Raw genomic sequence first — 72,089 nt, forward strand, 5'->3', positions numbered from 1 at the left:
AACCCTGGCTGTGCTCAGACTCTAATGGCCTCAGTCCTGCAACACTCCAGTAATCTAAATAGTGCAACTGACTGTCATGCTAACAGGAGTGTGTATGTGTGTATGCACCTTGTGTGCCTCCCGCCATGGAGCTTGTCTCCTGCTGATTTATTTGCCTTCCAGTGTCACTGCATTTTCCAGCAATGTTTACACAGTGAGGGGTTAGATACAGAAATCATATGGAACTCTAGCTGTATGTTTTAAACAACACAACCTGTCTATGTCTTATTGCTACCAGTAAAAATAATGCTACTCATACCCCTTTACACACAAATATAAGTTCATCTCTGTGAATTACTATTCATATTCAGTGTGTTTCCTCATTAGCTTTGACCGTCACATCCTAGACAGAGGTCCGGGTCCCCACAGTATCTTGTTGAGCCACTGGACCTTTGCATGGCTCTGTGCAGTCAGGTCAGAACCATATGACAGCTGTGGGCCCTGACTGCTCTCCTGCGCCTCTGGCCCTTCTCCAGATGAGCCACATCTAACCCAAACTGGCCCCAACTGGATATGAAATGGATGCGAAGCTGAAGCTTAGAAATGACAAACCTCTGTATTTTTAACAAAGCTCTTTTCATTTAATTCATTAAATCATTTGTTTAAATAATAAAACACAAATAGATTTCCTCAGTTGGACACTGAAATACAAAACAGTCTTAAATAAGTGTAGTATTTACATAAAACTAGAAGTGACAGGTAAATGGATAAAGTCTGTTATGAATTAATGCATTGATGTTGTTATTGTAATGTGTGGTTAGCTAATGTCAAATTGCCTGCCAGCACAAAATAATTATTTTAATTAATTTGAAATTAATTTGGCAATATTCCCAATTTTCTCCTAATGGGCACATAATGACAACGTAACACTTCAGAGTATTCTGTCCATTTTTAAATATTTTCACTGCTCATTTGTTACCTATGCTTTAAATAATGGTTGCCAGTTGCAATGACTAAATTTTACCCTACCAAACTGCACAAATTCTAATTAAAATCATGACAAATTTGGTTTAAAAAAACAAACAAACAAACAAAAACAATAATGTAGTGCCATAGAGCTGTATTTCACAGTAATGAATCTAAATCAAAATCATCCTAGTGGAGGTTCAGAAATGTCGCAGGTGTAAAAGTGGGGCTTTTAGGGGCCCACATTTGTCAGCTCTGGCGAGAACACTGCTGACAGCTAATGCTTCTCGAACACACTGTTCTACACCTCTGATGGATAGCAAAATATATGACAGGATTTTTGCTTCATCTGCCTCACAGATTATGCTCCAACTCAAACACAGAATCCCCTGCAGAGACAGATGGAGGGAGGTGGGAAAAAAGGAGAATATTTGTGCCTAAAAGTCTCCATTTGTGTTTGTTCTATGAAAGACACCTTGAAGGAGGAGGTAGACTACTGAGACTTTACTTCTCAACACTCTCATTTAGTCTGTGTCTTTGTTTTTATCTTCCGTTCTCTCTGCTCCCTCACGTCTGTCTCAAAGCACCAATCTCTCCATCACATCCCAGTGTGACTCAGCACCCCACTGATCAAAAACTGTCTATTTCTTCCTCTCCTCCATTTCCATCTCCATCCCTTCTCTTCTCTTTCTCTCTGACTGACAGTAGAAGGCAGCCACATACAAACAGTTCCCTAAAATGCCCCCCTGAGGGACCAATCCTGTATTCTTGAAAAGGAAGAATCACCCTCCAGGAGCAGTAGTGAATAGCAAGCAAGAGAGAAAATAACAAGATCACAAACACAGCTCTATCTTCTTTCCTCAAGCACCAATGCAAAGCTTACTGCAAAGATACTAGAAGACAATGGGACACATTTACTCTTATTTTTACTGACTTGTTCTGCTTGCTAGCCTCAGACTGAAACCTTGTAAAGCTTGAAAAGTACAAAAAGCAGATGACAGTTGGGCAAACAAAGCTGAATTTTTTTTTTTTATCATTCCCTGAACAAATCTTGACTCTCTGGGCTATTCTTCTAGATCAGCTAGTCTGGGTTGTGGTGCTCAGTCTGGAGGATTAGTGATCATGATAAAATGGATTGTACTGATAGTCATTAGTGCAGTGGCTTGTAAGAAATAGACACAGCTAAACAATCGCCCCCAAGATTATGTTTCGTAAGAGAATGAACATAAGGTCAAATGACAATATCCACTCCGCTGCCAGCAGAGGAAAGAGAGAGAAGAGAAACAGAAGAGGGCTGTGCTGTGATTTTATCTTCTCCTGAGGACATATAACACTGCCAGGTCACGCATGTGTCCGTGGTAGCATCATGTAGCATAACTAGCATCATGTCTGCAGCTGTAAATTGTAAAAGCTGCAAACTAACTTTGACTCAGCCTGCAGTTGGAACTACAGGACCACAGGCTGTTCTCCCATTTAAACCATGAAGAAATATAAAAATGGGATAATCACACAGAGGCAGACATGTCTCTTCAGAGCGGCATGGAGGGTGGAGGTCCACAAATTGGACAAATTGTTGATTCCATCCTGGATGTAGAACTGATGACCAGTTCTTAGTTTTTGCAAGGTTAAAAGAGTGGCCATGGAAATGTGCCTATCCAGTGCATGTGTTTTCTGAGCTTGGAGCATGTTTATGAGCATATCCCTAATGAATTTTAGAGGCATGTACTAAGTGAGTCTGGGGGACCAGAGCTGTTGCTATAAGCCATCACTTACTTACATCACCATACAACCCGGGGTGAGAGTTCTGTATGTTTTCTCAGCAGGAAGTGAGACATGTTTACATTTGCATGTATAATTTTGTTTGTCTACAGTCCTGACAGTTAATGGCTAAAAACCTACTAGCAGTGCCTGTTTTCTGTGTTTTGGTGCACTAGGGGACCTCTTTCTCTATGATTTATGGGTTTTGAATAAGGGCGTGTTAAACATGTTTTCCTTTTCCTTGCTCCCCTCATGCACAAGACAACTGCTGTACTCTTCAGAGACCAGTGTCAAGACAGTGCATTATAGCAGCTCTCCTGCAGCTTGTTTTTATATTTTGTACATGTTACTGTGATTTCACTGTTTTATATACTAACTGATAATGGATTTGTCATCACTGTCATTAAAAAATTACGAAGTTCCTATACATCCATTCAGTGACAGCAGGCCACCGTTTTTAGTGTCACAGCAATCAATGGACTCATGCTACCTTACATCAAATTTCCTCTAATTAGTTCCTCACAGCGAGATACACAGATTTTATATACAGGGAGAAGAGAGCTGAGATGAGGTATTGGAATCACTGCTGTGAGAGAAAAGTTGGATTATTTCTACACATAACTTCATTATAAAGAGGAAGTATAAGTAATGCAGGGAGGAATTGTATCACAGGGATACACTGTGCCACTGTGTAGCAACCAGTGTTGGAATTGAGTTTACGTAGAACTTTAGATAATATAGTTTGTTTATTGTCCACAAATTGTGAAGGACAGAGAGCTCAGGTTGTTTCATAGAGTATTAGAATGCAAGTGGTAAGTACAACAGTAGAAGTCAAGTAATTTGCTTTCTCTATAATATGATCAAAGTGTGTCCTCTGTGTGTGAGCATTGTTTTCTAACAAATGAACAAAGAAATGCTATATGTCCACATGGAAACACAACATTGAAACAGAAGTTGTGTTTGTATTTTAGGTTATTGAGACAATCCTACCAGTGGATGACCTGTGTTCATGTGCCTGTTAGGTTGGGCTGCTATGAATTAAACCCCAGGGCTGTTTTCAAGTCCCAGGCCATCCTGGTTGGATGTAGCTCCCTCACCAACAGCATGTTGAGGGGTTTTCTGATCATTTCAAAACCATCTTAAATTGCTGAAGGTAGTGCTGAAGTGAAGATGAGTGGTTATGATTTGGGTTGGAGTAGCTCCTTCATAATGTTAGCTGACCTTCTATGTCCTGTGTGAAATGATACTTGGTTAAAGCTGGGGGAAAAGGAATGGGTGTTGATTGTCAGTGGGAAATGGGAAGTAAACATCTGACATTTTGTTAAAGCATCTGACCTCCCCACTCTCTATGCTCTGTGACCCTGTAATAATGTCACACTACCTTCCCCTTTATCTCAGACAGACAAGTCATAATTCCTAAGCCCACTAGAGATCTTTGACACTTGAATGTAAATGTGTGTCGGCCATTTGTTGAAAAGACTTGGGCTTTCATTTTTCTTAGGAGGAAGTCTCTTTAAGTTGACCCTAAGAGTCAGCTTAAAACATAAAGAATAAAGTTAGCTCAAAATAACTGCCACTGAATCCCTTCCTCTGTCTTGGTAATCAATATTGCAAGCTTGCGAGCTGGCGTATGCATGTTGCCATCAGTGATGCCTGGCAACAATGCCTTCAGGATCTCCTGCATTATTCAAAAAGCCTGACAACCGCTAGGGCCCTGCCATTATCTATTTAAATCTGAGCGCAGGCATGTCCCCCCCGAAAGTGTGTACTCGTACCACCAACTGCCTCGTTTATATGAGGTAGAGAGGGCTGTGGAGAGGAGGCTAGGGACTGCTCGATGTAAAAGAGGCAGGAAAACATGCAGAGTGAGTGTGATGGGGAGGGAGATGGAGAAGAGGGATGAAAAGAGGCAGAGAGCTAGGGGTCGCAAGGAGAGGACAGAGGACGGGAGGGAATTAAGCTTGACAGCTATTAGAGTAAGGCAGGGAGGTTAGACAAATGGAGTAAAATAAAAATGGAAGACAAAGGCTAGAAAATGGAGGCAGGGTAAGAAATTATGGAGACAGACATTAAGAGGGCATTAGCGAAATAGGCGGAATATGAGATGGGGAGGAGAGGAGAGAATGAGATGATGAGAAACGCAAGAAGGAAGAAAGAGAAAGGATGAAGGAAGCATGGAGGGGAAGGAATGGAGAGGGAACAGGAAAGACAGGAGAGGTGGGAATGGAATCAGAAAAGAAGCATGAAGATGGTTTAAAAATGGTGCACCTTGAGGAGAGAACAGGAGGTAAATTAAATGAATAGCCACTATGTTGCATAACATTTAACGACTGCTCCTCTGTATCATTTCATCTCTGTCCCTCCCACCTCACTCCGCTTCATCATCCATTCATCAGACTGCCATCCCTTCATCGTGAGTCATCGATGCAATTGTTCATCCACTCCATTAGGCCATCATGCCACCCTCCTTTATTCACACTCCCCTTTCCCGATATTTCATCCTCTGATCATGTTCAGGTAAAACAAATTCCTCTTATGGGACATTAGGGGAAAGCTTGAACCACAGAAACATCCAGTTTAAAAATTCATTTAATCTTGCATCAAGTCCTTTAATATCATTTCACTGGGGGGAGATCATTTCATAGTCAGTCAATCAAAATGTTTCAAGGCTTTTCCTTGAATCAAGCTAGGCTCTTTAGTCAGTAGTCCCAGCTGTGTTAGAATGCAAAAACATTTGAATTACATTTTTATTTAAAATATGTTGCTATAGTACTGGCACTATCTAAACTGACCTGAGTTTTGTTATTAGGGCTGTACAAGCAAAAGACAACCAAGTTTGTTTCGGTCTCAATTAGTAAATTCATGATGTTTTCATGGAAACAATGGCTTCTATGCAGGCTTGTAGGAATGTTTTTCACAACTGGGTACCAAATGTTTAGCTTATATTATTTCTTCTGCAATAAAACATTAAAACAACAAACAGTACAGAATGTCTGTATTGACATTTACTATAGAATATACAATTACAAGATGTAATGAAAACAGATTTCCTGACAAAGGAGGAGGCATGTTGATGATTTATGTGTTTTTTTTTCCATGGGCTTACACATACAGAGAAGTGATGTTTTTCATACTACAGTAAATGACTTGTTGAACCCTAATTCCCTCCATGTAATAAATGGTTGTGAGTCATGGTTATCAATCGTGAAATTCATCAAGAAGGCACAGAAAGAAAACACATGCCACAGCCACACACACAAACATAAATTCCTCTATCAATATATGAATGAGCATATGCTAATATGCTTCCTTTCCAGAAGCACTTGAGCCAGTTTCCCTCATACTCTGTTTTCCCCTCTCTCTCTCTCTCTGGGTCTAACGTAAAATGCTCAAGTGATCTTTCTGCTGCAGTTCTCCATGCAGCCCATAATCAATGCAGCACTCACTCACTTGTTCTGTCAGTGATACAGAGAGAAGGACGAAGAGGGCCAGCTGACACCCAACACTCACCCACCCACTGCCCCCCCCCCAAGTCCCTCACAAACACACACATTAACAAACACTCAAACAAACACCCATAGGCGACCTAAGGCAAACATAAAGCCCAAAACGTACAAAGACACACATGCAGAAAAGCCAATTCGCTTGGCCAGGAATGGGCAGTGGACTTGGGCTTAGGGCTTGCCAGGGTGGAAAGGGGAACAATTTCATGCACAAGTGCATCAGAGAAGAGTACACTAGGAACTCGAGCAAACATTTTTCCACCCAGATAGGTTACAGCAATTACCCTCGCCTCTTTAACCTTGTGCTTGCCTGCAAGCTGTGTTTCAGGTCCAATCCACAAGATTCAAACAGGGATTGTGCTGGAGGGTTGGGTGGGTGTCTTTCTCCCCATTACATCATTTTGAGCATGATGTATGTTCTTTAGATCTCCTGTGAACTTGCCCTAACCTAGACAAAACAAGGTGCTAAATCTCCAGTAAGAGTAGCTCCATCAGCTGACAATTAAAAGCGTGTGTGTGTTTGTGTTTGTGTTTGTGTGTGTGTGTGTGTGTGTGACACCCTTGCTCCATTGAATCAGAATAAACACGATGGGTCCATTATTTTAGTTTTTGTCTTGATGCCAATACTCAATTTTTGCCAACAGGGAGCACAAACATAAGTTGGCGGAAGAGAAACTCCTTTTGACACAGGAGGAAAGATTAGAATTAATGTTATCAAAAACACTTGTGCGGGTGTTGTTGGGTACAGCTGGAACAGCCTTAATCTCTTTTTAATGTCAATATCAACATTATATTGACTATACTGACATTAATGATATTGGTCTATGTAGATTGCATCGTTATCTATAAAAGTCTATCTTCTTATTAAGAGTTTGCTTTTAATTTCAGAAATACCAAAGCTATGTGAAAGTTCAGTTAAAAAGACTATTTCATGCTTACTCCCTGTTTTCCTTTTTCATCTCCAACTCATATCAGAGGACTGAAGGCACAGAGTTGCAGAGTTGCAACGATTGATGAAATCGACAGATTGATTAGTCAGTTTCAATAATTGATATGTTGCAGTCAAATGTGCCAGTTGTTATCTGGCTCCAGCTCATTGAATGTGAGCGTTGAATATCTTTCACTCTATATTAGGACAAATGCAAATTAAAAACATCGCCATGGACTCTTTCCACTTTTCTGGGGGTTTTTAACATCAGACATAATGTTTGTGCTTTGACTTTTGCATATGTATTAACCCCAGGACCCACTGTAAGGCAGGGCTGCAACAGGCCCAATATTGCTCTTTATTCATAAATGTTGAGTTTTTGATCACCAGGTGAATCAGCCGACACCTTAAAACCAATCCCCCAAAAAACATACAGATGATTGAACATAGCAGATGCCACCAATCCACTGTTTGTCTCTTAGAACCAAATAAAGCCCCCAGCAGCAGAGTTGAATGCACTTCATTGATATGCAGTATGCAAAATGGACTCTTTATGAGTTAACGCTGCATGCTTTATTAGAGTTGGAGCTGAAGGGGGGCGAGGGCTAGAAAGATGAGTGGAAAACCTGATGAGAGGGACACATGGAGGGAGAGGTGCTGTCGACATGAACACGTGTGTACTCATATCTGCCCACTACTTCCTCACATTGTTGTCATATGCAGCATCCATTCATCTAGATTTGAAATGAATGGACTATCAACAGGGAGAGCATCTCTTTCAAATAACACCATGTTTTCTGTCCTCCATTTTCATGCAATGGTCAGCTTTAGAAGCAACTGTACCAATATGAAAACACTCAAAGCCCTTCACCTTGTCATCCAGACCACTATTGTTTTCCCACTGCTGCAGGATTTCAACCCAGGGCTTTGATATACTTTAACAAAGATGATAAGTGCTTTGTTCCAAAGGATACTATGTCAGCGCCAGCTTGTATTGGAGAAATGACATAATAGTGAATCTGAAAAGTTGTCTCCCAGAGCTGCTATTAATGGTGGGGAAATCTGATATGTGTTACTCAAAGGTGCCCTACAGCCCATTGCATTTCACAGTAATGCTTATTGTATTGCATTAAGAAAGCACTAATCTTAGAAGAAGTCAGATTAAGTGTAGGTCCGGAGTTAGTAGCATTATATGTTATTAGACATCCTTAGCACCATTTTTTAGCACCACTTAGTTTTGGTCATTTTCCAGTGTCAAATTGAGCTGGTGGTTTTTAGCTATGTTAGCAGCATGGCTCTAGGAATGGTGCTGATCAGCTGTTTTGTCACTGCGGACATCTATTAATTTGATCGCTCATGGTTGTCAGAGGATGAATTCTACGGACTTCGACAATCCCCTGACTTTTCCTCCAATGTGCCTAGCTGGTCAAAGTTTACACTTATTTTGTGAATCATCTCATGCTTTATTGCAGTGTTTCCCAACCTTTTTTGAGCCACGGCACATATTTTACATTAGAAAAATCACACGGCACATCACCAAATAAATATGTCAAAAAACGAGTTCAGCAACTTGGTAGCTAGCTTTCAGAGCTTTCTCACTCATCTTGGTAGTTTTCTTCAACAATGCTGCCTGTTTCTCAGTCTGTTTACGCAGATGAACAAAATAGTCTGTGTTCTTATCTTGAAGTGAAGGGTGTTTAGTTTGGAGATGGCGTTTAAGTTTGCTGGGAACCATGGCACTGTTGGACAGCTTTTCCCCGCACACCAGGTATAATGGAGTCGGCTCGGTTGGTTTCCCAGTAAAAGGGAATCCAAACACAATATAACTTTCATTGTATTGTCTTGAGCTCACCTTTTTTATTTTCTTTTGACTACTACTCATACTCGGGCCTTCATCTGGGTCAGAATGTTCTCCAGGACCAGGGGGATATTTATCCATCGTGTATCACTGCCGCTGTCTCACTCGGAGCATCACTAATGACTCTGTTATTTGAGCAGCAGGTAGATACACAGTTCAATTCAATTTATTTGTATAGCGCCAAATCACAATACAAATTATCTCAAGGCACTTTACAAAAACTAAAACTAAAAACCCAACAATTCCCTTATGAGCAAGCACTTGGCGACAGTGGAGAGGAAAAAACTCCCTTTAACGGAAGAAAAAAACCTCCAGCAGAACCGGGCTCAGTTTGTTTGCGAATTAACCTCGATGGCCGCCCGACACAGGTTAATTCGCTACCTGTTGCCATCTAGTGGAAGAGAATTTAATTGTTCTGCGTGTCATTGCATGCTGCCCACATAGATAGACGTACGAAAACACATTATTTGCGTTGAATAAATCATTTTTGGACCAATCAGGTGAAATTGGGCATTTTTCACGGCACACCTGATGATCTCTCACGGCACACTAATGTGCCGCGGCACAGTGGTTGGGAAACACTGCTCTACTGGATGAACTGACATGCCAGTTTCTTTCAGGGTTCCTAGATGATGAATCCTACTGACTTTGGTGGTGCTGTGGTTTTGTGTCGTTCAAGAGCTGTTGACTAATGACATTCCCATCAGCCTCAACTCTACTTTGTGTTCATTACAATAAATAGCAGCCCTTATTCTCATAAGCAAGAAGTGATAGCTATGGTGCTAATTTTAGGTGTCATCACATACATCCAGGTTAAACAGGCGTAAGATGGCAGCTTAAGTTGTGCTTACTTACTGTCGGAGGGGCTGCAGTGCCTATGGCATTAAACTGTACATGTAGTAGGCCTTTTCAGACACACCCTAAGTTTTGTTATTAGGACTGTACAAGCAAAAGACAATTCCACATTTAGCACAAACTGTCAATGTTTTATGGTCTTTAATATTAAGCTTATTATAATGACCCGTCACATAATGGACATCACTCCACTTTGTCCCAAGAAATTGTTTTTTATATAGACACTTCTCAGTCTTCTTCCTACTGGTGTGGATCTTAGAGGTGTTGCTTTTCCCACTCCGTGTGTGTGGGAAACCTTAGACACTGAGATGAACACTTAATCTCCATGCACCCATCAAGATGAAACATCATTACTGAGCCTTTTATGTGATAGTCAAAAGAAAATAATGGGATTTGTGTAAGACATGTTGATGCACCGAAACCAACCGTGGCAAAATTCATCTTTACACATTGCAAGAGATGTCCATCCCACATAGGCAGTTCTTTTTGTGTCACGTTCATGGAAAGCAAAAGTAATTTTAAGGTTGAATGAGACGTGATAAGTCACAGTGAACCAGCATTTTCATAGCATCCTGCCTTCTTAATGTGCTGTATTTTCTACTAAATGAAGAGCTGGCTCGATCAGACAGAAAAGGATTGGGACTATTCCAAAATCTGCTTTCAAAAATTTGCAGGGGTTTTATTTGCCATTTGGAGGTTTTTTTTTTTATTTATGCTCACAGCACAATGAGTTATAATTAAAAAATACTGTAATTCCTTCATCATTTAAGGTATATCTTGTAGCTGTAGATTTTGATACAGGCTAGCAAAGTGGAAAAAAACAAGCATTTATTCCACTGTAATGACAACGTTCTTCTGTGTAACTGCTCACTATCACTTCTCTTTGCCATTTTAGGGAGAAAATAAGCAGTGTGTCCAGCTGAATAACAGAACCTGCTGTTTCATCACACCATTTTCACATCTGACAGGAAGAAAAGTGCAATTGATTGAGCATGTGTGGAAACCAGCTCTTTCTGCAAACTGGGTGTAACAGACACAAGAGCGTGCCAGCTGGATATGGCAAATCAAAAAAAAAAAAAAAAATCTCATCTTGAAGTTTGAATCATTTTGGGGCAAGAAAGGTTTTGAGTATTCAGTGCTAGTGTGCCATTTACTCTCCCTTTAATCATTTATTACACTGACATTAAACAGTAGCTGGTCAGCCAGCCAACAATCCACTTTGTTATCTAGTGATATTTGGTTTCATGCCGTCAGTTCTGACAGCACATGGTGTCAGATGTTTAGTTAATGTACAGCACACACATCAAAGCCCTTTCATGCATTAACTCTGTATTCCACTAGGCTACCTCTCACCTACACACAAACACAGCAACACACTCTCACATTTGACAAGATGCAGCCTCTGTCCCCAGTAATCAGAGGGGAAATGCTGCTCATGCTCATCCAATTAACTTCATATACATTAGATTAACACAACTCAAGCTTAAACACTCTGCATAACCATCATTCAACACAATTACCCCTAAAATCTAATCCTGCATTACACAGCATAGGAGGGTGTATCCAATTACACCCGCCTGGTATGTATGTGGATTCATGCCTGATCTTTAGATACCCTAACCAAATAATCCAACTAATGCCATAAGACATCGTGAGGCGGTGCCAGGGGGGGGGGGGGGGGGGCTTTGTTGCCGCGGCACGGCAAAAAGGAAAAAGGACGGTAACTGAGAGTATTCATATACAACCAGATGTTATGAGAGGGAATAGGGACCATCTTTCAAATGAGTGCCAAATGTGCCTTAGAGGAACACGGTTGCGCTGATAAAGCTCTTCTGCTTTAATAATGCAAACGCGTACACACACAGGTAGCATAATGAATGTGCAGCATCCTAAACGTACCCCCATCTCGCCATCTGCAGCCCTCCACCCCCACCCCCTCCTCCTCCGCCCCGGAGGATTCCTGGACCGGGGTGGTCCCGAACAGTCATTTCCTCCCTGTCCCATGCGCCATGCTCGCTGTAGGCTACGCGCCTCTCGTGTGATTAATTCAATCGTTGTGCACCTCTGCTTTGCAGTGTAAAGGCGATAGCCTACTTATGCAGCGAGCGCAAATTCTTCTCCGGGACACATACACGTACACACTCACTTATTAGCCATCGCACAGGCGCGCTTTCACGGTCAGCGAACATTTACGCACGAATGAAAATCGGCGATCACTAACTTCTCCCGCTCGTTTCCATATGTGATTTGAATGGCCAGAAAAAGACAATCTGGTGCTTTGTGTGAGAGTGTGTGTATGTGAGGGGGATCGTCCTGCAAATGGCGCAACTTCTCACTCTCTCTCTTTCTCCGATGTCCAGTTGACCCAGCTGGGAGCCCACCCGACAGCAGCCCGACCGGTTCCTGATGATAAATAGGAGACTGCGCCAAATTCCAGTCCTTATCTTCACCCCATACAATCAAGAGACGAGACCCACATGGCAGCCTACTAACGCGACATGCACGGATGCTGTGCGTTCAAACAACAAACGCACAGGAGCACCTGCACCTTCAGCCTTTAACCACTCATCCAGCAGCCTCGTGCGTACCCTTACCTTGAAGTCGAGCTTTCTTTGCGACGTTTTCACTTAACGTAATCTTCGTTGGGGAAACCGAAACACACCCCTATTCCGCAGCTCCCCGATCGCTGTGTGGAGGAGTACGTAGGATGAAGAGACAGCAGTGAAAAGCAGCGGCGCTTCATGCGCTCTCTCTCTCTCTCTCTCTCTCTCAATCTCTCTCTCACTCTCTCCGGCTCACAGGCAGGGCTCCCCACTGAAACACATCCAGCATACGATTGGTTCACGGGATCCTCAGTGGCCCCTCCACGATGCTCGAGGAGGGGCCAAACAAAGCCTCGGGGATTGAGCTGGCCACCACAATACAAATAAATCAGTCTCACAAGCCATTCATCCTAATGTCTAGTTTTTAATTAAAAACAAGCCGTCTATCATTCTGCAGCCAAATGCCCGATGCTTCCAACATGCTGTTGCGTTTGGCCGCTGATTTTCTGGAGTGCACTGAGCAAAGTTATAGACTCCCAGTCTGAAAAACATTCATTTATTAATTTCAAATCATTAGATGTGGATACTCTTTAATACCTTCCCTAAATGTCCTAAACTGCAAAATGCTGTGTTACTATAATTTATTCAACCTTAAATTGTTTTGTTTTTTTGAGACACTGTGTGACATGATTTTCAAATAAGTTTTGTTTAATCTTTTTAGTTTCCACTACAATATCATTACTACCTGATAATATATTGTTTTAGCTGTGAGTTGTACAGGGCAGCACTGTGGATTAGTGGTTAGCACTGTTGCCTCACAGCAGGAATGTTCCAAATTCGAAACCTGACACACACCCACAGTCCAAAAACATGTATGTCAGGTTGATTGGTGACTCTAAATTGCCCATAGGAGTGAGTGTGAGTGTGTGAGGTTGTTTGTCTCTATGTGGCCCTGTGATGGACTGGTGACCTGTCCAGGGTGTACCCCTGCCTTTCACCCAAAGAGAGCTGGGATAGGCTCCAACAGATCCCTCTGACCCTGGTTAGGAATAAGGGGGTATAGATAATGGATGGATGGATGTGAGTTGTACAGTGTTATGACTGAAGAATCAAATCTACTATAACCTAAATGAGCACCTTCACACTGAGGCACTATGTCACTGATGCAGAAACCTCAGCCGTGATGTTTTTAGCAGAGCAACCGCCCATTCTGAATATGCCAGTCAAAATTGAGCACAGTAGCTACTGTAAATGGGTCAGAGCAGAGTGAGCGACAGAGAGACTGAAAATAGTCATTTTCAATACGCCTTGAGGCCATTTCATGATTGCATGATTGTGTTTTATTGCACAATTGATAACTAGGTAGAAATGCATGTAAATAATGGACTAGATTTGTTTTTTCCTGTTTTGTTGGGGGATCTGTCTAGATCTGACTGTAATCAAGCATCACTGAGGTACAAGTGCTGAACACTGTGAGGTACATACAGTACCCTTTAAATGTTGGTTATTCATTCGCCTGTATGAAAACACAAGTGAATTGGAAGTCTGTGTCGCAGGACTTACTTTTATTTCTACAGTAAGAAATTGGTTTTCAGCTACAAACACTGTGTTTTGGGAGAATACGAACACATTCAGGATGCTAACACGTCTGTATTATTCAGTTCAATAGTGGTTAGTAAATGATGAGATATAGTGCAGGGTTTATGTTTAAAAACAACTCAGCTCTCCCTCTTCCATTTGCAAAACAGCGTGCACCCTTTCAGCAGTGCTAAATATTCATGATTCATTACAGTTATTTCAAACTGAATATGACAGTGGCATCAAGTTAAAAAGAAGCTGAGTTTTTCTGAACAAATAATGAATTGTTTCATTGTACAATTTGGTGTCTTTGTGATTTTCACCCACTGGCGATCTTATCCACGCATTCATTTACAGCCGCAGCATTTTTTTATGATGATCCAGCATCTTCCAATTGTTAAAAAAAAGCTTTGGTAGTATAGGAATTATTGTGCAAATGGATTATAATTTTCACCTGTTTTAATGTATTATTAATAGCGTAAAATAATCCTATGTTTTCATCAATAACAGTGATAATTGTGGAGCAGAGGCATCTTCCTTATATCAGTGTCCTTTTTCAGCACTAGTTTCAGCACCATGGTCAGTGACACTGATACAGAACACTGTGTGAGCCTGTCAGTGTGTGCGTGTGTCTGTGTGTTAACTGATTACACTAAGATTGATCACACGCTGATCCATATCTGAAAAGCAAAAGGGACTGTGGGTAACGTAGGTTGCTCAGGGTCAAAGGCGGGCTGATGCACACATCTCCCAAAATCTCGACTACGTGTCCTGCAGAGCTGTGCATCCTGCACACTAATTGGTTGATCCAATATCCTATTGGGAAACAGAACGCAAGTTCAAATGAAACAGCTATGCAACTGTGTCCCAACAACAGCACATACATTTGCACACATGCAGTGATGCAGAAGTATAAACCTGGCTTAAGTTAGCCTCACATTGTCAAAGTCTACTCTACTTGGTGTTTACATTTAGGTTGTAGTGGGTCAAATCTGCCTTTGATCCCTTTGTAAGGGGATGCTGCAGTTCAGAAGGGTTGCTGTGAAGCACAAAGTACATGTGCACATATTTTGCTGCAAACTAACCAAAACAGTGAGTTTAGTTGTCACAAGGTGAAGGCTGAAGGATAAGGTTATGATGAATAAACATACCAACTCCTGACTCTGACATTTAGATCATTAATATGCAACACTGGACTCCCAGCTTTAATATAGGTAGCTGTTTTATTCTCACAGTGAATTAATGCTCAAGTGAATTATAGGAGAAAATAAATCAGGCTTTAGTATATTAGTCTCATTATGTTTGTGGTGTCCACTTCTCTTCTATTAAGTTGTGTTTTAGCTCACCCTGGTACACCATTTTTCTACATAAAATGACGCATCGGTTCACTGGGTCAAGGTGTCATTTTCACATTTTTAACATGACGCGACACACTCCCTCACCCCTCATGTATGTGGCAGGGCATTCATCACCAAGCTGAACTCGTTTACAGCTCGGCCTCACACCACCTGCTTCACAGCCTGCTGGCAGATCTGTCTGTATCTTTATAAGCAATCATTCAAAATATGCTAAAACCAGATGTCAGAAAACCCTGACCCTGACACACTTGAAAAAAGGTCAATGTCCTGCTTGCAATTTTGTAAAGAATTTTATTTTTTTATCCTGCAAATCTTTCTTCAAGTCTTTTGATTGAAGTTCTGAAATGCCATGCTCCATAGATAAATTGGAAATGCTATTTTCTGCTCCAGAAACACTGGCTGGGTTATTATTTGAAAAACCCATAACCCCTCTCACATACTTTCACAGCCCATATGTTAACAATTCAAGTATTTCTCTTCAGGATCAATCTCACATAAATGTAAGACAAAGGCAAAACCAAATAATAAAGCAAATAATAATCTTACTCCCTCAAAGGTTATCTGAGAAGCCAGAAGTAGAAGTTACTGTACATAAAGCACAGTTAACATGAACAAGTCAGTAATTCTTTGAAATTCTGCCAATTACAGTATCATACAAATACCCACAGGAGGGCTTTCGTTTTGCAGTGGCTTAAGTTTTTCCTGTGGCTGGAGTGCATTAGCACAGCCAGACAAAGCAAACTGATCACCTTCAAAAAGACGGCCTCTCAGTTGATCCCCAAACAGACATGATGAGCTCTATCAATGCTTTAGCCCCCTTTGGGCCTTCGGGTGTGGGGAAACCTGCTGGTCCACCGTGTCCTCCTTTTCTAATAAAGCTGTCATCAGCTGCCAATGTACTCTCATGGCGTCGCTCCAAGCTGCCTGAGATCAATAGCGCCTGTCAGGGAGCGGTCACTAGGGGTAATAAGGCTGGGAGACATATGGTAAGCAAGCCCCAGGGGATACAGACAACAATCTGACTGGATATGGACCCTGATTTCAACAGGGAGGCTTGACCCTGTGTTTACACAGGGGATGGGAAAGGAGAAGACAAAAGAAGAGAATCAGTCATTGTTTAGATATTACAGTCAAACATAATATTATAACCTAATATAATAATAAGAATCAAGAGCCAGTGTTGATGCTGAATGGTTTACTAAAAGAGATGAAGCCGAATAATGAATGTAGGGGGTGCAGCTGTATTCAGCTTGTCTTGGCACAGTGATGATGTCACAACCCTATTAGCATAGTGTGATATCACCATCCTCCCCTCAGCCTACTGGGCTTCAATTTATATATAGTGTATATATGTATCCTTCACTTCAGGAGATGTACAGCTCTGCTGGTGTCATGCATATTTCATCAAGCAACATGCAAGGCTGCGGAGCCCATAGCTCACTTTGACATCTCTACTAACCAGACAGCACTGCTAGACACACACCGCTTTCTGTGCTGGAAATTCACTGTTAACATGACACACTGGTAGACACACATACACACACACACATCACTGTACCATGTAATGTAACCCCAGAAGAAGTAGTGGGATTTTATCTTATCCTTATTGATTGATTTTGCACAATATGTCCTGTGCAACTTTGCTGTAAAAAAGAAAGCATGTCTTGATCATGACAAATTCATTTTATACATCATAGCAAAGTACGTTATTGCAAATGTAGTTCTTCCATGTGTGAAGCCTAACATGACTTGAGATGAGGGCAGCTGCCCATCTAGGGAAGCAGAAAGCTGATGGGAACAGTTCAATACACTATAAAGAAGAATAAGAGTCTACAGCTATGTTAGTGGTTCTGTCACTAACATGCTCACACTGACAGTGTTAACATTTAATGTTTATCATGTTCACCACCTTAGTTTATCTACATTAGCATGATAATGTAAATTAGCACTATACAATAAGTAGGTACTTGTGAGGCAGGTGGTACTAATACTATTAGTTTTATGGAGGTACAGAACAAATTTTGAATAGGAGGAGTTTGCTGATCACAAAACCTGTAACTTTTCAGAGGGAGACATGACTATCTGTACCAAACTTCAATGAAATCTATCTTAAAGCTGCTCTCAAAATCACAAATCTCATTTTGGCACTTCAGCCAGATGATCATCAAAGTCGCTAGGATTCATCATCTGGACACTATGAAAGTTTGGACAAGGATCGGCGGTAATTCATCTCACAGTTGCTGAGGTTATATGACGTGGAATAAAATGGTGGCTTAACTAAAAATATGAGTTCTCACACAATATTTTCTTGCAGAATTAATTGCAAAGTAATTAATCAGAATTAATTGCAAATTAATTCTCCATAGAAACGCCAGACATCTGATGATCAAAAGAGACTGAGTGGAAGGTTTTCCAGCCTGCCCTTCTACAGCGCCGCGGTAGTTGCAGTAAATCGTTTAGCAAAGCAAGGTAAGGTTGATTTAACAATCCCCCCATTATTTATTCATGTAAAAAGAAATCAAAACATACGCACGTTTCCTGTCAGCAGTCTTTTTTTCTAAAGGTATAGGCAGTCAAGGAAATGGATCACGTAATTTTGTTGTTTGTTTCAACACACAAGGACACACCTTCCAGTATGATTTGTTTAACGTTTAATCAAATAAGAACTGAAGAAGAAAAAAAAGTCTGACAAAGTGTTCCTTTTGCACTTTCATATCTCCAATATTGAGTTCACTGATGTACACTCAGGACTGAATCAGTTATAAAATATAACAGTGCATTTTTAAAAATGTGTCCAGCAGTGAGGAATTGATTGAAGCTGAAGCTGGCAATTAGTTTCACTGATGAGTGTACCGGTAGGGAGGAACACACCGAACACAGGAAAGCATAACACATCTCCTGAATGGAAACAGTTCCATTATTCCCTGTCAGCTGTCCTCACTTCCCTCCTCACCATTCATCTACGCATGCAATGAGCAAAGAAAAGAGCAAGACGCTCATCTGTCAAGATGATTCACTGTCAATTTACTGGGCTTTTTTGTAAAGCTCTGCTCTTTGCTGCAGCAGAGGATATGGACACAGCCTCCTAACTATTCTTACTATCTACGTGTTGACACATGTGAGACTATGAGGAGGTGACGTCTCAGCAAAGACTTTAATTTGACTGAGTGTGGTGAAGAAGAAGGTGATAACTGCAGTGGCCATTAGCAGTTGGATTAGTACAGACTATATTATGACAGGATATGGTGTTGAACAGCATTACTGCATGAGTAGTGATGCTGTTTCTGAATCGGTTTAAATGAAATTCTTGTTTACCATCAGTCACAGTTTCATTTTCGTGATGACGTGAAAAAGCCATTGGGTTTAATGCTCCTAGCAGTGCTCGGCATAACTTCACAAAATTGATTAAGATATGGAATCTAGGCTTTCGGCAGTCTTTTCCTTACACACTCTGTTTGTATACTCCAAAGGACGAAGGCTTGTTTTCACATGATGCATTTTTCTGTGCAGTATATTGCTGAGATATGTCTCAAGGTTTTGCATTATCTTCCAGAGTGTAAGCACAAAGGATCTGAATTACAACATAACATCTTAGGCATTTTCAGGTTGTCTGTAGCCGCACGTTTGCAAACATGTTTTAGTGTCCTATTTGTTGTGAATACATTTAGTGGCTATAGGTTGTAGGGTAGAATAATAAGCACATGAGCAGGATAGTTCCAACTAAATACAATTAGTATTACTGAGCATGTATACCAGAGTGTAAAAAACAGTTGATCATGAGTAAATTCAACACATTGAACACAAAACAAGTATTGGAATCAGATGTATAGTGACAGATCGACTCTACAACTTAAACAGTGCGTCGCGTCCTTTCTGGAAATAAGGTGACTGGCGCCATTGCGTGGCAGAATGAAAAATTACACGAGTCTGTACAGCAGTGGGATGTTGCTGTAATCACTAACTGATAAGTCTTGTAATTAAAAAGAAAAATACTGACTAGGACAATGAGAGGAGAAAGAACTTAGTTTGCTTCGTGAGGACCGAAATGCACTTGTCTGGGCCATTATTACGCAACTGCACTAACTGTGAATTTGTTGGGTTTTTTTCCATTTTAAAAGCATGACATTTACGAGAATTTCTATATTTCCACTGTGCTTTTCACTCATGCCTCAACTTCCACCCTTACGACCTTTAAATAACGGGAGAGAGGCGATATCCTCATCTGATTAATGCAAATTGCTGGTCTTTAAACACGGCCAGAGCGCAGCGTCTGAGCGCAGTTAACCAGACCTATTTGCGTTCATCCATCCCATTTCCTGGACGAAGTTCCTGAGGGAGGGCCAGAGAAGCGGGCATGGGAAAGTTCTCCCCACTTTTTCCGATTACATAGACTCTTTTTAAAGAACACAAACCCGACCGAAGCTGTGTAAACCAGTGAGAGGAGCGCAGGGTGACACCACAGTACACTGAGTGCTGAGACCTGTGAGCCAGTAAGGAGAGACGAACCCTGCTTCACGTGAGATAAAGGTAAGACTCTTTGCCCATAAGGATAAAATGATTGTGTAATAATTACTTGTATTTGTGTATTACTGTGGTTCTCAGGAGTTTACTGTGGTTGATGCAGTTTTTAATATCTCAAAGTAGCATCACAGTATAATTCCTTGAGGTGTTTTATAATGCCTGGTACTTTTTTTAAATTAACTTTCAGTATTTCAGTGTTTGTTAATTTTCTAAACTTCTGTTTTCTGATATTGATGGAGTGAAGCCTAGAAATAATTTTTTCATTCAAGTCTTTATAAAACAAAAGAAAAAAATAATAATAATGAAATAACCATTCATCATATACCTTTCATCCCAGAACAATGAACAATCTACACTCCTGCATAGAACAATCACCATGTTCTCAATAAGAGATTAAGCTAAGGCGTGTTATCTTTCAGCACAGTCTCTAACATTATTGAAAAGACGAGAGAAAAACCATTTGTGATTTGCTTTAAAGCTGTTGTATATTTTTAATCCCATCTGATTTATTTAAAACTATTTAGGAATTAAAAATATGTCTATTATACACCCAGTATTAAATTTGTCAATAGTCCTGTGAACCACCTGTTGTGAGTAGCAGTGACTGTGGCTCGAATGATTTCTTGTTATTGATGCTTTATTGGCATTTATAATGTGTTCGAACATTAGACACTTTTTTTTTTCTGCAGCTATTTTTCTATCTAATAGGTGAAACATATGAAGTGGATCAGTCTGGTTATCATTTTTGTGTCTGTTCATATCCCTGATCCATTGTCTTGTCTCATCCTGTCAGCACAGTTTGTATTTTCAATTTTTGGAAAAGTTTTTCTTTTGTTTTTGTCTTAGTGGGGAAAAAATAACAGAAAAACAAAAATAGTCTAAACAGACAAGTGTCACAGCAGTGATTCAACTCCCACCCGACAGGATGTTTATTCAGTTGTATGCATGTGTGTGTGTGTGCATGTGGCTTCTTCTCGACAAGCCACGGACCGTGCTATTCATCCCCCCTTCCTATCACAGCACTTCTGCACAGTCAGTCTCTTTGTATCATTTTAATTCATTTAAACTCATTCATAAATCCAATGTAAAAATAATGCTTAGTGGCTTTGCTTGACTCATACACTCCACTTTTACTGTGAACAGTGAAAGTGTGCATTATTTCTATCCATATTTGATAACTTTTCTGGTTCACTTTAGTGTATGCAGGCTTTGTTTTTTCCATCTTGATGTTGAGAAGTTTGAGCCTGCCCTAACAACGTTGTGAGCTCATGGAAGAATAATCAGGGGCTACACAGTTCTCAGTACAAAAAACACAGTGTACTGAGAAGTTTGGAGAAACGTAGCTAATTTGTTGTTCATCGAAATGATTAAACACTTCTGCATTTGCCGTGCATATATGAAAACCCGTGAAAATTTTATTGAGGAAATAAAATAAAACAATTAGGTGTTAGGTGCTACATTAAAGGCAGTCTGTTCAGTAGTGTACTTCATGACCTGCATAACAACTACAGCTAGACCTGCAGGCAGGTATAATGGGGTCCAAGCATTTCAGTTTGAAAAGAGGGTCTAAACGGGTGATTTGAAGTTGGTTTGCTTTGGTAACAGTTTGGTTACATCAGGCCAGACCACAAACTAAATTACAAAATTAGGTTTTACAATATTTTGACACAATTTGGGGAAAAGTCATGTAGTTTTGTACAATATTTGTAGGAAAAAAAATATATATATTAGACATATATCAAATTTGATTTATTTTTGAGGATGAGGCATGTTGTCTAAAACTGCAAAAATGTGCATGTATGAGGTTTCGTTTTCATGTTTGTGCAGTTTTAAACTTTTAGAATTTGACTTTTTGCTTATTTTGGGTTAACTGTAAAATTTCACAAAAATTTTCCCCATCTCTTCATCCTTCATCTATCAACTGCCCCTCGTAGGAGCAGAGGATGTCCAGAGCTGACTGGTCCTTCCTGGAGCACCTGCTGGAGGAGGGCCAGGAGTATTCGACAGGCGTCGGGCGTGTCTGGCTTACTGTTCTCTTTCTGTTTCGTATGCTGGTATTGGGAACTGCCGCTGAATCTGCCTGGGATGACGAGCAAGCTGACTTTGTTTGCAACACGAAACAACCTGGCTGCACTGCTGTCTGTTACGACAAAGCCTTCCCTATTTCCCACTTTCGCTACTTTGTTCTCCAAGTCATATTTGTCTCTACGCCAACCATCTTCTACTTTGGATATGTGGCAATAAAGGCTAGAGGGGACAGGAAAAAAGAGGAGGAAAAGGATGAGAAGCAAGCAGAAGAAGGTGGGGGAAGCAAAAGAGAAGAAACTGTGATAGACAAAGACGATAAGAATGTGGCTAACGACAATGCAAAGGAGAAGGAAAAAGAAGAGTCTGGTGGGAAAGGTAGAAAAGCTTACAAGGCTCATCCTGATCCTCCTAAACTGAAAGGCAGGTTACTGTGTGCATATGCATGCAGCATCCTGTTAAAGGTCCTCCTAGAAGTTGGTTTCATCATTGGGCTTTGGTTCCTCTACGATGGCTTTTTTATAGCAGCAAAGTTTGAGTGCACATTGGCCCCGTGTCCCCATACAGTGGATTGCTTTGTCTCTCGCCCCACGGAGAAGACCATCTTTACCATCTACACTCAGGTGGTTGCTGCCATCTCCGTGCTCCTTAACCTCACTGAGCTCCTCCACCTCCTCCAGCTTGCCATCTCGCACCACTTGGAGAAGCGCTACCGTACTCAGCTCAATGACTATCTACCTCCTTCAGAGCAGGTACCAGTCAGACAAGAGACTCCTGAACTCCGAAAGGATTACCCCACCCAGGGTGACGCTACATGCTACCCCAACCCCTGTGAAAGCTACGGAGAAGTGAACTGGGGTCCTGGGGAAGCTGGGAAAAACATGCTTTCCAGTTATGTGAATTGCATGGGAACTATAGGGACAGCACATTCCCCCAAAGCCCATTATAAAAAACACGCACATCACACTGGGAAAAACTCAAGGGTTGCTCATAAGGGCCACTCAAAGCTGACCCATTATGTGTGACATGGTCAGATTGGGTGATATGTTTATAATTATGAGAGCTCTATTTGGCATCTGAGTCTTCCAGTTTTTTTTATAAATACTATCCTGCACATGACACTTGAGCATCAGGTGTGCATGGTGAGAGCTCAAATGAAGGAGAAATAAAGAAGAACAACTATTACACTGTGAACTCGATGCCTCAGAGGCAGGCAGACATTCAAACAGAAATTTAGCAGATAAATGGACCTATTCAAAATGAAACATTTTGAGAACACTCCCCAAGGCAAAGAAAATGAGACTCCACGATGAAAGAAGATTATAGTCATAAGATGCCTTAATGTTACATTTAATAGCTTTTACTGCTGAATGTGACAGTGAAAAAAACACTGCTGAGGATGGGGGTGAGGTTGGTTGTAGTGTGTGTGCCTGTGTGTGTGTGTGTGTGTGTGTGTGAGAGAGGGAGGAAATGCAGTGGAACCAGATTTAAGCATATTCCTATGAGATTTTCACTGTAACCCCTGGAGCCCCCCTCCTCTCCCCATGGCTCTGTCCACACTGTGCAAGCTAAGCTTGGGAGAGAACACAAGTGATTCTGAATGGACTGAAAAGCGGTACAGGAGTTGGCAAATTCAAAATAATTATGTGAGAACAATATTTAATGTCTAAAATATTGTAAATAAATACATTTTAATATTTATTATTTTCAGAAAAATAAAATTTAAAGTACTCACTACTAAACTGATTACACTGTGAATTTATGATTATAGTATGATCCCTCAGAAAAACAGGGTTAGTTATTGGATATATTGGTTACACCAGAAAATTATGGAAGTTTAGTGTGTGGCTATTTGTATTATTTTGGTGTAGCACATCATCACAACCACCTCCCATAATTCAGATGACACCTCTTTTTGATCGAGATGACAGAGACTCCATTCTGTACGGGTTGAGATCTCGTGTAGATAATAGTTTTATTTCCTTGCTTGTCTAAATACGAGGATAAGATTTCTAGGTGGGTAAAATGTCTCTTGAAAGTGTGTATTGCTCTTGAGTCCAACGATACGCTTTCTGCTGTCCAAATACTATCACAACACAGACAAATGACTCACTCAGTTGAAAGCACTTTGGGAATAATAGAAAGGCAGTGGTGTAGAGATGTGAATGAGCCTTACTGGGTGTTACAAGAACAACCTCCTAGGAGAAAAAAAAAAACTTTGATTTTAATGGCTGTTTTTAAATCCGTCGCTCTGGCTGTAAAAAAGAAAGGCATCAGTTATATGCCAGTAAAAGTTCATATAAGGTGGAGCAGCACTTTATGCTGGCTCCCCTGGGGAGTCCTGCGTGTTAATGCTGTTTTTGTGAAGTGCAATTGGTAAAATCCAGAGCTCAGCAAAGGTGTTCACCTAAGCTTCGAATGAACGTTGGCAAATGTCTTTTCAGAGATGAAGCTACTGAGCTCTGCAATATGGCTCTCATTTCCACAAATTTACAGAACTGTCTCTGTGACGATAAGCATTTATCTATGGCAGGGAAAGGGGGTTTATGAGAAATTTAAGACTCAGGTTCTCATAAAACAAACAGCTTGAAAGCCTTGCAAACATGAAAAACCTATTTTAAAAAGAATATATACTTTTTTCATCTTGCAGCAGTTGTATTATTTATGATTTGATAACAATAGATCGGTCCTCAGAATGGAATGTGTTTTTACTGTGGGCAGCCTCCCCCTGTGTTGAGAATAAATTGGCACATATTGCTGAGAAAACAATCCAAACTGAGCCTGCTGAAGCTGCCCAGCTCACAGACTGTTCACGAGAACTTGCCTGGCACCCCCGTTCAGTCTTGTTATCTCAGTCCAGATGGGTGGGGACATGTGGCCACGTGACTGTTCATGTTTCCACAAGAAATGTCAATGGGTCATGGAACAGATTGCACAGGCCGACCCGGTATCAGCCTTCTCCTGCCAACCAAGGCCAGCAACAGAACAGTGCATCTCCCCCTTTTTCATCCATTTTCCTTATAGCTGATGAGACTGGGGGAGTCTCAGGCCCTGATCTATTTTGTCCACAGAATAAACTCTCACCTCCAGTTCAGTGAAGCAAAAATAAACCTCCAGGATGAAAACAACAGTGAGTGCAGTGTATTTGCTGCTCCAACAGCCATTTTATTTCACAGTCAATATCTGCCTTCCAGTGAAATTGTAGTGCTCCTATGAAACCACCCAGTACAGATTAAAGTGATGTAGTCAAGCTACATGTTCCAGGAGAGATTCTGTCAGGACAATAGGATGTGAGTGAACCGTTCTCCCACTCACTGGTTTCATTCACGTCTCGACTATTTCCCAAACTCATGGTAATCAAGTTGGATACCACGTTTAGAAAGTGTTCCATTGGAGATAGTTGTTTGTGTAAAGCCATGCTAATAAAATGAGTGGGAAGCTGGGAAGACCCCAATCTGTGTGATGGGTCATCCTTAACGGTCATACATGCAGCCTCTGGGATCAGATGCCATTCTGATTCTGTTTCCTGACATTGTTGAAGTCACTGCTGATGCATTTCCTCACTCTGTGTGCTGCTAATCACAAAGAAGGGGAATCTTGCAGTTTAGTGAATGAGTGCACATGCATGGAGCTGAGCAAGACACACAGTTTACATAAGCTTAGACTGTAAACCAGTTCAAAGTGCCATCAAGTGTCCTCTGGGTTCCAGCAGGTCATGCCCTGATCCAGATTTTCTGCAGTCTTTAAAGGGTCTGCTGTCTCACTTCCTGCCAGCTGTACTGCTAAAAGCCCTGCGTATCTCTAAGAAACAACATGAATAGGTAGAAAAGGCACTCACACACACAAAAAAGTGTAAGAGGTTAGGAATGACCAGTGTGACCTCACTCCACAAAACTTAGGTTTAAAATTGCAGCTTACAGGGTCAATGAGTTTGTTGAAGTTATGCCACTTCTCAATTTTAAATGTAATCAGAATTTATATGTCTCTCACAGTGAAGACCTTTTATAGGGGTTAGTGTGTATGTTGTAGTGTGTGTGTTTGTATTTGTGTGTGTGCCTTGTATTTCTACCTTTGTTAGGACCATTTTGAACATAATTGCGTCCAAATGAGGACCCTTTGGCAAAGTTAGGACATTTAGCCAGTCCTTGCTTTTTCAGACTCCTGTTTGAGGGTTAAGACTTGGTTTTAGTGTTAGGGTTATAATCAGGTTTAGGTTAGGGTTAGGGTTAGGGTTAGGCATTTAGTTGTGATAGTTAGATTTAGGGGTCTAGGAAATGCATTATGTCGATGAGTGTCCTCATGAAAATAGAAAATCAGTTTGTGTATGTGTGCGTGTGTGAAAGGCATACACTGTAATATGTGCCAACCCCCTTTGTTTCTATCATTATACACACACACACAATACCGCCACACGACTTTCTCTGTGTCCATAACAAGCTGCACGTTCAAGCGTCCAGTCCTTAATTTGGGCACTTGTGCTATTCAACAGAACAAAACATAAATTATTTGGGCAGTTCCTAAAATTGAACTCTGAACAGGAAGTGGGTCTCTATCTGTTTCCTGGTCCAGTATTGTTTCTCCCCAGGGATTGGTCAATGAGGATTGTTAACCCTGACAATGGGGCTGCAGTGGGCATTGTTGCATTGTTTTGACCCAATTCCCTTGTGTTTTGTTGACCTAATGTCAGAGCCGCCCCATCAAAGGCCAGTGAAGGATGAGGGAAATGTGCCTGCTGAATGGCTGGAGTCAATTAAGAGGGATGGTACCACTTATAGCTCAGAGAGGTGTGTGTGTACATGTCTTTCCATGGTTATGTGGACACGTTTTATTCTGATACCATTCCGTGAGGACAATTTGGCCTTGTAAGGAAATTTTGGCCAATCCTTACAACTTTAAATGGATTTTTGACGGTTAAGACTTGGTTTTAGTGTTAGGGTTAGAATTAGGATTTAGGGTTAGGGTCAGGGGAAGGGTTAGGCATCTAGTTGTGATGGTTAATGTTAGACATTACTCTCTGTCTCTGTATAACTGTGTGTGTGTATAGCGTGGGATGAGGGTGTTTGAATTAGCTTGTGCAGGTTTATTTAGCAGTCCTACTAAATCTTGTGAATGTGAAGCTGAATGAAAAAGGTTTTAGGGACTGTAGTGATAGACATGATGTGGCTAGGTGGGAAATGTGGCCTTTCTGAGTTACAAATTTAACATACAACACAAACAGTCAGGAATTTTCCAGCAGAGTTGAAATAGCTGAAACCAAAACAACTGAGAGGATACTGGATTTACATTTGTCAGGTGGTCAGTAACGTAACTTAGTTGAGTGCTAATGTCACTCTGTAACTGCCGTGTGTTGAATAGGCAACAGTTTTCTAACAGGTTTGCCAAAAGAACTGTATAATGTGTAATGGTAACATGTTTTCAGCTTGATTTTCCTGCAAGTGGCAAAAAATCATGTAATGCAGTTTCAAAAATGCATGCTTCAAACCTTTTTTTTTTTTTCTTCTTTCAGCTGCTCCCATTAGGGGTCGCCACAGTGGATCAACTAATCCATCATTGATTTGGCACAAGTGTTTGTTTTTTTATATGCCAGATACCGGCTGAGTCTGGTAGCCTCTGGTCTTCCAAGGCATTCTCCCATCCATGTACTAACCAGGCCCAGCCCTGCTTAGCTTCCAAGATCTAATGGGATCAGACACACACAGGATGGTACAGCAAGCATGGGGTAGCACAGGTCAAGTCAGACATGCACAGCTCTAAAAAGTTACATATAGTGTTTGGGGAAAGAGTTATAACCTTGTTATAAGGTGGACAGGGGACAGGATATTGGGATCAGGTCTGTAAGTGAAGAATTTTGGTGAAGTCGGAGGCTGTGGTCACAGGAGAAACAGCAGATATTGCTCACTGGACAATAAAACTCACAGCCTAAACCTGTGAAATATTATGCACACTGGCTGTTTTGTTGCAATGTATATACTGTGTATTTAAATGAGCAGACCCTTCCTATATTTATGTTTAGGCTTCTGTGTTTGCAGATGAGTTTGATATACAGCAATACCTGTATTCCTGTGTGTGTGTGTGTGTGTGTGCATGCGTGTGTGTTTGTGGTTGTTTAATAGGGGATGTGGTGCCAGACAGCTCTATTGTTACTGCAGTAGAGGGAACACAGTCTCCGGCCTGTCCACTCAGGATGTTGGATTGGACCTCCTTAAAAAAAACAAAAAAAAAAGAACAGCTAGCATCACCCTCACCTATTATCCCTAGAATCCAGCTAGAACAATGAGCACCTCCCTAATCCCCCTCCCCATCCTTTCCCAGGGACCTCAGAGCTCGGTTCCCACAGTACTGTCCAGTTCTGAGGAGCCATTGTTAGACTTCTGACCTGTCCTCTGATTGTTCCCAGGAGAAAACACACACTCCTTGTTAACTCTCTCTTGCAATATAATTTAGCTGCAGCCTCACAACCACCTGTCCATCCTCGCTGCATTTTCTTTCACTACTGTATTATTCTTAAAATACCAGATTTTTATCACAGAAGAATCTGTGGACTACAAAGATGAATCAGTGTTTTTGTTGGACTAGTATACAAATGTTGATTGCGGATTGTAGATAAAGAGTAGAGAGCTGCCCTTGAATGGAAACACAAAATTTAAGCCTCATTTTTTCTAATGATGCTTGCATCAAAACAAAGGTTTTCACACAGCTAACTACAATATATCAGACGTCCGTGCAGCACAGCACACACGGGCGCACCACAATGGTGTAGTGGCAGCCAGTTGCTGAGGTGATGCTCTGCTGACTAGCTCTCTGATTCGACTGTGCTTGAGCAGCCAACCGGAATTTCTGGCTTCTCCCCAGATCAATCAGGCACACGCTTTCCGCATACAAACAAAATATCTTTTATTAATCACATTTTTCAGTAACACGCAATTAAAACTTCTAGTTTGCAAACACGCCACACTTTCTAAAATGAAAGTATTGTACAGATGTTTCAGACGAGGACTAAGCAGCGTTAAACATCTTGTGTTTGGGTTATTTTGTCACATGCCATCAAAGATTACACGAGATAAAAGACCTACAATAAAGGCCTGTCTTTCTTCCTTCCAACAGTCAGATGTCTATTCTTAATATAAAGAAGATGATTAAAGGAGCAACACTTTCAAAATTGAAATAAAACGGAAAATGTTCTTTTCTTTGAACCAGAGGATGAACGTACAACACTATCTTGTCAAACTTCTAATCAGTTCAAAGTTTTAACATCCAAAGGTCCCATGTTTAAGGTGTTCCTATTACAGTGCCTGGTTTCAGTTAGAGATCAATGCATAAAGAGGCATATGCACCATCACAGGGAAAGTCAGAGAATGACATCCAGCACATATGACTTATATTCGACTCAGTAAAAGACTAGGTACTGATGCTTCTGGGTAGACAGGAATGAGGATGTATGGCTGAGGTGATTAGAAGGAAGGGTGGTTTGTCTTCTGGTTCATCCCCTTTGCACCGTGCACCGTCCTCCCGCTCAGATGGCAAACACCAGTTTCCCACAGCAGCGATGGTTAGCTCTTTTCAGCTCGGTTTCTGTTCAGAGCTGCTTTGGGTGTAAACTCTAGTTTCTCTTTCAGGCTAAGCACCTGTGTGCTGTCCATACCGGCTTGTTCCTGCAGCTTTCTCTCCTCCCTCAGTTCCAGGATGCCCTTCTCCTCTTCTCGAGGTTTGGGTGTCCCCCTGATAAACCACTCCAGGTGATAACCCACTGCTCCGACCACAAAGGCCACAGGGAAGGTGACGTAAGGAGCATAGGTCCGCAACGCCGTCCAAACTACAGGCCACATGACTGCACACAGCTCCCGGGACTGCCTGGGGAAGAGCGGATGGGGGTAAGTGGATCTTAAAGGGTTGTTACAGTAATAAAAATGGAAAAAAAAGGGAATAGATAAAAAATAGTCCTGCCAGCTGATGTTTTTGTGTGTTAAATCATCAAATCAATACTAGGTGAAGTAATATTAGATATAATATGAAATAATATTAGATATGATGTATGTAGAGGTACTTTAAAATTGTGGTGGCAGCTGAGGTGTCTAAATGCACCATTTTCTTTTAATTGTTATTATAACAGGACATCGAGCACCTCAGTGACAGGAGCAGGTCAAAACCGAGAAGCAGCAGCAGCAGCAGCTGTGGTTGTCATATGTAAGTTATCTGACACTCTAAAGGACACTGTAATGTTACCGTAACCTCGTCTGTCTTTGAGGCACGGTTCACCTTGACATCTTACAGAAGTTAAAATGCCACGGTAATATGAGTTTGTTCGTGTGTCACGGGTGTGCCGAATAGATAAGTGAGTCTCCGCGATGAATAAAAGTTATGCGTTTCTGATCGAACATCCATGGTTCACTTTGTACACCGTCAAGAGGAATGACACGGCCAAATTTGTTATGGAGTTTGGCGTGGCGTCGGTCCAGCTCATCTCCTCAGCAGAGAAAGAAGATCAGGACAAACCAACAACTATGAATGAATAGCAGCAGAGTCAGTCTGGAGCAGCCAAACCTCTGCTGCGTTTCACAGAAAACAGTCCATGTGGCGTTTCCTTTTGTTTTTGTAACGAAAACAGTCTTCACTCACCTTTACCGATAGCACGTTGGTGCAGCACGCAACTTCCGCGTAACCGTGCGTAACCTTCCTGCTTAAACCTCATTGGCTGATGAGCGTCGCTGCGCCGTAACGCAGACGGGTTTAGCTGCGTTTTCCCTCAGTGTGTTAGCGCCACCTATTGGTCAAACTAGTACACTGCAATGAAAAAAATTGCAACTATCATCGCTGGGACTGATAACGTGTAAGAGCTGCTTTACAAACAGTAGATTAATGCATTGCTTTGATTTAGGTTCTTCAGTAAAATGTGGACTCCATGCAACAGAAAACAAAGCAGGACAGACTCAGGAGTCCACCAATCTGATGTAAATATCATTAACAGTACAGTATGTTACACAGTAATGATAGAAATAAATTGTAACAATCATTATGTCATTTACTTGTTTGTTGCAGCAACAGCAACAAAACAGTTTCCCCACAAGAATAAATAGAAATTTTGTTCCAATATATGTAATTAAGTCGTAGAACTGATTCTAATCAAATCACCTAAATAGCGTCTACTTTGTGACCATACTGTGAAAGACAGCTGTGTCCTTCCTGCTGTGTCCCCTCCATTCTGGTAAATGGGCGTCATAGAAATACCGTCTTTCTTTGCTCAAACATTTAAACAGCATTCTTGCACAAAATGCTCATCTCCAGGAATCCTCATGACAGGCTGACACATCTGTCACCAGTATTGTGCTGTACACTGACAAGGCGTGAGCTACCAGCTCTTGGATGAAAAACCCCTCAAGTGTCAAGATAGTTTTCTTTTAGCTTATAAGCACAGTTCGACATATAAAGCAGAGACACTTTCAGGGGTTCATTGTAGTGTACAGCATAAAGGCACAAACTGTTTAGGAAGGCTTTGCTTTTCTTTAGCTGAGGGATGCAGAGGAATTGTGTAAATTTCAGTCAGTAAGCAAAAAACCGTAAATTGCAGGGTTGGCTATGTGCTGGGGAAGAAGATATTCCACTGTAGTTCCAGGGTAGTGAAAAGGTAAGTGTTCTTTGAACACTATCTGATTGATGGCATCGATATTTCAGCTCCCAAGCCCAAACCTATACGAATTCAGGGCACAGGACTGATCTATAGCAATTGGAATGCAGCCCGTTATGGAGCAAAGACCAGTTCTGACTTAATGGTCATTTGTGCACAGGCAGAGAATGGAAAAAAATTGAGCTATATCCTAATTTTTATGTTATCATTACTTAAAATGATTGCTGAAATTGTTGTGTTAACAGGATTCGGTGTGGGTGATTATATTTCATGCTTCAAAATCAGTCCTTCCTCTATGTTGTCCATCTTGTAGTTACCAGAACTGGCCATTGATCAGTCCTGTCAGATAAAGTCAAATAAGCTCATCCCCCTGCAGAAAAACATTACTAGTGCCAGTTCTGCTTTATCACCAACCCCAGCAGTGGCAGAATTATTTCATCAGCTCCTGATTATTAGTAAATGAGATTTAGAGCCCCGGTAGCCAAGATTTTTTATGTAAAAATACAACCGTCATCAATCCAAATCACAAACACAAACTAGGGGTGACAGAGTGGAGCATCACATCCCCACTAACTGAGTCCATGGTTTTGTCCATGTTAATTACAGATGCCAGGCATGATTATTGATTGGAAATTTAACCATCCTAGAAATGGAAATCAAGACTTTTAAATTACAGCTTGAATCACATAAGCCACAAAAAGGCTTCTGCACAGCACTAGGCTGAAACCTTCTAACATAGGGCACTTCTGGCCACACTTGTCAGTACCCAAACTCTGTCTTCTGAAATCAGTCCAGACACAATGTTTAGGTGATGTATCAACAGGACAGGGCAAAATATTACAATAAGTGTGTCTAAGTTCCTGGCACAGCTAAGTTTAGCCTCAGATTGTGATGGAAGGAGTGAGGAGGAGATGGATGTGGGATGTGACCAAAAAAGATATACGAGGGAATTTGATGGATTGCGTTTGATTTGGAATGAGACGGGGAGAAGCAGGAGGAGTCTCGACACATGCTGTGATCAAGCAGAGTAACAGATGAGGAGGAAAAGTACCAGATGTGGAAGACAGAGGCAGTTTTTGCAGACAATCCTTCCTACAAAAAGAGAAATGAGTAACCTACTTTGACATTTTGAGGTGAAAGGTCAGTAGGTTCAGAGTGTACAGTATGAAGCTTCTGTGTACAATTTATTTGTAAGAAAAAACAAATAATTACAAAAAAAGTGATATAAAGTGTTTATTGTTTTTGGCATTAAAAACCATTTTGGCAAGTTCATTGATTTTAGAATATATGCTATCAGTTATACACTGGAATGTATCATCTGTGACCCCAAAAATCACTAAAGTGGTAAACATAATGGAGAACACTGGTTTTGCGTGAAAAGTTTTATATAGATGAGATCTATGGCAGATACTGGCTTACAGGAGTGTAGTTTTGAAAAAAAAAATAAATTCATTTTTTAAAACATTCAAAATAACTTGCTTACAGAGCTTTAGCAATACCCCACTAAAGGGGTAGTTAGAATGAGTTTGGTTTTTTAAATATGGCCCTTTTGATAAATCACATGTTGCAATATATTAAGTACAATGAAACCATTACATGAGAATACCAATACTCATTTTTTTATGTCACAAAAACCTGTTAATACAAATTTACAGAATATGAATTTTGCACTTGCAGGGACCCTACTGTATAAGTTACTGATTTATTTATTGCTAGTGATTTTTCCTAGACTTACAATTTGTTACCTCCTCTAGTCAAATGTTACACTGATTCAGTACTGGCGGAAATGTGGTTAGTAGGGTTGTTGGGCCCTCATTCAGTGCCCTCTTATATCTAATAAGTTAGTCTATTCATAATTTTAAGTACTGGAGGTATAAATAAAGACACTTGCTGAGCCTCAGTCACTAAGGCATCTATGGTAAGGTTTTGGCTGTTTAGAAGGACCTATAGAATAAAATGAAGCTTTCCTGCTGGCCCCTGGATGTTGCTCAGCTTTTTAATAGATTTATATGCTTTATTTATTTATAGCTCAGTGTTTCCCCTATGTTAATTGGTCTGTGGAAGAGGTGCCCCTTTTCCCTTTACCCTCTCCATCAGATGTGTTCAGGGGCAAAATAAATGTATAAAGAAAATATCAACAGCTCGGGGCTTCCGTATGAGCTCGGCGCTCATTCATGTCGGCTGTGAGTCAAAACCTTTAATGCTACACTGAACACACATCTCCAGCTCAGGTTACTGTCAATCAAACCTGATACTCATCTTATCTATGAGCATGGATAAGCCATGGCCTTGGTAGGGCACAGGAGAGCGAAATACATATAAGACGCCTCTGCTTTGTGCCTTTCTTTTCAGGGTGGGAGGTTGTGTTGATGAACGAATAGTAAGGAAAACACTGCAGTTGCAAGAAACGGAATAGTATGCACTAGCTGTTGCACTGTACACACAACATGTGGATGTACTGTGCCTATGGGAGAGCCTAGAAAACTGAGCAAAACATGACCTGAAAATCAAATTATCTTGTGTATCCACGGTGCAAAGGCATTCTCAGTGGAAGGCGACTCACATGAGCCTGACGATGGCACCAGCGAGGAAGTCCTCATAACTGAGGCGGATGTTGCCTGTCATGCTTGTGTCCTTCTCCCTGAAGGCCTGCGTCATGCTCTGGAGTTGGGTGCAAACCTGGATGAAATGGTCCAGCTGGATGCCAGGTCGCGCACCTTGCACGCTGAAGCGCCGTACCAGAAGCTCAGAAAACTGGGGACTAAGGTGATAGCCCATCTGAGTCAGAGCTGAGCATGAGAGGGATTGGAGGAAAGAGACATATGATAAAAATGAATTAATATTTCTCTTTGGTCAAAATCATGATTTTTGTTGACCAAAATTACAGATGTTTCCCAGTTAATTGTAATATCTTTAACATCCAATATCAGGGATACCTTGGTGTAGCTCTGTGCCACTGATACTTCCTGAGTGGTCTCTGTCATACTGCTGAAACATTGCTCTCCACCGCTGCATGTAGTCCCACAGTGCTGAGAAGCCAAACAGGTCTATTTGACCTGACCGTGTCTTGTCAAACATATCTACCGGGCAATACAAGAGAACATTAACCTGATGGGGACAGTTTTCTTCAGCTATTCTTTTAAAACAGAGCACAAATGTGAAATTCACTTTCATTGTCATGCCCATTGTCCAACATCCTTGATCTATCTCAAACCCCACTGAGCGTTTCATTTGGCTGCAGGTATATGACTTACTCAGCATCATGAGGCAGGTCTCATCATTAAAAGCAGACCAGTTGGAGTTAACAAGTGCCTGCTTCAACTCTCTTAGGTTGATGAAGCCACTGCGGTCTGTGTCAACAGTATGGAACCACTGGTACGCCTCTGGGTTTACACCAGGAGGAATGTTACCTACACAGATTAAAAAGAAAAATAGATATAGGATTAAGAAGGAGGCAGAGGGATTCTGATCAACTTTGAAGATGCCTATCATTTGAACATTATTTTCTTGTTTCCACTGTCCTCTTCTTCATCTTCAATCTGTCACCACCAACTAGTTTGATTTATTCTCTTTATTACTTCCCATCCTTATATTTTCAGTAAAGCTCTGAGGTTTTGAGAAGTGATGGGTATATGTGGAAAAATAAGAAAACCATAAAAGAGAATAAAAAGACAGAAAATTCTTGGAAATTAAGTGTTTGCCATGTCTTTGATGCAAAATAATTATTTATTTATTGTAAGATAAAGAAACACACTTCTACTGTCTGACAGTTGAAACTGCGGACTGTCAAGCAGAAACTAAATAATACATCTTTGCTTGACTCAATCTTTTGTCTTTGGTGTTAAGAAGGCTAGAATTATATAGTATGTAATGCCTCTAACACCGAAAGTACTTTATGTATAATTGATATGCCAAACATATTTCTGGATATGAGTTATGAGAGAACAACAGCTATTAAACTTATAGAGATGTTACCTGCTGGGAGAATACACTGATAAGAAAAAAATACGATGTTAGATTCTAACAAAACAAACATAAACATTTCATCAAGTTTAAAATACTGGTTAGTCACAACTGTAAATGGCATTTAAAACCCCACTGTCAAATTCATATCATTTAGACACAGCATAATCTTTCAGCAAAACAAAATAGTTAAATAGCATTGATTGTCAGCAAAATGAATGGGGAAAGTGGGAAAGATGACACTCCAGGCCCATTGCAGATGGATTCTGTGCCTGTGGGGAGTGATCGCAACATAGGCTGTCAGGTTCTGACTTGGGCTTAGCTGCTACAGGAAACGGCATAATCACACATATACTCACACTCTTTATCCATCTGTCTCTTACTCTGTTTAGCCCTCGCTGAGTATCACCAGAATCATCACTCCAGCTGTGTAATCCTGCTGAGGGGCACAAACTGAACCCAGTCTCTACATGACTGTCTGGGAATGTAAGTCATTTTCTATCCATCATCCCACCAGAGAGTGAGGTAGGAAAAAATAAAAGAGAAGCAATCAAGACGGAAAAGGAGAACACATCTGCACTCTTCTCATGTTCAGAATACACCTACACATTCTAGTCTCAGCATCAGTTACCTGCAGAAGCATGGTGTCCATAAGGTCCACCATGAGGCTGTCCTCCATAACTCCCATAAGGACCACCGGGGACACCCCCTGGTCCAGGTCCATATTGCCCTCCCTGACCTGGGGCTCCGTAACCACCATAAGGTCCCCGTGGTGGACCTGAGGCACCTCCATATGGAGCTGAGGGGGGAGGTCCATAGGGACCACTACTTCCCCCGTATGGAGCCCTTGTTGGTGGGTTCCCACCTCCTGGATACCCCTACAGAGACAGACAAGCAGCAAAGTTCACTGAGATTTACAGTCACTACAAGGACTAGGTGGCTGTGTGTGTGAGATTAAACAGCATGAGCATTAATAGTTGAGTATTAAAATCCTATATATAGGCTATATTAGGCAATACCTCAAGGTGAAAACTCTACTTAAGTCCAGTGTGGAAGTACTCACACTTACTCGATTACTTCCATTTTTTTTTTACTACTAACCAACTTATTATATTTCAGAGGTAAATTACATTTATCTGACAGTTACAGCTATTTGGATAGAGATTTTTCTAACACAACATGCAATTATTTTATATGTACTTTATACTTTAATTGTAGACTACTTCTATACAGTGAGATCTTTGTAGCTTTATCTGAATTTCGTCATTGAACGTATCTAAATATGCAACACGCGGTTTTGCTAAAAAAAAGCTAAGTTAAGTTACGTTAGGTTACGTTTTTACGTTAAGTTACATAAGTTCCAGCTGAAATAAACCACAAGACTTTTCCTGTCAAAGAAAAACCACGAGTGTTAGCGACATATTCATGACCACAGTGCTCCAGTATTGTTAAAGCAATGTAAACCTAATATATCTACTCCTAACTGAAATAATGTTTAGCTGAAAAACATGGCTAACCATAGAAAACAAATGAATGACTAACGCTACTTGTATGACGGAAAACAGCAGTTACATTGTACCGAGGTACTAAAACAGATAATACACTCAATACAATCATTCAGCAATATTAACACGTTATTAAATGTAACCTAAATAAAACACAACATGTAGTATTTCGCTACCTGGCCGTAATGGAAACTCATGTTCGACGGACTTCAACCTTACTTCCTTCAACAAGGCAGCCGTGAAAGCGGATACGTCACGGTTTGGCTCGGACAGCTATTGGTGCATTTCTGTGTCTATCAAACCCGCACCCGCGTCTCCTGTTGTGATTGGACGGCGGAGTGGAAAACTAATGACGTATTCATACATATTTGTCGTGATTACGTTTCCCGGTTTCTATTAGTAAGTTACTAATTTTCCAAGGAGCTGTACAAATCTTGTTCTTTTGTTCTGACTTCATTATAATTTAGGGATTAATTTTCATCTCTTTACCACCTCACAAAACAATGCAATAGTGTTATTTATATTTTGCTTCCAAAATGCCTCTTTTCTTTTCCCCATGCTATAATTTCACAGTTTTGTGATAGATAATTGTATGGTAATTATGAAATGTTTTTCAAAAAGAACAAAAGAAACACACACTGAAATATTTTACCAGTGAAGTAAATTAATCACAATAAATACAAAATGTGAAAAAATATGCTTTTTTTTTTTCAAAAATTAATTAATGTGTCAGTGTAAACGTGCTGGGTATCAGTTTTTTGGCGTATTTACTATGTATTTCATATGTTCATTAAGCAATTCTGAATTAATAGTGTGAGAACCTAAAATGACAACAGGAGTCACCAATAAAAAGAATTTCCACTATTCTACAAATTCCAGTAAAGCGTTTCCTGTGATGTTTTATTGGTTAGAACCCTGAGGTTAGGTCCAAGGAAAGGTGCTATGTACAGTATGCTATAACTGTAGCTAATAAGTTATTTACAAAGTGCCAGATATAACAGCTTAAACATATTAAGCAATAAAATATACACACATGCACGCACGAACACACACACATTCATTCACGCAAACCAATTCCAAAGAAATGAAACACTCCAGCGTCCTCTGTAATATTGCTTCTTGTGGAGTTAGCACACAGAAAATGTACGTTTATGCAAAAAGTCATTCAACATGATAACATTTAGAAAACAAAAATTCCTGAATTGATGGATATCAGCAGGTCCTCATGGAAACTGATGAGTACATTCCCTTTGCAGTAGCATCTTGAATACTTTGCTTAGTTTTTCAGCAATGTTGTTTCCAAGCTGTAGATAGTCTCTTATGGTTATGTTTTCCTGCAATCTTAGAAAGGATGTGTTAAAAAATGACACAAAAAATGTGCTGGCCTATCGAACGCACAAGTGCATGTCCTTGAATTTGTCTTGTATCTGTACAACTGGCGACTGAGACCGCCTTTTTTTCACGCTGAATGGCCACAGAGACAGCCATGGAGGCTTCATCACCTGGTACGCTGTCGAATTCTTCAGTAAGTGTCCATTACTAGTTTTCATATAATGAAAATATATTATTGAAGGATGTTACATTTTTGCAGGATTACATACAGGTCTTTGGAACATTCAAGACTGCATATGATGCATTTCTAAATTAACTAATGTTGAATTTTGTTTTTTATTGTCAGAAGTGACTTCTGCACTGCATGTACTTTATACTGTAAGTCATAATTATTCCTGTTTGTTTCCATTTGATTTCATTGATTGTTTGACCAAAAAATATGTATTTTGAATAATATTTACCTTGGCAGCTTTTAAGAAATTGACTGTGTTTCTGTCATGTCAACCACTCTATATGGGTATTTATCTAGCTGTTTCAGTGATGTTGATGCAAATCCCTAAAAGAAAAGTTATCACTGACATTGTTTTGTTAATTAAGATTAGAATTAAATTATTTTGCTAATTTTGCTTTGTTAAAAACCCATTTAGAAGCCTTTACCTGCTATGAAACACTTGCAAGTTGCAAGTTGTTTTTCAGTGTTTTACAAAAAACAGTTTTAGCACAACCAAGTTGGCACCACATGAAGTAAAAGGTGTTGTTAAAATTGACCATAATAAAAGTTTAATAAATATACCAGTGTCTGTCTTGTTGTAATTGCATATTAATTTAAAAATACATTTTAACATATGTTTGTGTCAAGTTAACCTGTCTTTGTGTCAGGTTAACACATCTTTGTGTTAACCTATTTGACACAGTAAGTGTGTTAAAAGGGGAAGACACATTACTTTAATCAAATTTGACACAACATGTGTTGTCCCTGAGCTGATGCAGCACGTGTGTCAGAATTTAACACATTATGTGTAGTATTGTAAATACAGCTCGTTAAAGAGTTTGGATTGCTGCTTCTCAGTTAGGATGTTACTGAGATTGTGCACAGATACTTTAGGATCAGTTCTGGACTGTGGCCTGGGTAATGCCATTGGTGTCCTCTCTTGACTGTTGGCATGCCTCATCCTGTCTGTTTCAGCCTTCATCCTAAGGAGTTTCATGATGCGTTTGCAAATAAGGTAAATCATTTCACAGATACACATTAATATGCAGGCAGCAGAGGAGACCACCATAAAGATGGTGAAGATCTTCTTCTCTGTGGGTCTGGATATGAAGCAGTCCACTGTGTTGGGACATGGCTCCAGAGAGCACTTGGACAGGCGTGGCATGTCATAACCTTCATAGATATGGTAGAGGATGTAGAGGAAGCCGGCATCAAACCCAGCCTTCAAAAGCAGACTCAGCTACAAAAAGAAAAACAAGGGTTAAGTAAGTGAACAAGTGAAGTAGTCAAACAATATTAACATGATTTCTCAGTGAGCAGGTTTGATAATAACTGGATGAATGATGTATTTTCTGACCTAATGTAGGATTTGTAATAAAAAGGCAAAAATCTGAAACAGTTTGATGGTATAGTAGAGCTTGTTTCAGACTTAGCCAATAAGGCGTGAGAAAACCCTGCCAAAGTCCTGTTTTCTTGTGATCAGAACAAACAAGGTCTTTTATACATAGTCTATGGCAGTTTTTTCCCCATTTTTTTCTTTTTTCTAATCCTGTCCTGTCCAGCTGCGTGGTATACAGTATAAGGATGTGGGTGCCTTGTTGAGCCAACAAAGTAGCTTTTCCAAGAGGTGCCAGCTGCAGGGCAACTCATGGAGTGGGGAGACAGAAGGGATAGGGATAGAAATAGAGAATAGAAAAAGATAAATAAAAGTTTTTCTGATGTTTCTAATTACTAACTTCAGTTTAGTCTAGGGTAATATTATTTATATATATATTATTATTATTTATTTTTCTCTGTTTTGCAAGGCCTGAAATAAATGCTCATAGCCTTTGTTCTTACCTGGTATGTCCACCAGAGCCCTCCATGTTTCTTCCCAGGGTTGGCATATAAGTGGGCGCCCTTGTGGGTGTCACTGTACGCCTTGTCCTTCTTCTCCCGATACTTAACGTGCCCGACCACTAGCAGCGACGGACAGGTGACGAAGATGAGCTGCAGGGCCCACAGGCGGATGTGGGAGATGGGGAAAATGTGGTCGTAGCACACGTTGCTGCAACCAGGCTGGGCTGTGTTGCAGACAAAGTCCTTGACGTCATCACCCCACACCTTCTGGGCTGCCACCACGAACACCATCACCCTGAAGATGAAGACCATGGAGAGCCAGATGCGGCCGAACGAGGTGGAGTATGCATTGACCCCACTGAGAAGTGTCTCCAATGCAGACCAGTTCATGGCTTCTGCCTTTGGGGTGGCTGATGGAGATCAGGATGAGGCTCCTCAGGAGACCAGGTGGGATTGGCGGAATGAGGGTTTTGATTAACTGACCCTGAGTAGTGAAAAATTTACAAACTTAGGCAAATTATAGTAGCAAGCAGTTAAACATTAAAATTTATAAGAGAGAGATTTCAGAGAGACAGATTAAGTTAGAATGGTCTAAATCAATGCAGTAGAAGCTGAGATATCCCGACTTTTATCTGCAAAATTGTCTTAGAAACCAAGAATCAGGAATCCAACATTTCCCACACATGCTAGATAACACCTAGATAATGTCTTCTATTATGCCCTCTATGCTCAATAAATGCCCACATCTTTCACACTCAACACCGCAAGTTTATAAAACGCAGGATGTCTGTTATGAAACCGTAGTCTCTGAGTCTAAACCATTATTACATCAATATTACACCATTGGCGTAATTTCCCCTGGTGGAGCCATTTGTTTTCACTGAAAGAACAGCACTCCTCATGACTGGTTACCTGAACTTGATGAGTTGGTGGCATGTCCCTTTAAAGATTTAAACATTTGCAGTTACATTAGCTTATCAAAAATGTTCTTATTACCAATATGGTGATCAAAAGTATTTTTGTTTTTTATTGTACACACAAAAATTCTGCGTTTTTGAGATGCAGAGACTCCTGTTGTATTTTTTGGATGTTTCTCAGTAATTTTCTGTTATCCACCCTAAGAAGGTAAATAAGCAGTCACAAACAAAAAGCAATTTTAATATGTTGATCAACTGAAACCGAAACAGACATAATTTTTCAGATTATATTTCAGTGAGTCATCATCAGATACTTCCCTTTGCTGAAAAGACAGATCAGGGCTCTGAACTCTATTTGTCAGCTATTTGAAAGGTGTAATCAGGCAGCCACAAATATCTGTAATCCCAAATGCCTATAGCAATCTTCAAAGGACTGTTAAGAGACAGGATTGGTGAATGGGCTTTAAGTTATAATATTACTGGACTGCACTATCTCATTGTGTGCAAACTTTAGAGACCACCTGTGCTGTTGAGTTGAGCTGCTGCGTGTTTCTTTGTGTGCTGGCGTGTGTTTTGTCGCCTTTTTGCATCTTTCTTAATGTAAAGAGTGATGTATGTAGATATGTGCATTACCATTACTTTCAATGTGTAATATTTAGAGTGATCTATTATCAGATATCCAATATAGTATTCATAAATATGTTTTCATTAGTGTGTAATCACTGGAAAATACCAACGGGTGCATTTTCTTCACCTTAAACATAGAGAGCAAGTTTCCTGTCACAGAGGCAGCCATATTGTGCGGCCATGTTTCTACAGTAGTCGAGAATGGACAAAGCAAACACTGGCTCTAGGACAGGGAATCACCTGTTTTGTTTTAAAGGTGACAACCTCCATATTGGCCCTCACACCTGGAAAGCACAACTAGATTCTGCTAATTCTTTCATTCCTTACAACTTGACAAGGATTTCTCTTCCACAACAGCAAAAAAAATTCTCTTATATGTTTACATCTTATTCTGATGAATGATCACAGCCTGACTGTCCAGTGTTCCATTTCAGTTCTGTCTCATCTAATCCTGAGTATTTGAGCTCCAAAACAGATTTCCTTGAGCATTTTGGCATGAGTGTCGACATGTTGAGCTGTCAAAGCAGTACTATTTTCTCTCTCAGACTACTCAAATCCAGACATATTCGGTCACTGCTGATGTTACCTACATGTGTATGTGGAGAATAATACTAGTGGTATTCAGCCAGTGCCTTTGAGACTTTAATAGTTTTCCATTGAAAATATGCTGTTTATTTTGAATCTTAAGGCATGTCACTTGGAAAAAATGATTCAGAAGCCTGCTAAATTCACAAATATGCTCATCCTAACACAGAAGCATGTACTTTATAATTCATTGCTTTTGCACAAACATAGAGAGCATGTGATTTTTCTCTAAATTCAGACCTGATAGGAAAGAAAGCCTCAGAGACAACAATATATCTTGTCTCAGGGAAATGGCAAAGCTGGACCTGCACCATTTGTTTTCTTATTTTCTCTAGATTGCAATGTTGCCTCCCCTGCCGACAGCAGCCAGCCTCGTCTGTCTCATTGTAGCATGTTTTCTTTTCCTTTGTAGTGATAGACAAGACATAACAGGCTTTTCAATGGAGAAATCGCCAGTTATGTGAGACATCTGATTTCAATATTCCTCCACAGTACAAAGCAAATACGGCTTTAGTGAATATTTATGGCTTTATTAGGAGAATGGGTGGGACAAATCAACAACCATAAACATCCTTAACAAACAGGTGAAAACAAACTGTAGTTAAAATCTATTATGTCTACAGCTTTATTTAGTGCCTTGTGTACATACATTAATCACCTCATCTCACACAGTGAGAGATGCTTGAGTCGCTTAACAGGCTGAGCTAGTTTCAAACCTTCTTCTACCACAAAAAATACACTTGTCTTATACTGTATGAGTCATTGCTCTTTTGTAACGAGGTACTTTTATTTTTCCAAGTAATGCTTTTCTCTCAGTTTCTGTCATTCACACCTCACCTTTTTACCTTTAATCTAAAGTTTTTAAAGGTAACACGTCATCTAGAGAAGCAGAGCACATGCAATCCAAGTTACAGTTTTACTCATGCTACTTCCAGTTGTCTGTCTTTCCAAATCTTAATCTTTTGTACGAACCAAGACTAAGCTCTTCCCTTGACATATACAGTAAGATGCTCCTTAGTTGTATGATACGACAGAAACTAGAACAGAATGAACAATATTCTTGCCCTTTAGTGTCCTAGTATCTTGTTTCCTCTGTAACCCATTGTGGTATTTTTATGAAATTAAATTAAAACTCAATTGAGATCACATCTATTTTCTTGGTCAAGAAACTCTTAGAACACCAACAAAGCACCTTACCTTAAACGCTGGGAAGCAGTGTCAAAGAGGTATTTCCTGGCAGGTGTGTCTTTCCCAGCATGTTTTGGTACAGTACTGACTAACTTCGTCTGACCTGAATATATTGAAATGGGTGTCTTTAAGGTGTGGATCTCCTGGAAAAGTCAAAGAATAGACTGGGTGGGTGGGGCATCACATGAGAAACACATACAATATTATGCTGGTGCACTGGCATTTGAAATGTGGACTTATTTTTCATAAGTAAACCTGCCCCAGGGTGTGTGTTTTAAAGGCAGATAAGTGACAGAGCAGCAAAATGTGTAACAAATTGCTGAACGTGGGAGTGGGAAGGATTTGATAATGAAAAAGGCATTTAGAAGAATAGTAAGCAACTGGCAGGTGACACAGCAGCATGATATTGTCTATGATATGTAGTAGATGCAAAACCTGTTCTGTGAGCCAGTGTGAGCACTTGGGTCCGTTTGAGTGTGCTGGTTTCAGCCGTTTAACCTTTAAATCACTGTCTGCTTACTGCCATACTCTGTAAACTCTGTAATGATTGTACATGCACAAAAAGAGAAATGGGGATTTCCATCTTAACTCACAAAATAAACAAAGCTCACAATCAAAGCTGAAACAAAACACTTGGAAATTTTCAACTGAAAAAAACCTTTCATGGGCCTGTGGTGTCGGCATCTTCATGACAATACTGTACATACCACAGGAGGGAGGGGACCAGACCTGCTGGTCTGTTTCACTTTTTAGTTTCCAAATGGTTGTGCTGACACACCCACTTGATTGTTGTTGTGAAAAATGCAACAAGTGCAGTTACTGCATGAGAATAGACTAACAAGTGTGGAAATACACACATTGGAAGTACATAGATATGTAGGAGCTGAAAACTAACGTGATGTCAGAATTCTTTACAGACAATGGATAAAAAGAACAGCAGACCCCAGAATAGTGTACGTTTAGGGTGTTTATAAGTAATGTTCTAATTTGGCACCACTTTTTAATGCCATTGTGTCCTTTTCTTTAAGGAAAATGTCACACTGCACCTTCCCTAAAACAGTACACTCTGCACAGGGCTGGATTCTGTGATAAATATTGTACTATCTTGCACTGAGTGAAACAGACAGAAGAAGGATCAGACAGAGAGAAAGATTAATGCCTTTCTACAAAGAATATGTTATGTCCTGCAATGGCCTCTAGAGAATGCTGATGCTCCATCATTTCATTCTTTCTCTTTCTTTCTTTCTTTTTTACAGACAGGAGGGAAATGGAGAGAAAGAGAGAGAGATGAGAAATGTTAAGTACACAGAAAAAGAGAGGATCACATCTCTCCTATTAAAAAACAAAGCAGCCACATCATCTGTGAAAAAGAAAGAGGCAGCCAGCAGCCAAGTCAGAGTTGCTTTTCAGGTAGTGATGTTATTCTATAGAAGCAAGCCGTTTCACATGATGTTGGTTATATCGACCAACAGATTTAATATCTCAAGCTCCAGCAGTCCTTAGGTGAAACTGAAGAAATGCTTGTTACATTATATATACACCTATAGCTGTAGTTCATCAAGACTCACTTCATTTAACCACCCACTTCAACACAGTAAGTACTGTATACAAAGACATGCTCAGCCTATTTAATCCATATGTCTCTGCTCTAAATGAGGTGGGGGCAATGTCTGCCCTCATCCATTTAGTCTGAAGTAGCTTGGGATGAACATTACAGGTCGGCACATTTGCTTATTTGCAGCTGGTCACAACTGTGCCACAGCACCTTCAGGCTATTTTTACACTGGGTTTGTTTCTTTGGTTGAACCTGAGCTGGAGTTTCAGTTTTAGCTGCAGAACCTTTCTCTCTTCTCTCTCAGTTTCCTTTGCTAATGTTCTGCTGTGGTATGTTTGTGTCAGTTTTTTATTATGACAGCACAGGTGGTTATCACTGTTGCCAGAAAATGTTGTTGGTTGCCCTTTCTGACGCAGGTAACATGGACCTACGGAAACACATTAGCACAAACAGCTAGAGTGATACAATTTGTGCAGGCTGCAAAGTCCAGTGCCTTCCTAGAATGACAACAGCAAAAGTCACATTCTTTCTAGTGTTCTCTCTTCACATGTCTCCTAGGCATTTTTCTCTCCCATTTTGTTACTAACGATGTGAGGATTCTATTAGGGTCCTTGACAGGGTGAGCACACAGGAATGTTCTTCCGATACGTGTGAGGAACTGCAATCTGACACCACACCTAAATACAACAAATTCTGTGGTCATATTTCCACATTTTTTCCCTCTAAAATTAAATCAAAAACAATTGATGTTCCTAGTCACTTATTTGAAACAGTTATAAAACTGTAAAGACCCATCATGTCCAAAAGATGATGATGAACAGCACAAACAGGACAGCAGCAATAATACAGACTGGATGATCAAGGATGGAAAAGCAGTTCCGAGATATTTAAAATAATCAAAAAAGGAAGTGCCCATGTGTGACAGCACACAGGCAGGTAAATGACAACTGTCTTATTTAAAATCAGACTACACAACACCATATGTGCCGTGCATTGAATGGCTACATCCTGGAAAAGAGCAGTTTCCAAAGTGATTGTTTTAAAGGTTTTGTAGGCAGATTTATGTCTAAAAGGGACGTGTTTCAGAACTGTTTTTATTAGAATACATTTGAAGTAGATTGGTAGGTACACAAGTCACTCACTCTGGCATCAGGACTGACTGCTTAATGATGTCGGTTCACAAGCATGACATTTAGATGGAGGTATAACTGGACATTTTCCTCCCAAACACCCCAGCAGAAAGCATTTTAAAGATTGGCCAAAAGCCTGTCTCTAATTCTTCAAGATAGCACGGACACTAAAAATGAGAGAATCCTCATTTCTGCACAGTGGATAGTGTGCACAGTGTCTGCAGACTACTCCAGCTGCATGAAGGAGAAGCAAAGCCCCATTAAGAAATATGTGAAATAAAATCCAGTGACAAGTTTATTGCTTGCATGTATATGAGCAAATCAAAGAAAGTTTTATATTCCAAAAAATCAATAAACAAATAAATAAAACCATTACGACTCTAAATTGCCCATAGGTGTGAATAAGAGTGTGTCTCTATATGTCAGCCCTGTGATAGACTGGTGATCGGTCCAGGGTGTACTGAGCCTCTCACCCAGTGTCAGCTGGGACCGACTCCAGCCCCCTGTGACCCTGGATGTACCAGGATAAATGGTAGATGATGGATGGATGGATAAAACCATAACTACAGACTGCAAGCTTCTGTCTCTCACCACAAACTACTAAAAGGTGTTAGGGAAAATATGGCCTTATTACTATTGTTTCAGGTAAGCTGTAAATAATACTCAGTAGAAAGCTAACAGTGGTTTTATTTCTTTATACAAAACTCTCAGTATTGATTTGATAGTAATATACTGATGTGTAAAACTGCTGCACAGAGAATTTCACTGGCCAGGTCTGAACTGTGTTTTACTTCAAATATCTTACTTCAAATATCTAAGCTGATCATCTTAATCAAACCACCCTCCCACAACTCACCCATCCACCTTACCCTGTTTCTATCCACTCTCCACCCACCCACCCATCCTTTTCCCCTAAACTTTGACCCATCACTATTACAATCATTGCTCCTGCTCAGTTCTGCAGTTTGAGAGCTGGTGACATAAGCACAAGGTCCCCCCACCACCAAACCCTTCTGTGTGTTGTGACAGCACCATGTCTTCACCTCCACTGAGTATGATGTCAAGATGCACGCTCGAGGAGGTCACCATCTTCTTTCTCTCTCCTTCTGTCTTCTGTTGAGCAGACTGACTTCACGGGATGCTAGTCTTTGGAGAGAAAGGTTTGTTAAATTGTAATGTCATTTAAGAGGTTTTCTGGAAATACGTAGTGTGGTGTCAACTACACTATAATGTATTTTTCACAATGTAAAGACTGCTGCGTTTTGGGGAAGTTTACAATCCAGGCAAACCTGCATAAATATTTTTTGAGCAAAAATCCCCAGCCATGTTTTACCACGTTTATAGGCTATGGGATGCAAACCACCCAGTGGATGTTAAAATAATATTGTACTTTTATTTATAATGTACTACCCACTTAGAGTGAGAGCTATCCTGCAGCACATTCAAGTTTTAAATAGTTAATAAATAGTTACATTTTGAAGAGTTCTAGATTAACCAGAGGCTGATTTGTTTGTGGAACTGGACTGAAGAACAGTGAATCTCTTTTATTTTCATTTCTTGAGCAAATTTGGTCGCAGTGGACTGGTGTCATCTATCATTTTGCATTGCAATAACACATAATTGATTTAGTCCTGTGCTATGGTAACATGTCATTTATTGTCTTTTCTGTTACTCTGAGTAGACCAGGATTTGCTATTCTGGAAAGCAACCGTTCCTTTTTGTATGAGGGTCTGGCCGTGATTGTGGTGTTTGAGGAAGCAGTGACCTGCATGTAAATCTGCACTCTATTGTTTTGCTGTCAGAAAGAGTGGAATATTTTTATTAAGCAGTCTGTAATATCTGTCTGTTATTAACTTGGAGGACTATTAATTGAATATAATTTTTCACCTTGTTAATGTAAATTCCTTGGACTAAGATAGTTTTTGTGGTTTACATTTTATGTCTAGAAAAACTAAGCCACAGCTTTCATTTGAAAATTCTGATCTAACTTTTCATGTTATAAGTAATGCTTGATGATATTGAAAAATTATTTTCTTATCTCAGAGACAGAGTTAAGTATTTAGACACTGCCTGTATAACCATGGGACTGCATTTACAGTACATGCTTGCTGCCCTGCACAAGACAGGGGTTTCTTCATCTAATCAGTGGGCTGCTTAACCACAAGAAGCCATATTCATATGTTTTCACAATATTTACTTATTAATGTTGTTCTACACCTTCTTGGAAGCCAACTTCTGCATGTGTAGCAAGTGATATTTACCATTTTAGTTTAGTGCTTTACTGTGCTAACATCCACATGATTTCCTACATTTAACCATAATCCATTTAATAGTTCACTTCTAACCAAAATTTACTGGTGACACTCAAATGAAAGTTGGGGGATGATCAAAGTCATTAGGATTAATTGTTTAGGAAATATGAATGTTTCTTCAAATTAAAAATATTGCAATGTTTCATTAGTGTAAAATTTTACTTGCTGGTGGAAATAGATGAAAAATCAAGCAGGTCAAAATCAAAGTAATTATGTTTAATTCTCTGGGCTTTGTTGATGTCTTTAAAGGCAATCCATCAATCTCAAGCTTATTCTTTCATGAAGTCAGACCTATGGCGTCAACACAGGATATGTAAAGGGATAAGCAAAATCATTACAATTCATCCATTCAATGATTGTCAGACTGACTAACCAAGAGAGCAACATTTCTGTCCTTCCAAAGAAATAGGCGAAGGAAACAACAACAACAACAGCAGTGGTCAGATGAACTTTCAGGCTTTAAACCAACCTCCAGGTGAGCCAAACAAACACCTGAGGGACCTCAGGTCAGCAAGGACCAGCAAGCAAGATCTACCCACAGCACCATGTACTGTAAAACAAACACCTGAGGGATCTCAAGTGTTTGTTAAATATGTTATTTAGACTGTCTATTGCATAAATAGCCATCACAGTTTAAAAACCAGCTGTTTCAATAATGCTAAGTAAAAACAGATCTTATTGCTTAAATCTTATTGCTTGACGCCTCATGTCTTTTGCCTTGTGTGCTAACACTGCCAAAATAAGGCCCAAGATGTAATAAATGAAAATTAATTTTAAATAGATATAATATGAATTTAAGTGAGGCGTTTGTGGAGAATAGTCTAAATATTCTTCAGTGGCACTAGTCTCTACGGGCGGCAATTTTAACTTTTTGGAAAGAATTCCAATCAGGCATTGAAGCTGACGCCAAGCTCGTACCTCAGTAGACTCCTTTTCAGAATCTAAAATGTCCCAAGCTGTATTTTATCAGCCACACTAATTGCAGCTTGCAGATTTTCCTACAGGTTTCTCTAAGCTCTTCAAACTTTAAAATAACCTCTTGTTATGTTTTAGGTTCTAGAACACTACAATCGCTTGAAATAAATGACAGCCCATAACGACAGAGCAAAGTAGCAGAAGTGGTTAATAATTAAGTTCTTTTCTGCCGCATCTGTTACAACCGGCGTGGAAAGGCAAAGCTATCCCTTTTTATTCAAGCTGTGGTTCTCCACTGGAGAAATAAAGTTTTCACAGACATGCACAGTGCTGTTAGTTAGGTCCTGTCACTCAGACCAAAGCCTTCTAATTACCACAGCAATTGGAATGACATGCTCAGTGGCATTAGGTGATTATACTGGCTACAAAAGATTGTACTCCTAATGTTGAGTGAGTGTGTGAGAGCTTCCTCTATACTGTGGTGTGAAAGTTAAACAGATGGGTGACGATCAAGAGGAGTTGTGGAGAAATAACGGTAAATACATGTGATGTAGATGACAAAGAGAATTTATTTATACAGTTTTAACAAATCCAGCAACCCACATATGAAATTAAAAGTACATGTCCATAATAGACATTCATGGAAAGTTTGACAAAGGGAAGAGTGCATGACTCATTGCAGCATATTCAAAGCTACTAAATGTGTCAGTGATTTGAGTCATGAAACTGACCTTTTTACTGTCACTAATGAGATAGATGTAGACAAGAAGAGAAAGCTTAAAATATCCATTAGTCTAGCACAGATGATAAAATCTCAACTCTAATAGCAGTTAACATGTTGCAGAACTTGAACAGCCACAGATTTCTAATCAGTTTGGATCCATACATTTCTCAGATGTGAAAAGACATGATAAAGAAAAATCTTTCAGCTTTTATCTGAGTGAATATTGGCCACATAGGCATCTGAATGATTTCAGCAACAAAAGATGTTTTTCTTTACTTACTTTTTATTTGCTAAAACTTTTCTAAGACTTTAAAAACTTTTCTTCTAAAAAACACCAGCACTTGCTCTTTTTCTTTTGTCAACCTCTCTTTTTTTTTCTAGTCTTTTTTTGTAATGAGTTTTCAGCTGTGATTCTGTTTGGCTCCAAATGACTCAGCAAGATGCTCTACAAGATACCAATGAAGCGGCATAGCAAGAATATAGCTGGGAAAACAAATAAACAAGGATTGGAGCAGTCAGCCCAGTTTGAAATCATCAAGCTGCAGAACTTTATGACAGACAAGTACCGTATGGTAGATTTATTTCCAATAAATAACACATAAGCACCTTCCAAAAGGGGCTGGGAACTTCTGCTCAGGGTCCTATTCCCTACGTCTTCAATGAATCATCAGCTTCTGATTGAGCAAATTACTTGTGGAGCCACTGTTTATTAATCTATGTATTTCTTTACTTATTACAGTTCAGCAAGTCGCAGCATTGACTATAAGTGGAACCACACCTAAACCAGATCATTTATTTTACTGTATCTTGTATCTACAGAGCATATTATGCACAACCACTGTTCCTATTTTATGCTGCCAGAGTTTAATGAACAGAAAAAAATGAATTAAACTGATATGAGTGACAAATGAATTCTTATGAGCAAGAAAAGGGCTGCCCCTGCACTTTTTTGGTGCCCAGAGCTGAGATATTTTTTCTATATCCATTTGTGATACTTCTCACAACCGACAGTCCCGCTGCCACTGGCATCAACCCCAGTTAAATGCTGAAGACAGCACTGATGCACTCGGAGCTGCAGTTATTCGTATTGCAACTAGATACTGACTCAAAGTGAAATCTCCCATTGCCAAGAGACTCCAGCTACAAAATGCAGTTAAATGCACGTTTTTTTTTAATACTCTATATCTGTGATTGGTGTTAGCGTTTTTGCAGTCATACACCTACACCTCTACTTAGATTACTGGTGTATTGGAGTTTTATAACAGTCTACCAGGGAGTTGCACCTCTCTGAGGTCTCATAGAAACATCAGTATATAGGAAAACATATTGTGCATTTCTGTGTCTGCAAATGACTTTTGCAAACAAATGAAACAAGTACATATTTATTCATACACAAAGTGTAACATATAAAACAATATATGTCCTTATTTTGTGTAATACAAATGCTTTATTATCTGGATTATGTCATCTTTATCAATTATAAAAGCCCAGTCATTAAAGCTAAGACAAGGAGCAAGTCAGGAGAAACATAAATTATATGACAGTTCATTATGATTATTGCTATTTCTATACATAGAGTGAGCTCTGTAGTACCTCTTAAAATGACAAAGCCAAGCGAATATGAACAAAGCCCAGGCGTTGGAGGACATGTTTGTTTTCCCTGACTGACATCTATTTCAGAAATGTCTGACATCATACTTGGCTACGGTAGTTAGCATTTTCTCATCTGAACTGAGTCGCAAACTGTTTCCCATTTTTTTTTCATTTTTCAGGCTCCAGTAACAGGGAGAAATGGCCCCAAATCACACATTTGAAATTCCCTCTAAATTACAGTTTATGTGTTGAAATTAAAATATGATCAGTCAGAAAGGGAGAATTATTCATTTACTTTTGGGTGCTATACAGTAATGAAATAAAGATTTTGTTTTAATAAAAATGAACATATTTTAATGATACCCATAGCAAATGGACTGTGAAAGTCTATGTGTTTTAGTCTCAATGATCAGTAATCTTTTCAATGTTTTGTATCCCAGGACTATAATCGAAAATGAATGAGTTAACAAAAACAAATAAAAATAAATGCAGAAAAAACTGTGCTCATTTTGTTCCAGCGTGTGCTCTTTAAAGACATCCTCTTCAGGGATGTATTCCACCAAGAAAAGAAGGTAACCACCGTCTAATGTTATGGATGGTTCATTACTCCCCATATATGTGTTCACGGCTCTGCATAAATTCTGCTTTATCATACAAACTCAAAAACATTAACCATAAAAGTATTGAGGACTGAGGTCTAGCATGTCATAATGTAAAACCTCATGTCTGCCCAGTGTGGTTATATTGTAGTACAATTTTGAAGTGAGCCTCATTTAAAATCAGCAGGATTTTTTGTTCTGGCAGGATTTTTACAAAGAAATAAAATTCTTTTTATTTAAAGAAACCTCCTGCAGCTTCTTCCTTATTTTTAACTTAATTTGAACTATTTTAAAATAATCATGGACTCTTATGGGTCTATAGCATTATTTCACATTGAATTGACTATAATAAGATTTGCCTCCAGATTGATGGACTTTATCATCCAGCATGATGCCTTTGTGAGCTATCTCACCAATAATTGCTGCTATTTTGTCATCTGCAGATGACGCTGAAGTGGTCCTCCGCCCCCTGATGTGGCTCTGACATTTCTTTTGTGAGCTGCAATGCTGTTAATTTATTTATTTATAAAAGTCACTTTCAAGTACTGTGGAGAAGTTTTAGGCACTTTAGATGTCTTATCACACAATGCCATCATTGATCTCAGATTCATTGTGCAGGACCATAAAGAACCCACCAGAATTCATGTAGAACTGTTTTCAGAGGCAAGAAGAACCAGGAATCCTGCAGCAGATAGTCTGACCCCCACACAACCCTGATCTCAGCAGTGTGGGTCAGTCTGGGACAGCCTGAATCTACAGAAGAACTGCAATGGCTTTTCCAAGGTCTTGGACACATAGTGTATTTATTAATACCATTCAACCATTCATCCTCAGAGACAGGCTCAAAGGGATGAGGGTGGACCCCTGCTTTGTTTCCTGGATCACACGGGCTCCACCAGGGACCATTTTGGCTGCACTCCTGTACACACTGTACACAGCAGACTTCCCATACAATTCAGAGTCCTGCCACATTCAGTAGTATTCTGATGATACTGCTATTGTTGCACATATCAGGAATGGACAGGAAGAGGAGTACAGAGGCCTAATAAAATCCTTCACTGAATGGAATCACAGAAACTGCCTCCTACTAAACACCTCTAAAACCAAGGAGGTGGTGGTGAATTTTTGAAGGTTTAAGTCCTCTCCATATGCAGTTAACATCTGTAGTCAACATCTGTGGTGTAGACAGATGTACATCTACGTGTACACCTGGACAACAAGTTGGACTGATCTTGAACACTGATACACTCTATAAAAAGGGCAGAGCAACTTTTCCTCCTAAGGCAGTTTAGGTCCTTAGACGTCTGCAGGAAGATGCTGCACATGTTTTACCAAACTATGGTAACAAGCGTGCTGTTTTATGTTGCAGTCTGTTGGGGAGGCAGCATAAAGGAGAAGGATGTAAGGCAGCTGGTTCAGTGACTGGAATGAGGCTGGACTCACTGGAGGCTGTGGTGGAGAGATGCAGACAGACAAAGGTAGAGTCCTTACACTGAATACACTGACCATCCCCTTCACAGCATCCTGATGGAGCAGAGAAGCATCTGCAGTGGACGACTCACCTCACTGAGCTGCAGGACTGAACCAAACAGGAGATCCTTCATCCCCACTGCCATCAGGATCTAACGGCAGATGACTAACCAACATGAATTGGACTGTCACTGACTACTCTTACCACTGACTACTTGTTACCTTTACTAAAAGACAACCTGAAACTCCTTCAGTTTGACGTTATCAGGGTTCTTGTTTTTGACTTTAGAAAAAAAAACTCTCCAGACCCTTTGAAGAGATTATCCAACTGCTTGGCACAGGCTGGATAACACTCCATGTGATGAGTAAACTGAACTTGTGTAAAACCAGCACAGTACTTCTTCTTTAAATCAAATATCTTGTGTGGACAGGCAGTTGGTGTGCATACATTTTGAATTTGTCTTGCACATTATTTGATAAATTTATGCTGAAGACTATAAAAAGTTCTTGAATAACAAGGCAGAGCTGATGCTTGAAGAGCTTGAGCACTGGGTAAGAAAAGATTAATTTAAGAGAGCTACTCTCTTAAATTTAATCTAAAGTAGATTTTGTTTTTCTCTCTAACACCAGGCTGCCAGTGTACTGACAAATGGCAGACAGTGGTAGTCAAAAAATGACCTGTTTTAGGCACTACCCATCTGTTTATGTGTGTGACCAGAGAACTTTCAGCTTTTCATGTTATTTTTTCTTCTTATCTATAATTACTTTGTGCGTCATTAGTGGCTTACGTGCATATACCTTGCAAGTACAGATGAAGGCTCAGTGCGCAGATGCTTCTTCAGTATAATAAGTGCAAAGATTCACTCACACACACACACACACACACAAACACAGACACACATACACACACATTCATCTTAAAAGTGATTACCAAGGGTGGAAGAGGTGGAGAAAATAAGTGTCTTGTGTCTCTTCCAACTTCTTTCCGGGCAAACAATCAATGATGGCCCAACAACAATTGAGTTACAATCATTTAGCGATTTCAAGCTCTGCTTTGATGCTGTCTACTTCCAGACGAGGCTTGATGGGACAGGGGGGAGAATTAAATTAACTTAAGCCACAAGGGGAGAATGGCACCTGAGAGCATTGCTTATTCAATAAACCCACCTTTCATTCACCCGCTCTCTTCCCTTGCTTTTCTTCTCCTTTTTAAACTCAGTTTTTCCCTAGTGTGCCTTAAATGCCTGGCTTCTTGGAGACAAGGTGAGGCGAGACACACCAGCAATGCATCCAAACCTGCCAGCTTCATCAGCTGTATTTACTTGTTTGGTTTGCTGACTGTAAATTGTCTCAGATTAGTGTTCAAAATTTTTAAAGCATTACATGGGTATTTCAAACTATTTCCTTGAGTAAAACAGCTTGTTTGTTTGTTCTGTTCAATAACTGAATGGAAAAAAGTAATTATACTACTCTCGTCAGATAGACAAAACCTTCAGCAGCTTAATTGAAAGCTGGTGCTTGACTAAAGTGTGTTTATATCCAATTTTGTTGTTGTTTGTAGAAAAACGAAAATACAATGGTACGCACTTGCAATGTACTGTAGATGAATACAGATAAATCAGTTGAATACCAATAGATAAAGATTTATTTTACCTTTCATTTCATAACATGTTGAGGTAGGTGAGATACAAGTGATATCATGTGATAATCCAAAATAAAAACATTGGAACTGTGTGAACTGAATCACATTTATTTTAGCCAGTAACAACTAGAAAAGCATGTTAGTTTGAAAGAAATCGCCATTTCACACACAGAGTCTGAAGAATTGCCTTATGGGAATGGTACTGTAGCATCCAGAGTTTTGGAGCTTACCTGTTCATATTTTCAGCTTTCTTTTTAAAAAAATATGCCATTTGCTGTCATCAGCTTTATTGAAGTGCAATAATAAATCAGCTAAGTAGCTTTTAAAAGCTGCCCTATAGTGTCCATCATTCAAAAGCTAAACTTGATTTTTCATTCCTGACCTTGAAGCAACACTTAGCAAACCATATCCTCTCAGTGTCATTTGAAGGCCATTGTTTTGTTTTAGAGTTTTTTCTAACCACATTGATTCTAGATGCAGATGTTGACAGAACTTTCCCCAAAAACTTCAAAGACTGATCATTTATTTTGACTTGTTTCAGAAGAATCTAACAAGTCTGTCAAGTGTTTTGCAATTTCTTTATTTTTAATTTGGCTGTAAGACGAGTGAGTCTTACCTCCATTCATTTTAGGTTCCTACAAAGTCAGAAAGATTACTGTGTTTGTGAAGGTATAGTCTGTGTGTGCATGTGTGTATGCGTGCAGATGTGGGAGTGTGTACGGTATGTGTTCCTGAGTGTGTGTGTCCCTTGTATCCAGCTCCTTCTTGCTCGAGCTCCAGTCTGTGGAGGTAATGAAGATCAATGAGAGGAAAGGTGGCGGCCGGCTGAGATTCAGGTACTGTCTCCCTGTTTCAGGCCAAAGCTCTATTGATCCTATGTGCTATACTCTGCCAGCATCTGATAAAGGGCTTCTGTACGCACAAAGACACACACACACTAAAATACACACACTCACACAAAGGCTCATTGATGTGTAGTACCAAAGAAACACACCAAGTTGCCAGGCTTACTCCCTAATGCTGGGGAAGGAGTTAAGCCTCCATCACCCTCTTACAGTTTTCTGCACTGTCTCAAACACCTGAAGGAAAATGTAGAGCTCACATTTCATCATTGTCAAATAATGCTAGCTGAGTACAGCTATTTTTCACACTGCAAATTGCCTCGTGGTGGTGCTTCCTTCATGTACACTTTGTAAGCCCCTATTTCAGAATACAGATGATGGAAACTCAAGGATATCATGCATTCAAGCGCTGCTTTTGTTGGCAATAATGACTGAATGGATCCTAGAATGGATATCAGTCAATTTTTAATAGACGTTACATTACTGTGGAGCTCTGTGGTGCCATCAGCATTCAGTCCAGTGGAATGCAAAATTAAATTAAATTAAAAATGCATTCAATTTTGCTCTTATATGAGTATACGCTACATGACTAGAGGTTTGCCAATATGGGAGTCAAATCAAATCAAATCAATATTTCAAATTGAACATTGAAAATACTGTTTATTTCCAAGAGGACTTGAAGAAAATTGTTGAAGGTAATTGCTTAAGATACTGAAGATGTTTTAATACATTGTCAAATTAATTAAATAGGCTGGCATTAAAATAATTGTGTTTGCAATTTAGCTTTATGGCTGCTACTTGAGTGCACAGTGTAGTATGTGTGAATATGGGTAAATCCATTATTTTGAATAAGGGATGTAACAATAAGGCTTATACAATAGCTGTATAGTGATATTCAGACTGGAACAATATGTGTAGTCTCTGAATGAAAAGATGCCCCATTCTTTAGATACTGAAGAAGCATCTCACTCACCTTTAACAGAACTGAGTGCCAAGTTCCAACTTCAAATCCTCAAATGATCACATCATCCCCAAATGGCTTTTGAAATTTGCTCAAGATATATCTCAGTATTTTCTAAAAGGTGCTAATTGTCTTGTCTTTCCTGCGTTCTAAAGTGAAATAGAGATTAGATAAGCATACTTTCCAGACAAATAGCTCTTTTTCCTGCTTTAATTGCCATTTCAAGCAATTAAAAGAGTCTGTGAATGCCAGAGCCTGGCTCAGTGCGTCTATTTCATTTAAATGAGTGAGCCAAAGAAGCATTTCTTTTAAATGTCTGATGGCTGGTCCTGCCAGTTCTGTATGTTTCCCACTGATGAGAAAGATAAGGCCATGCAGCAGGTTAAGATGTGGCCATATCTGAGGCAAAATGTAGTATCTGTGTAGTAATTTGCTACATGCTCACAAATACTGCTCTTAATGCTCTGCGAACTGCACCAACTGCTCCATGATGCCAAACATGCATTGGATTAATCGACCTAATTAGAAAAGCTATGAGAAAATAGAGCAGGCTTGTGTTCTACATGGTGGCATGCTACTTCTTATTCACATCTCTTCTGGATAATGTGTTTTTATATGTTTGTATGTGTGCAAGACTGACACAGAGAGAGATACCAAAAGTTCAATGAAGCAGGCATTAGCTCTGGGCAAATGTTAGCCTAAGCCACCCTGTGTTTGCATCTGCCTTTGCCAGAGTCTATTTCTCTGTCACTGCAGACATTTCACTTTCTGTCTTCTCTTTGTGAGTGAATGAGACAAGAAACTTGAAGACTCGTGGGCATCTCCTGGCTCACAGCAATGCACAGAGGCATCTTGTCTTTTTCCCCCACGTCCCTTCCGTCTGTTTGCTCTCTCCACATGATCTCTCCATCTTCTTATCATCTCTGCTTTCCTGTCTCCTCAGGCAAAGCTTAGGGAGGCTGTGCTCTCGGATGGAGGGATGGTGGGTGGACAGACAGGAAACACTTGTCATCCATTATGACAGAGGAGTATTACATTATGTGATTCACATGGCATTTTTCCCTGAGGGCACCTGATATGCCTATCACACAGCTCAATCCACTTAGTGACTATGAGGGGCCACTTGCCACATTTACGTCAATGTATGAGCGGGCCTCTTTGGGAAACAGACAAACATGCATGCTGAGGGTGTGCAAGCACATTCGATTGTTTAAAGACATGCATGCACACCCATACATCCATGCGCCCACACAAATACTGTATGCACATACACCTGCACACATACTTCTCCTCTGCTCTTTAAGATTATAAAAAGGACCCTTTATTACTGTTGTGTGAAATAAATAAAAAAAACAATAACAATACAAAACAAAAACCAACAAACAAGCAAAAACAAAAACTAAATAAAACACAACACCACAGCAGCAAGCAAGACAGGGTTGGAGTGTATTCTCAGTGTCTTTACTTGCCCCGACATGGTTTATCTGCTCAAGTACACATTGAAGTTTAACACACTTCTGCGCACATATTCACACACGAACAAGGTAAGCTTGGCCCTGATATCATATACTACCTCTGAGAGCAATAATGGTGTTATGCATTTTTATGTTGGGCCAAGGACTTTCTCTAAATAGGGGTGTGATGGGTATGAGGTTTGGTAACCTTGTGTTTTATTGTCTCTGGGCTGGAAAATGGGTTTTATTCCAGGCTGAAGATGAGATAAGGCTCTGTCAGGTATACTGGCCTCTCTGCCTCTTACCCTCACCACTGGACCCCCCCTCCCCTCCTCCCCTCGCTACTGCCACTTTCATTACATTTGGCACGTATCTTTTCTGTTTTGACTTTCATGTTCTCTAAGTCTTTCCTCACACCCACAATTTCACCCAACTTCATTATGCTGTCATTAAACCAGTTCTGATTTCATTGTGATCATTTATCATTCTGTGGCATGGATTCATTGTTAAGACCTTTTTATTGCTTTTTCTCCAGCACTTTGAGCTTTTTCTCAGCCTGACCCTGCAGTGAGATGACCCCAGTGCATTGAGATTGCACTGTACTGCGTGATTGTGTGTCGGCTCGTGTAAGCGAGAGATACAGACGATACAGAGAGAAAAGCAAGATTTCTCACAATGCAGGCATTTGTCCTGTAACCCTTCACATCCAGTACAGTGGCTACTACTTTATCTGTTACCCCGTCCTCCCCTCACTGCTCTTTTGCCATCTTCCCCAGCTAAGGCAATGTTCCATGGGGTCACATCTGGTGACAGGCTTCCCTCTCCATAAATTGCTGCTGCTGGATAAATATGTGTGCAGCTGTTAGTCAGTGCTGACACTTTACCTCTAAGTGCCCCCTGTTGACCGGGGTTGGCTGGCCATAAATTGTCCCAGGATGAGAGGCCATCGGCTGTAGGAACTGTGTGATGCTTCTCTGTGTTATAATAAATCCTTCTCTCTATTACATGTGGTGGCGAAGGAACTTTTGGGGTTTTTTTTTACTTGTTAACACAACATTTTAAAAAATACACCCATAGTTTGCAGGTGTTTGACAACAAGCGTAATGATGTTTTCACAGAGCTTCACCTGCTCTACCCAAGTTTCCCTGAGCAGAGATCTAATCAACCACAAGGGAAAAGCTCTGTGCAGGTGTACAGGGCCCTTCAGTAAGTGGGTTTCAATCCAAATGTAGTACAAATTTCAATCAAATTTCAGTCAAACACCACTGAATATAATGCACCTAATGGACCTGTAGGTTATTTGGATATTGGTGTTGGCCGAGCTGAAAAAGTAATTTCAGCAATCAACATTCTGATAGGTCACAGTCAGCAAAGATGTCAATCATAAAAATGAAAGCTGAAATTTCATTGTGTTACTTTGGTTCCAGGGTGCTAGTTTTGTGCATGCTGGTTCACTGTAACACTCCCATGACTCACTGAGACAATTAAACAATATGCAGCCACTGTTATTATTATTTGTAACAACTCTAAACACTCCTAATGTCCTGTGTGTTCAAAGTAGCTGAAAAAGCTCCACCTAAACATCAACATAAGCAACATTAAAATGCTGCTTATGAAAACTGAACAGTTTTGTTTTATTTTTTGTGATGTGTTGACAAAATTTCTCCTAAATTCCAAATAAAACTATTGTTGTCTAGATCATAAGGAAAGGAAAAGGAAAGGAAAGAAAAGGAAATGACATCACATCCAAAAAACAAAAATGCAGAACTTGAATAATTCAAAGAAAACAAATCTCTATGCACTTGTAAAAGTGTTTTCACTGAAGAACATTCAGAAATCAGTATTTGACGGAATAACCCTGATTTGTAATCACAGCTTTCATGTGTTTTGGTGTGCTCTCCACCATTTTGATCCTCCATGCAGACCTTTATTCCTCTGGCTGTGTGGCATGGAGCATTGCCCTACTGGAAAATCCAGTCCTCTGAGTTGGGGAACATGCTCTTAGCAGAAGGAAACAAATGTTCTTGTAGGATAACCTTGTATGTGGCTTGATTCGTGCGTCCTTCACAGAAGGCAAAGACAAATCTGCCTGTTTCCAGCCTTGCTGAAGCACCAGATCATCTCTGACCCTCCTCCATGTTTTACAGGAGAGACACTGCGTGAGACACTGTGGTTTGTAGGCCTCCCCAGGTCTCTGTCTAACCATAAGACAACCAGGTGTTGGGCAAAGCTGAAAATTAGACTCATCAGAGAAGATGACCTTACTCCAGTCCGCTACAGTCCAATTCCTTTGGTCTTTTGTAGTCCCCAGTGTCTGTTATTTGACCTTGTGCTTGTGTATTCATCTTCATCATATATTATCCATCTATGTATTTATCTATTCATCTTTGAAATTTTAAGGATAGAAGAACCTGATGGTCATTGTATCCTTGCGCCAGAAAAGCCAGGATTGAACCTTTCTTTTCCTCACTCAGAATCTTTTTCACTTCTTTTGGTATGTTTAATCATTATTTTTAAATTTCTAATATCTTTTGAAGTACTTCTAACACTGTTTTTGCCATCTAGTGGATCTTCTTTTTAATACTTTTCCTCATATAATAAGATTTGATTCATTTGATTACCTAATGAGTTAGCCTATCTCCTAAAGCAGAGTTAGATTTGGTCGTGTAGGAATTTACACTGGCATGAAATGGACACCACTGTCACATAGATGCTATTTTAAGAATAAATTTTCAGTCTCTTATTTTTCATTTCATATTTTCCTGCCTGCTTTCCAGTAAGGGGTGGTGGTGGGTGGGTCTATTTAAGGTGTAAAATCCCCGCCCACTCCTCTCTCTAGCACCTGCTGCTAATTAACTAACTAAGCATCCACTGCTCCTGTTTGTTTTTTACGTGATATCTGAAGGGGATGCAAACATGCTAACATTTGAACTCGGTTGTTTAAAAACGACTTTAGAGAGAAATAAGCGCGTTTCCTCGCTGTTGCCACCGCGAGACTACGTTTGTTGGAGGTTTGTGGGCCTTCACTTTGCCGTCTGTCCTGCAGGTGGAGTTTCCATGCGCTGCTTCATTTGGCTGACCTTACCACAGGATTATCTTTCTGTGAACCAGCAGGACAACACAGGTGAGTGTTAATAACTCGGTGTGTGTGTGTGTGTGTGTGTGCGCGCGTGCGTGTGTGTATATATATATTTGGTAATAGTGAAGCTGCTGGCTGTAATGGTGTCAGGTAGCCTGTTTTGTTTTGGCGCATGCGTTGCGCTTTCACGTCGTTAAATTATGTAGAAGTGCCATATAAATATTCACTTGTGCTTCGTGGTGAAAACCTATTTCCCCACTCATGGTTGTGGTGGTTGTTTTGTTTGTGTTTGTGTTTGTGTTTTAGCTTTAGGTCAACTTTAGCTTCAGGCCTGTTCACGTGCTAAACTTATTCATCATTCCCCAACCTTAAGCTCATATCCACGTGCTGATGCTTATCAATGCACCAACACGCTCCATAAGGAAAGACTGTGTGCCAGCTCCAAGCTATAACATATTATGTTTAATGCGCTTAAGTTAATTATTTTGTGCTGCTTAACTGATGTGAGTGGATTATACTGAGTGGACCTTCTGCACACGGGACAGACCTCCTGTGTGAGGCGATTAATATTTGGTGTTTAAAGGTCATAAAGCTCACTTAAATTACTCAAACAAGCACAAAGAGATGCAAATTCACTAAACTGTGTATGGATTAATCAACTATTTGTCTTGATGACAGCTTTGCAAATTGTTGGCAATAATGGACCCGGCTTTATGGGATGGTTTTCATATAGTGGATGTGCATTGTTGATTTTAAAATGGCTGCTTTTTGTGTGTGTGTGTGTGTGTGCATCATGTGAGACCATCATTTGTGTTGTGTTGAGATACAGACAGTGTACAGCAAATAGCACTTTTTGGTTACTGTAGTAATAAATATGATGGTAAGATCAAGATCCTCTCACCAAAGTCATGAGAAGAAATGCCCTGATGGAACTGGCTCTTATGAAGACTGTCCTATTCAGTCTGGACTGGTTGTGATGTGAGACTGTTAAAATGCTAAATACTCAGTGTGTCTATGGTTTAATCTCCACATTGTGACATCTTCACACTTTGCAGGTGTAGTCGGGCTACAGTTTTCATGTAGTTTTCACTTTCTGTACAGATGTTTGAGAATCTTTTTCTTCAGTGATCACTGGAGGATGATTTTGCACAGATCGGGCTTTTCTTGAGTGAGCGTGTTGTTGTGGCAAAACCCTTTGGATGAACAATAAAAAGAGTGCAGACAGATTGTATTTTCAGAATATATTTCTTGCAAGAAAGGAGCAAAACAGAATAAAACATAATTGATAAGTCTTCCCCAGTTGTTCCCCAGTTGTTCCCCAGTTGTTCCCCAGTTGTTCCCCAGTTGTTCCCCAGTTGTTCCCCAGTTGTTCCCCAGGTGTTCCCCAGGTGTTCCCCAGGTGTTCCCCAGGTGTTCCCCAGGTGTTCCCCAGGTGTTCCCCAGGTGTTCCCCAGGTGTTCCCCAGGTGCTCAGCTCCTAGTAGACTGAGGCTGCTACTTTTACAGACATGCAAAATAAATGCAAAAAATCATTCACATAATCAGATAAAGTCTGTACTTCCCTATTGTTCTACAAAGTGATTCTCTAATAAGGCTATAATCTAAAACTCTGTATTCTCATTCGACAGTTAACCCTCCATCCTGGGCCTGCTCCCTTATTACTTGTCCCTTCCTCACACCTAGTGTCCTAAGGAACCTTTCTCCCAGATACTCCTCACTAACATCCTTGAGAACACTGTGTCCCTTAGTGTCAGACTATACTAGGTCAAGAAGAACATAAAGATCAGATATGATTATGAAAAACACATGAGCCTTGAAACCTGAAAAACCAAGAATACAATAAGGAACAATAAAAATCATAATCAGTAAGAATAATCAATCATTGAAACTCATTTTTCCATTAGTGTTAACAGATTTTTTTCAAGCCTCAGCTCTGACTGTGTTGCATGAACAGGACTCACCTCTTGCCTTGTGCCATGAAGCAAGAGCCCTTGGGAACCTATAGTATTCTGCTTTGTTGTTAAATCCATCCACTGGCACACAATGTAGTGAGCTGACAGTAATTAACATAGTAAAATTATTTGGTTTTTTTTATGTCATATGGCCTAATACAGATATACAGAGGTTGGATATTCTACTGCCAGTAAAATAAAACAAAAGTCTTCTTTAGCCTCAAACACCTCTTTGTTTTAGGAAAATAATATGAAAGTGTCTCTAATGCCACAGGAAGACAATGACCCTGAATTTAGTTAGTGTCATTGCGTCTCTCAAAGAACATTAATCGTATCCACCTATTTTTATGAAATGTTCAGCCTAATTAAAACCATAGTACAGTTTTTGTCTCTGAGGAAACTAAGTAATGGCTTGTGCTAGAAGCAATGCATATTGGAGCACAGCACAATAGTGTGTGTGAAGAGTGAGATGTGTTATCTGTGAGGCCTATCAAATGCTTATATAGCTTAGATTCTTGTATTGTATTTAGTTTATTCTCTCTTGGCTAAAGGGTGCATATGTGAGTAGGGTGGTGCAAGAAATCAACACACTTGCCGCAAACCAAACATAACCAAAATGTCAACTTTCATGTGTTTGTGGAAAGAAAGGATGCTAATTTGTTGGACAGAGCTGGAGTTTAGGCTTGACTGTTTGATCTCTCAAGAACAAAGGTCTAAAATGCCCCAAGGGACCCAAGAAGTTAAAGCTTGGCTGGTTTATATCTGACAGTAGCTGGAATAATGCATGTTATGTTGTGAAATGCTTTCTGACATAGATAGAAGTCAGCAAATTTTATACTCTGAAATGCTTTGGAAGTCTGTCTATCTGAATTACAAACCTGTCTGTCCACTTTGTCAGGTTTATTTTAAGCAATAATAAATTAACAATTACTCTCACCTCATCCAGATTTGCTGTTGCTCTGAATAGGTTCTGACCACTAGAAACATTTAATGTTATCATGAGTGGATGGTTGTTAGATGCTGTTGTTGCCATGTCTGATTGGACGCTCCTTCATATAGAAAATCCACCTGAGCCTCATGCGTCACATTACTCCAGCAAAGTGTAAGGGTCATTATCAGTCACTGTGACTGCAGGTTGCTTAAGGGACGAGCTACTTGTCTGTTTTGTGCACAGTGGGAAGCTGCCACTGTAATTAAAGAAAGTTAATTTGACTCTTTGTGTGGCGTTAAGGGTCTTTCAGCAAAGACATTCTTCTTGTCTGATTGATGTCACAAGGTAATGTGAGCTGCCGTGCATTTTGTGAGGGTGTGTGACTAATCTATTGTGCAGCTGTGAATGGCCTTCGTATGACACTCCTCTCCACCATCTGCCTAAGTTTCCATGCTACATCACAAATGTGGTCCCTTGTTGCCTAATCTCCCTTCTCTTTACAGTGTTTTTCAGCAAGTGACAGCCTCAGTTATGCTGAAAATACCAACAGTTAACTAGTGAAAGGCTGTGAAAGCTTAAAGCTTTGTCTTCTGGTAGCTTTGTTTTTCAGCAGCAAAATATTCATCTGTCAGTGAAATATGACACAACATAGAGTCACTGTTTAAACCACATTACATGAGAATGTTTGGTATTAAGATTTATTTAAAGACTATTAAAGATACTTTTTTAAAAACCTACGTTATTACAACTTGAATCAGCGTGAAGTGAAAGAGGCAAGCACGATCACGCTTGATTTGCTGCTGAGAAACAGCTAGCATCTTTGATGCAGACGACAAGTGTGATGTGTGCACTGTTGAAATTATTCAAAAACTGTTTCTTGGAGGGGTATGGTGAACTTTTGATTGATGCCTATCCTCATCCTGGAGCAGCAGCCTTTGACAGCAGCACTTTGGGGGGGGTATGAGGGGTGGGAGTTGCTACTGACGGAGTGAGACTGCTTCCTGCCTCAGTGAAGCTGAGCACTGGCACTTGGGTTCCCCCTCATTCTGTCACCATGCAGGGAGTATCTGCTCTCTGTCTCAGTGCTTTTCTAGGTCAGAATGATCACAACATTGCAGCAGCACACACGGATACAAGTGCATCTACATAGATAGGCATGACACACTATGATCACACAGTTAAGTGTGGATGTTTGGTCAGTGCAGACACATAAGTAAATGAATGCACCAACAGTTAACTAGTGAAAAGACTCATTTGATGTATGCAGGCACACACAGCAATTTGTTGTCTTGTCCACTTCTGTTAAGCCTGTGATGCTGCTCTCTAACAGAGACAAAGACAGCTCTATTGTAATGCTGCAGTCGTAAAGACCATCAAAGCACCAGGTCATTTACACAAGGTCACTGAGCTAGAGCACACCTGTTCTTTTGTTCATGCACTGTATACAAAAAGGATGGTTAAGGTAGAATATATGAATTTAGTGACTCACTTCTTACACTTTTCAGACCTTTTAAAAACTCTTATGTCAGTCACAGTGGTGGGTGATGAAAATGGCTTATCTAATTGAGTAACTGCAAAAACTAGGAAAACAATACTGTCTAAGAGGATCAGAGAAGTAATAACAGCTGAATGACAGCACTTTTTTAAAGCAATATCCCAGTTGCTAATATTTGCAAGTTTCTTTTAAAAGTTTCTTTTCTGTATTATTTACTGCAAGCCATAAATCAGTAGCTGAATGCAGAATCCTCATATAAAGGCCAGTGGTGCCCAGGGTTGCCACATTCACTGTGAAGAAATAACAGCAATAGAAATCTTGGAAACTAACACAATTTTTTTTTTTTTTTTTTTGGCATCAATCAATATTGATATAAGATATGATAAAAGGCAAACTTTTGGTTTCTTTTTACTCCTGAGTGACATGTAAAGTTATGTTTTAATTTTGATTTGTATTTTTTTTTCTTATTTATTATATCTTGAATATACAAATACTAAAATATTAAAGCTTTCATGTTTTACACAAGAACAGAAATTAATTTATTTGGTCATGTCCAAATAAACAAACTAGGTCTGTTGTGCAGCAAGTGTCACTTTTGTTTAAAGGGACCACCAACACTTGCTTGGTTCTGGAACTGGAAATGCTTTATCTGCTCTAGAGGATGGCGCTGCTTTAGGTGGTAAGAAGGGTTAGTGGTATTAGCTGTTTTTAGTGGAACATTCATATATTCTTGTCAAGTATGATTTATGGTTTGTAGTGCATGCTGCTGTCTTCTTGTTGGACGTTAAATACCTGAAATATCTCCACACAACTAAAGTCCTCAGAGCCTTGCTCTCAGTGCTATCGTCTTTTGAGCCCTGGGCTGTGTCTGTTTGGGTGTTTTCATCATTAACGCTGACACTCAAGTTGTTATCATTTTCTGTTCTGTATATTTTATCTTTAATATGGACCCCACTCCTGACGTTCTGTCCTACACAGCGACAGCAGCCCAAACATTAGCATGTGAGCTGCTGCTAGCTGCTCCTCCAGGCTCTGTGCTGTGTGCGTCAACCTAACTGATGTGCTCACGTCGCAGGGATCTGCTGGATCCTATCCCAGCTCTCTCTGGGTGAAAGGCAGGGGTACACCCTGGACAGGTCACCAGTCCATCACAGGGCCACATAGAGACAAACAACCTCACACACTCACACTCACTCCTATGGGCAATTTAGAGTCACCAGTCAACCTGACATACATGTTTTTGGACTGTGGGAGGAAACCAGAGTACCTGGAGAAAACCCACACAAGCACAGGGAGAACATGCAAACTCCACACAGAAAGGCCGGGTCGTGAACCCATGACCTTCTTGGTGTGAGGCAACAGTGCTAACCACTCATCCACCATGCTGCTGTTGTCAAATTGTTATTTACATAATTAAATTGTGTACTTTGTGAAGAGCAACTATTACAAAAAAAAAACCAAAACCTTCTTTTCTTATTACAGTAATACAGCCCAGAACTACAAGAAAGTAGCTTCAGTCTCAAAATGAGCTGAATGGATGTGCAGATGAGTATCAGTAAGAATTGAACACAAATTAGAAAAGTAGCTGCTATTTATATCTAATCAGTATTAAGCTGTGTTTTGATTTTTTTAAAAAAAGGGGTGGTCTCTTTACTCATCAGATCTTCATAAAACAAGTTATTCAAGTTGAAAATCTTTACTCATATATACATAGTGTAAGTTGTTCAGAATAACATGATATAATGGCTGTAGTCAAAGTCACACAGAAAATATAAGATAAAATTTGAAATCATAGGTTCATCTATTTTGTGTCATTTCATCACAGCTACTCATATGTGATTTAACAGTCTGTATGTCCACTTGGTGGTGTTGGATGCACCAAGATATATTGTCCCATAGGTTCTCAGTTGGATTTAGGTCAGGGGGACATGAGGGCCAATTAGTGGAATCAATGCCAGGGCCAACTGCACCAGAGTAAGGGCTGACAGTCACTCTGAGGATTTCATCCCACTACCTCACTGCAGTCAGGGTACTGTTGACTATGACATGGAGGTCTGTGGACCATCACTGACCCACCACCAAACCAGTCATGTTCGATGATGTTACAGGCAGCAGACTGTTCAGCGTGGTGTCTCCAGACTCTCTCATGCCCATCACGTGTGCTCACTGTGAACCTGCTCTCACCTGTGAAGAGAACGGGGTGCCAGTGGCAGACCTGCCAGTTCTGGTGTTCTCTGGTGAATGCCAATCAAGCTGCACGGTGCTGGGCTCTGAGCACAGGTTGTACTAGAAGATGTTGGTCCCTCATGCCTCCAGCATGGAGTGTGTTTCTGACTGTTTGGTCAGAATAATACACACCAGTAGCTGCTGAAGGTCATTTTATAGGGCTCTTGCAGTAGTGCCCGTTCCATCTTACACAAAGGAGCAGATACCTGTCCTGCGGCTAGATTTTTCTTTTCTACAGCCCTGGCCAACTCTCCTGGTGTAACAGATATCTCCTCCATGAGATATCTCCTCCTTGAAACTGTGCTGGACACAATAAATCCTTTTACAATTGCATGTACTTGTATGGATGTGCCATACGCATGAAACCTAATTGGGCTGCAGGTCCTACCTCATGCTACCAGTTGTGACAAGTACTCCAGAAAAACATAAAACTTCAGAGGAATCTGTCAGGAAGGATAAGGAAAGAGCATTTCTGGTCACCACATGGAAAACCATTCCTGTCTTGCTTTTGCCTCTGCATTTAACCTGTTGTCATTTTTATTTACACCAAATCAGGTGAAAGTGATTCACAGTTCCTAAATAAACAGATTGATGTCCCTGAAGTTTAACTTGTGTTCTCAAACTTTTGACTGGTAGTGTATATCCTGAACTTTCTCCATTCACTCTCAATCACAGTCTTCAGAGGTTTCTGCTTTTTTAGATTTGTATAATATAAAAACATGTTTTAATCACAGCGGAAATATCAGCTTTTGCAAATCTCATTCTGTTAAATTGTAATATTAGTTTTATGTTTGATCATTAATTGTAACATGAAACAGTTAAGATGTTTCATCACACCAAGCCACATCAAGGGAAGTTAAAAGTACATAGGCAAGAATTTAAATAAAAAAAAAAAAAAATTAAAATATAGATTTTTAACTTGAAAAAAATTTACTTAAAGTTAAAGACACCAACATGTCAGAGATGTACTGTGGTGTTGAGCCATGAAGAGACTTATACCGAAGCAGTGATGTTTTAAAGTGTAGTCTCTAAACCGAAAGCATCTCACGTACAGTTGCAATTCTCCTGTGCTTTATAATGTCACTTAAAAAAGTAATTTTAAAAATAAAAATTCAAAATCCTGTTTGACAAGTCAGAAGAAACGCTTTCAGGTGCTACAAGAATTGGACTGTGTCCTTGGATGTGATGGAGAACAGGCTGCTGTTAATCTGATTTAGTAGTGAAGTGGTCCAGGAGCTCCTCCTGATTAACAGAAAAGGGTTAATGGGTCAGCGAGATAGACAGTACCAGGCACACAATTAACCATTGGTTCTTGAGACAGTAATTGAGTGCTCTCTGTAAACAAATTAGATTAAAAGGTTCAGATTTCTGTTTATGCCTTATTTAAACCCCTATTCAAAGCTCCCTCTTCTTCAGCAGACTCCCTCCCAAGAAAATAGCACTTGAAAAAGCACCTGGTTGAATGGAAGATACAGCCTCAGTGATTTGAACCCTCATTTATAAGTTGCCATGTCAGTCTTGGCACTGTGTGGAACATTTTGAACCAGCTAGCTGGGTATGCATATCAAACAGAGAGGAGTGCAGTATCACCAAGAGATGAGCGGCACTCAGATGAGACAACACAGTTTGCTACTGAGAGCAAAACAGGAGAGAAAGAATAGGAAAACTAAACAAACAAAAAACATGCAATAATGAGCATTCCCCTGACTGGTTTGATTGCATAACTCATCAGCTTTCACTGAGTCTTCACTCTCCCTGGAGTACCTGCTGTGGAAAGTTTGCAAGCACAAGTTGGTTGTTTTGTGGACTGTTTTTTTTTTTTTCAATACTGGAAGGTGAAAATAGAACTAGTAGATGATTATCTGTAGTGGCTGAATGTGTCCTATTAAGAGTGTCAGGAGGGGTTTATCAAAAGGTATAGTGGTGAGTGGGTGACACCACCTGACAGCTGATATGTGAAAGTCTGCAGTGCTTATTTCTTCACCTCTGATTCTGTTGCAGCATGCGTGTAAACAGATTTACTGAGCTATTCATGTGTTGTATTACTCTACCTGTCACAGAGGAGGTACAGAGGTTGCCCAGATCAGTGCACTTGTGTTTGTGTTTGAGTGTGAGAGAGGGAGAGAGAGAGTCTATATGTTTGTCTTCTTGACCCACCAAGGAGAGCCACAGAGACCGAACAATAATGTGGCAAAGTTGCTCAACATGGCGTGAAATGACTTTATTGCGTTTTTACATTAAAAGCACTGATAGACTACATTTCTAATAAAAGGACCACCATGCCCAAGGGAGCAGGCATGGACTCTGCTAGTCATGCGAAGTGATGTGCGAGTGTGTATTTTTGTGCAAATACAGGTACGTTGAGTGTGGAAAAGGAACAGAGTGACAGGGCAATCAAAATGGCATGGAACCCAAATGAAACATGTCAAATTTACTCACTCACACACACTCTCTCTCTCTCACACACACACACACTCACACACGCGATTCCTTTGTAATGCTGCTAATCAGTGTTCAGTTGTCAGGACAAACATGCATGTTTCCACAAAAGACGGATTGCCTGTTTAACATGGGTGGATTGTGTGCATGAAAAAGGTGCAACAGTCGATCGGATGGATAGCCTAGAAAACCAGTGGTTTGCTGTTGTGATTAGGCTGACTTCTAAATCCTGCTGCACATTAACATCAGAGATTTCCACCTGATATTTTCTGTTCAGTAATACCTCTTCTCTTTCCTTCTTTCGAAAGTGTTTTTATAGAGATTTGTGCTCAAAAACTAATCAGTGGTCAGTGTGCCTCTGTACTTAGGGAAGAGAAAACACTAAACAAAAATAATCCTTGGCTGCTCTAATGCACCTGATGCTCCCCTCCAGGAAGCCAGATTGATTATGAAAAAAGCTCATGCAATGAACTCACTGTCATCAAAATTCATTTCCTTTTTTCATAGACTGCTCTTTGATCTGTGGATTTTTGGCCAGTCCGGTTTTATTTTTATGAATGACAAAGGAGTTGGATTGATCCAACATGATTTATACCATAGTCATCTAAAAGCTAAAAGGATTATTATGAGCCTCCAAAACTTTCAGAAAGACAGTAGCATTATGAACCGCTCCTTGTAAAGTCCATTGTTAAAGTAGTTGCTCACTGAATAGCTCAAACCCTTTTGCAGTAGATTGTGATTTCAACCATATCAAGGGGTCAGTCTCACTACTGACTTGGAACGTCAGTTCAGCAAAAACATCATTATGCCAGACTGAGGTAAAAGCTCATTTTTCTGCCCTCTCAGCACTTCAGAAACAAGACCAAAGTTTATCACAGTGTGGTTGCTGCATTTTGGCACTTAAAAGCAATTTCAGACAATAACCATATTACTTGAGTTTGGTTCAGACAGCCACATCCATCTAGCTTTACAGTCAGTGAAAGATTTGTTAAGCTCTAACATTAACAGAACAATTTGCAATAAACATTGTAAAAATATTTTAAGATAGCAGATTTTCTTTTTTTTTTTTTTTTTTAGCCATTATAGTGCATCACTTTTGGTGGCACAGTT

General features: G+C 40.1%; 4 protein-coding genes across 4 annotated transcripts; 1 reads left to right on the forward strand and 3 right to left on the reverse strand.

Annotated features, from left to right (window-relative positions):
* The first annotated feature begins 19,724 nt into the window (after positions 1 to 19,724).
* On the forward strand, positions 19,725 to 23,614 carry gja4 (gap junction protein alpha 4). The gene is made up of 2 exons (XM_026300893.1): positions 19,725 to 19,853; positions 21,782 to 23,614. Exon 2 carries the CDS (start codon positions 21,791 to 21,793, stop codon positions 22,895 to 22,897), a length of 1,107 nt encoding a protein of 368 aa, XP_026156678.1. The 5' UTR covers positions 19,725 to 19,853; positions 21,782 to 21,790; the 3' UTR covers positions 22,898 to 23,614.
* Positions 23,615 to 28,749: 5,135 nt separating this feature from the next.
* On the reverse strand, positions 28,750 to 30,574 carry smim12 (small integral membrane protein 12). Its single transcript, XM_026300403.1, has 2 exons — positions 30,489 to 30,574; positions 28,750 to 29,723 (listed from the first exon to the last, which is right to left on the reverse strand). The coding sequence occupies exon 2, from the start codon at positions 29,696 to 29,698 to the stop codon at positions 29,423 to 29,425; it is 276 nt and encodes a 91-aa protein (XP_026156188.1). The 5' UTR covers positions 29,699 to 29,723; positions 30,489 to 30,574; the 3' UTR covers positions 28,750 to 29,422.
* Positions 30,575 to 32,711: 2,137 nt separating this feature from the next.
* On the reverse strand, positions 32,712 to 37,227 carry pef1 (penta-EF-hand domain containing 1). Its single transcript, XM_026300449.1, has 5 exons — positions 37,139 to 37,227; positions 36,089 to 36,335; positions 34,749 to 34,904; positions 34,431 to 34,574; positions 32,712 to 34,283 (listed from the first exon to the last, which is right to left on the reverse strand). The coding sequence occupies exons 1-5, from the start codon at positions 37,157 to 37,159 to the stop codon at positions 34,054 to 34,056; spliced, it is 798 nt and encodes a 265-aa protein (XP_026156234.1). The 5' UTR covers positions 37,160 to 37,227; the 3' UTR covers positions 32,712 to 34,053.
* A 678-nt stretch (positions 37,228 to 37,905) lies between these two features.
* Positions 37,906 to 43,775, reverse strand: gjb9b (gap junction protein beta 9b). The gene is made up of 3 exons (XM_026300448.2): positions 43,671 to 43,775; positions 40,345 to 40,828; positions 37,906 to 39,745 (listed from the first exon to the last, which is right to left on the reverse strand). Exons 2-3 carry the CDS (start codon positions 40,732 to 40,734, stop codon positions 39,308 to 39,310), a joined length of 828 nt encoding a protein of 275 aa, XP_026156233.1. The 5' UTR covers positions 40,735 to 40,828; positions 43,671 to 43,775; the 3' UTR covers positions 37,906 to 39,307.
* Between the last annotated feature and the right edge of the window lie 28,314 nt (positions 43,776 to 72,089).

The sequence above is a fragment of the Mastacembelus armatus genome, chromosome 11 (assembly GCF_900324485.2).
Source record: "Mastacembelus armatus chromosome 11, fMasArm1.2, whole genome shotgun sequence".
NCBI classification, from domain to species: domain Eukaryota; kingdom Metazoa; phylum Chordata; class Actinopteri; order Synbranchiformes; family Mastacembelidae; genus Mastacembelus; species Mastacembelus armatus.

Coding starts and splice junctions, on each gene's coding strand:
- gja4 (XM_026300893.1), top strand. CDS start 21,791: ATGTCCAGAGCTGACTGGTCCTTCCTGGAGCACCTGCTGGAGGAGGGC.
- smim12 (XM_026300403.1), bottom strand. CDS start 29,698: ATGTGGCCTGTAGTTTGGACGGCGTTGCGGACCTATGCTCCTTACGTC.
- pef1 (XM_026300449.1), bottom strand. CDS start 37,159: ATGAGTTTCCATTACGGCCAG. Junction 34,905..36,088: donor TGGACACCATGCTTCTGCAG/GTAACTGATGCT, acceptor TAATCTGTGTAG/GTAACATTCCTCCTGGTGTA. Junction 34,284..34,430: donor TGGCACAGAGCTACACCAAG/GTATCCCTGATA, acceptor TCTCATGCTCAG/CTCTGACTCAGATGGGCTAT.
- gjb9b (XM_026300448.2), bottom strand. CDS start 40,734: ATGAACTGGTCTGCATTGGAGACACTTCTCAGTGGGGTCAATGCATAC. Junction 39,746..40,344: donor GGCTCTGGTGGACATACCAG/GTAAGAACAAAG, acceptor TTCTTTTTGTAG/CTGAGTCTGCTTTTGAAGGC.